At 38.9% G+C, this 72089-nt stretch overlaps 1 protein-coding gene across 1 annotated transcript; it reads right to left on the minus strand.

Annotated features, from left to right (window-relative positions):
• Positions 1 to 22334: 22334 nt before the first annotated feature.
• On the minus strand, positions 22335 to 49443 carry MTNR1B (melatonin receptor 1B). Its single transcript, XM_080567613.1, has 2 exons — positions 49133 to 49443; positions 22335 to 26520 (listed from the first exon to the last, which is right to left on the minus strand). The coding sequence occupies exons 1-2, from the start codon at positions 49347 to 49349 to the stop codon at positions 25652 to 25654; spliced, it is 1086 nt and encodes a 361-aa protein (XP_080423739.1). The 5' UTR covers positions 49350 to 49443; the 3' UTR covers positions 22335 to 25651.
• Positions 49444 to 72089: the final 22646 nt, after the last annotated feature.

Genomic DNA, 72089 nt, shown 5'->3' on the forward strand with positions numbered 1-72089 from the left:
AGGACAAAGGATACTTTGCATGTGCTGGCAGAACAGCTAAGTTAACCTTTGCTACGCATGCAGTATCTATCCTTTTCTCTTAGATATGCAAGCTTTTACTCATTTACAGAAATTGTTGTTGTAAAATGATAAACTCTCTCTTAGTTTGTGTCAAATTACACTGTCTTATCCCTGAGCATAGGAGAAGAAATACTCTGTCAAAGATGCTGCTGCTCTCTGCAGCTTCTCTCTTTTCTGAGCTGGACTCCTGACACATGGGATATCTGTCCTCAGTTGGTTCCCATTACAGGCTCCTTTTTGTCTTCCTAAACAAAATTAGCTATTTCTCTGGCTACTTAAAATGATAAAATATGCTTATGAATGTGAGTCATATCAGCCATGCCATATATTTTGACACTAAAGTGGGTGGTCAGAATTTAGCCATGCTTTGGATCTAATCTGAATGTGACATTTAAATGAAACTGAGGTCAGTGAGGCCATATTAGCTGAAACAACAGGAAGAAAAAATCATCAAGATCTCTGTGATGTGATGTTGACAAATTTTAATGGCCCTTCAGTGAGCTTAAGCATCTTTTAGAGGGACTTAACATCTCAAAATAAGTGCATCCTTATGAAATAGCAATTATAGTGGCTGGATTTGCAGCTACATGATGACAATTAATTTTCATCTCATGCTGTAGAAGAAAATGAACCTTTCCAAAGTTCATTCTGTCAGTCACAGTCAGACAGCTTAGACTAACATCCTATTTTATTGTCAATTGCATTTTCAGTTTTTCATAGTGGGCTGCTTTTACTATGGAGCAAAAAGGAAGAAAGGAAGAAAGAAAGGAAGAAAAAGGAAGGAAGGAAGGAAGGAAGGAAGGAAGGAAGGAAGGAAGGAAGGAAGGAAGGAAGGAAGGAAGAGGAAGAAAGAAAAGAAAGAAAGAAAAGAAAGAAGAAAGGAAGAAAGGAAGGAAGGAAGAAAGGAAGGAAGGAAGGAAGGAAGGAAGGAAGGAAGGAAGGAAGGAAGGAAGGAAAGAAAGAAAGAAAGAAAGAAAGAAAGAAAGAAAGAAAGAAAGAAAGAAAGAAAGAAAGAAAGAAAGAAAGAAAGAAAGAAAGAAAGAAAAAGGAAGGAAGGAAGGAAGGAAGGAAGGAAGGAAGAAAGAAAGAGAAAGAAAGAAAGAAAGAGAAAGGAAGAAAGAAAGGAAGGAAGAAAGAAAAAGAAAGAAAGAAAGAAAGAAAGAAAGAAAGAAAGAAAGAAAGAAAGAAAGAAAGAAAGAAAAAGAAAGAAAGAAAGAAAGAAAACTATAATACCAAGGAATTAATTAATTAAAAATTAAAATTAATTAATTAAATTAATTAATTAAAATTAATTAAAATTAAAATTTTTTAAAAAAACTTTTTGCATGTGTGTCATATTACCATGTTAAAATAACTGGATCAGAACAAAAGAAAAGGACATATTTTCTACGTGCATTGCCTGTATCTGAAGGCAGGTTTTAGACAGCTGCTATAAATACGCCTCTGAAAACAGCCTGCAGAAGAAGATGGTTTTGTTATGTCCAGCTCCTCCCCGGTTCCTCAGCTGGGTGAAGAGGTTCCTGGGCTGGATATGACGTTGCTAGGTACCTTCTGCCACCCCTGAGCTGACCGCAATGCTCTGATTCACTTCTGAGTTCTCCATTTTGGCTGCAGGGCTCACCTGGTCTCCTCATGCCTTTGGATGGAGCATGGCACCTCCTCTGCCTGTATAATAAATGTCTGGTGAATCTTTCAGCAGAAGGTGAATGTGCACAGTGGTGAGCTTGGTGTTTAGCAGGAAGATCAGGGTCACTCCAGTTACTCACTGGAGAACTTACTGAAAGGAATTATTTGCTTGAGGGATGTTGAAGGAAAACACTTTGCTGACAGAAATAGATGGGCAGATCGCTGTATATATTAAAGGCCTTCAAAAATCTTAGTTTTCATGGATATCTGTGCATACTACCAAAATGCTACAAGGAATTGGCAGGTAAGCATCTGATGTGTCTGCTACACAAATGAATAGAACTTGTTCAGTTTTGTATCATAGGTTATGGTCTTCTGTTTTTCCCCTTGCTAATGGGAAGATCCTGGAGAAATCAACTCCTACACCTAGTGTAGTCATGAGTGGCCACTGTTAATTTGTCAGTCTGTTGTCGGTACTTAAATTGACTTTTCTTGGGCAAGAAGTTAGTGTAGCCAGGACTTGCCTGTTGGCTAGGTTGCAGGTGGGCTTCTACCATCTCCTGTTGGGAACAAAGACTGTTACCTTAAAAATAAGGAACTTATTAACAGCAATAAAAAATTACTTTTAAATTCAGCCCGTAGTTCTGATTAATAGCATAGAGATTAAACTTTCCCAATAACAGAAAACATATCATTTAACCTTGAAGGCAGTCTGGTGCTCTCAGTATGTGCTTGTTACGTTAACTGTACAAAGATATTTTTTAGACTAACAGAAATTCAGACAGAAAAGAAGCAGACCTTGAAAAATCCCTTTCAATAAGACTCTGGCTTCTTGATATAACAGAATTCTGGGCACAATCCACTGAATTTGGCATGTTACCCACAGAAGTACAGCAGTTTCCTGCAGCAGAGACTTAACTGCAAAAAAATTAAGCTGGAATTGTTAGCTGGAATTGCTTTTGGCTAAAAACAAAATAGAAGGCAGATGTAAGGTAGTAATAAAGTCATGGTCTTAACACAATATGGTGATAAGGGTTTGGCTGACAAAATATATATTAATTATTTGGCTTTTCCGTTAGGATTTAGTACTACAGCGTCATTAAATGTATTGTTCAACAAATACATTTTGGAAAATGCTTGGAATTCAAAATATGGACTATATAAAATAAGTTATAAAAAATATTTCAAAAGGGATTTTATTTGGAAATTTCCTTGGGGTGAAGTACATCATTATCACTACATCAGCATGCCTGTAGCTTAAAAAGGTTATGCAAGGCTGTAAGCATGAATGTAAAGTGGAGCTTGTTTTGTTTAGTCCCCTTTGGTAATGGGGTGGGACACAAGAGCTTTAGATTCTAGATTCAAGATTCTAGAAATACAAAAAATATTAACTTGTGTCTCATTTCCTATTTAGTAGACCTAAGATCCTGTTATAATTTAGAGGAACTATTGGCTAAATAACAAAACTTAAAAAACACTTTCTTGTCCTTTAAAATCACATACAGGAAAAAAATAGAGGATACCTGAAATCAAAAAAGCACAGCTTTGTCTTTATTGCAGGTTCTCTGAAGCTATTCAATATTATTGTCTGGCAGGGACAACGGGTTTATCTGGCTCTTGCTCAATCTCATTAGGAGAGAAGAGAAATTCATAACATTGAGAAAGTATAACAAGTGCCTTCATTTGATTACTCAGGCTTTATAAGCTAGGAGCTGCATGCCTTTCAGCTCTTGCCTGGTAATCGTATTGTAACAGTGAACCAGTGGCCAGTTGTGACACTCAAACTCTTAATGCTGTCAGCCCGGTTCCTGGTCTGAAATATCTTCAAATTCTGTGTAAAAAGATAGATATAAGATCTCTTTCAGAACAAGTAAAGACTGAAAGCTGCATTAAATGATATTGGAATTGCATCAGATAAAAGTAGGAAGCCAATTCTACTATTTTTAGAGGAAGAAATGCTAGGAACCCATTGAGACCTTCAACTGATCACCTGTGGAGAATGTTTTATTATTTATTTATTTATTTATTTATTATTTTTTACTGAGGAGCTTTGGCTTTTTGGAAATGCAAACTATGGAAAATCAGGATATTGCTTTGTGTGAGGGAGTTGCATGGCAGATATGCCAACTTACAGTAGTAATCTTACTGCTTAGAAGATTTACATAGACCTTATCAGTAGGTTAATAACCGATTAATAACATGATTATTTTTGTTAGAATTTTTAAAATTCTTTACTAGACTCAGTTTTGGTTAGTAATGAAATGAAAATTAAGGGTTCTCATGGTAAGCTTTAGAAATATAGTAATAAACGCTGATAAAAATATTAATGTAACTGGTAAAAAGTGAGGCCTAACCTTTAGATTAAGAAACACATAGAAAATGAAAATGCAATAAAAAACATGTAAAAGCCATTTTTAAAGGAAGTTTTCTCAAATCATTCTCCAAGTTCTAAAAGTTTTGTATACTACAGATTCTGTCAGATCCTTATCTTTACCTCTTGATCAATACCTGTCCTGTTTTTGTAATAGTTTTGTTGCTCAGTTGGGTAACCTGTGCTGCCAAAGGGGCACAGACCAGAGTGGGTGAGTTTACAGCTGGGGAATTTGGGATCAAAATTGTCTTCTAGGACAAGAGGAAATGCCTCAAGTTGCGCCAGGGGAGGTTCAGGTTGGAAATGAGGAAACATTTATTCTCAGAAAGAGCAGTCAGGCATTGGGACGGGTTGCCCAGGGAGGTGGTGGCGTCACCGTCCCTGGGGGTGTTCAAGGAATGGTTGGGTCTGGTGCTTAAGGACATGGTTTAGTGGGTGACATTGGTGGTAGGGGGATGGTTGGACCAGATGATTTTGGAGGTCTTTTCCAACCTTAATGATTCTATGATTCTAAGAAAAACTGAGTGCCAGCAGCCCAGGAAACAAAGAGGGGAGTCTGTCATTTAAAGATAGAAATTCAGGGGAAATCCGCAACAATCTGAACAGACTGCATTAAAAACAGTGAATTCAACATCTCCCTTGTGTGCAGCTGTGGCCACATGTCATATAACAAAGATTCTGGATCTTCAAGGACAAAGAAGTGTGCAGCTGCAGGGTCTGCAGCAAGGCAAGCAGCAGAGGAAGAAATAACTGCTGAGGGAAAGGGCATTTGCTCCAGGTACCCACTGAGAGCATGCACAAGCACAGCTCTGAAGTGTGTATCCATCTCCACTAGAGTAGAAGCTGCACACCACAAAGGGTGAGAGGTTCACAGCTGTCTCCATTTCCAGGCAAAAGCAACAGCTGTGATGAATGGAAAATCCCATGTGAGGATGGTAGGCACAGCCTGTGCTCAGAGGCCTGGAAACTCCTTGAGATGTGCCAGAGAGTACCTGCGAGGTGAAATATTACTGCAGGCTGCTGGGGCCTGAACATCCAGAGTGCAGGCCAAGACATGGTTCTGCTCAGTCATGTGAGCCCTGCTAATGATCCTGCACAGATCCAAAGTGACTGTGAGATGCTGGAAGGAGAGGGGATTGACTGGGGTCTCTCGTCTGTCCCTTCAGTGAAGGGACAAAGCACATCCAGGCAAAGATGCATCCAGCAGATGAATGTATAGCCGAGCAGCTGGTGCTATCAGGAGGGCTTTCTCTGCTTCATCCAAGAATATGTCGCGAGTCATCATTAACTGATGTCAGAGTCCAAAATACATCAAGGGGGAAGAGAAACTCTGAAGATTGCTTTGCAAAACTGTTGAGGAAAAATTTATTTCAGGACCAAGACTAGTATAAGACAATGGACTACAAATGAGTATAAACAGTGCTGACTTGCTGACTTGGACAAAAGCCTAGAAACTAGAGGAGATAATTAGTTACTATAGGGCTGTAGGAGCAACAAACAGGATCAACGACAGGCTTACAAATGTTATGAGTTTCTGTATATAACACAACAAACATGAGGATTATATTTGTGAACCTGAAATTATTAATGTATGTAACCAAAATGGGATTTAATTTATAGAATAGACTTGGTAAGAAAACTCACATAATTGGTATGTAAATATAAAATGGTATAGTGTGTGGACAAAAGGAAGCAGTTGTTTCTTGCATATCAAAGACATGCTAGATCTGAGTTCTTGAACATTGTAGGAGGGAGTCATGCTGAAAATCTCTGGGCAGTGGTGAAGATGAAAATACAGATGACACAAGACTGGACCAGCAAATGAACAATGTGGATGACACCTTGTGAGAAACAAGCATAATCATCCAAAGCACAAATCTGTTGAGATATGAGGAATCTCTGCCAGCTGTGAAAGGAACATGGGAACATGGATGTGATATCTGTTCTGCTAAACAGGGGCAGACAAGGACTGAAGACAAGCATGCACACTGGTTTGCTTCTTTGCTGTTGAGAACAAACCTTGTTTAGAGCAGATGGGCCCTGCATGCACTCCACAGCACTTGGCCCTGAGTCTGCTCTGCCCCCTCAAGGCCCAAGGCGTAACTGTGATTTTGTATGTCATCTTCCTTGGCAGCTGAATGTGTCTGAAATCATGCAAGGGGCTAGGTATATCTCGCCAGGCTGGTGCTTTCATAGTGCGCAACTGAGAGCACATGCTGCTTACCCTGTGGGTAACATATGAATGTAGAGGCCATTGAAAACAGATTAATTGTCAGATGCATTCATTTGTCAGATGTGGTTTAGCTTACTTTTTTTTCTCCTTTGGAAGAAGAGTAAAATCCACTGGGCTTTGTAAGCACAGTTTTCCTGGAATTCTGTGATTTTCTGGCAAGAAATGACAAGGGTGAGGAGATATGCGACAAAGGAAAATTTACAAAATAAATCAAAATAAAACCATCAATCTTGGAAAGAAAAAAAAATCTAAACAGAGGTTTCAATATTGCCCAGTGGCACATTTAAAAAGGAAAAAAGGTGTTTTTCACAATATATATATATTTTGGTAAACAGTTTTCTGAACTATGTTGATCAGAAAGCCTCAAGCATTTGGAAGATATGAATGTCACTAAAATGTGAAGGTCTCCTAGTTTCCCACTTCAAGGTTTCCCTTTTGTGCTTTTACTATAGTTGATATTCTACATGTTTATTCTGGGTTTTGCACACTTGTATTTTTTGTAGTGATTTTTTTCAGTCACTTCAACTCCTGATTTGAAATAGGACATATGAAAAACCTATATTGTTTCCCGTTTTTTTTTTTTGAGGGAAAAGAATGATTACCAGGGTCTGGAAGCTCAGTCTGTTTTGTGAGGTTTCTGTATCTGTTTGCTGCATTCATTTATTCTATTTTTATTAATATTTTATTACATTATGTACAATCCAAGTGTCTATAATACCAGCAAGGGAACTTTACTATTTTTCTATAAATCTGGACAAATAAATAAACTAACTATATAAAGGAACCAAGAAAACCAGAGATGATTTAGGATTTAGGTAGTGAGGAACGCCAATGTATGATCAAATTCCTAGAGGCCTGGCTATATTTCCTTGTGTAATTATACTGCACAGTACTGTTGCAATCCTATGGATTGTCCTCCTAATTTCAAAGTAAACTACCAATCACCTTCATTTCAAATAAATGGAAATTGGCCTGGCGCCTATTGATCACCCTAATCCTCCTTTCAGAGGAAGAAACTCCCATCTCTTTTAGCACAGGAAATACTGATTTCTGTAAGAGCATGACTCTTAATGACTCTCCTACTTGAAGGCTCTGTTGTTACTCCAGGGACATCCCTTGGCCTCTGTCATCTGTTGTGTTGTAGAAGAGGACTGGGACACAGCATCAGTCGGCATGCCTTTGGGTTTTGCTCACCCCACAAGGTAGTCCATGGGCACCCCAAGACCCTGAAGTTGTCATCACTGTAGGGCCTGGAGTCTTCCTTCCCCAAAGTACCTAAAGTACCCAAAGTCATCAGTAAGTTCCTTACGTTAACTTTTTGCATTTGTAAAGTAATATATTGAATGGGAAATCAAAAGAATTACCAAACATCCAGCCAATTCTTTACACTGATAAATGTACTGAAAAGCAAATACCCAGCACAGGTTACAAAATTATTGCACAATATGACTTTCTAGGTTTTAGACAAGTGACCAAGACAGTCCTAAATTTATCCTTGCATATCTGAGGGTCCTTCAGTTATCGTACTGGATTTTCCTCTCTTTCTCAACCAGTACATGGAACACTTTTTTCATGCCCTGATTGATCCCTCTTCTTTACTCCATTTATAAGCATTAGTGGCTTATCTGTCCCAAATAATGAACCCAGGAAGCAAGGCCAGGCAAAAGAATGCAATAATAGAGATTTGACCTAACTTTATAGTTCTCACAAACTGAAATTAAATTATATTGAAAACAGAGGATACAGGAAAGAAAATGGCAATACACTAATTTGTTGAATTCTCAGTTTTCTGATGTATAAAAATACCATGAAGGAATTACTTTTTATCACTTTTTGGTTAAATGAAGCACATATTCTCATTACATTATTAAGCAAAGTTATAATGATGAAAGGTCAAAGTAATCAAGTACTATTTTTACTCATAGTGTAAGTTACCCATCCTTATAAAAAGAGCTGGCTCTGCCAGCCCTCCTCCCACACTCTCAGTGATAAGGAAATTAAGCAATTGTTTTTGAACAGAAGAGCAAGTGACATATTACAGCTAATCGAGATATTGATTTAACACTTGCCCACAGGGAGAATTGAGGAGAATGCATAAAAAAAATAATAAAACCTTTCTTTGTAAAACTTTAAGATCTTATTCACAGTGAGTAGTCACTGGCCTTGCAAGTTGCCTCAGGCAGCCAGTTCTTCTCACTGAGCTGGGCTGGCAGAGTCCTATCCTCTGTCCCTCAGGGACTGTCCCTCAGATGGTCCATGCTGGGGGAACATATATTCTGTGCTATTTCTGCACCCAGAAATGGAAAGACCCTCTCTTTTTCCCAGGTTCTGTGTAGCGTTTCTGCAGCAGCTGAGTATGCAAATCTGTTGTGTCTTCTACCCAGAAGAGTGTGGGGAAGCTGTCCTGGCTTTGCAGCACAGTGAGAGCAGCCTGTGGGCAGGAGCTGCTGGCAGCTGCAAGAAGGGAGCCGAACTCTTCCTGGACAAGCTTTTCAGCAAGAGACATCACAGTGGCCTGACGGTCTCAGCTGTACTCCTATGTATTCTTGAAGATGAAATATTACATGACTCAGTCAATCTGTGAGGGCATCATCTAAGTGCTGGGAAGTCTTTGGGACTACAGAACACCTTACTGCTCTCCTGTGGGAAAAAGGAAAGTGCAACAACTAAAGAAACACAACCCCATCTGTATTCATGGATTTCACAAGTGACCACATTGTACCAGCGGCCAGTCCTGTTGTGCCCTGTTCCCAAAGTGTGAAACTTGATCCCCCGCCCACTGGATTATTTGTAGGGCATGTAAATAATCCTTTAAGCCAGAAACATCACTTTTAGCTAGTGCAATCGCTTCTGAGAATGGAAATAATAGCCAACAGAGCATAGAGATTTGTCTCAAATTATAATTCCTGTGCCATGAGTTTGTGTGGATCTGCCTTTCCTTCTGAACAGCATGCAGAGCTCAGTCTCACTCTTCTAGTTCTGTGTCTTCACTATTCATAAAGCAGCTGTAAATGTCTGCCTGCTGGATACTGTTAAGGAGTGACTGGAAAAATTATAGTAGAATAATCAGGCATCTCAAGTACTGCAGTATCCCCTTACTTTTGTTGAAAGATTATCACTCTTGATCTTGACAACAGAGATGACGAGTAGACAGCATGTAGATGTTGGAAAGCTTCTGTTAGGCCCCCCCAGAGCTGTGTCTGCTCCAGGCTGAACAAACTAAAGTACCTCAGCCTCTCCCTGCAGGGCAATTGTTCCAGCCCTGGTCATCTTGGTGGCCCTCTGCTGACCTTGCTCCTTTTTATTGATGTGTTTCCTGTACTGGTGTGGCCATCATAGCATGCAGGATCTAGAAGCAGTCTAATGAATCATCTCTTTGCAAATTGCTCTCTTGAGGACTGAAGTGCTCTCTTGTATGTCTAATACTTAGTAACTGAGCTCAGCTCATACATCAAATATAGGAAATCTGTGAAAAAGTTGTAAATTTCACAGATAACCCCATTCTGATTACAGGCAATGTCATGGTGCCAGCAATCAGCTCCCACTCTACTTTTCAGGGTCCCGGTGACTGATCTTTCAGGTGCTCTTTTTAGATTGAAAAAAAAAAAAACGGAACAGGAAGCTGCTGAGCTATGTGATATCTATCACAGCTACGTGATATCTGGTATTTGAAAGTGGATGTAGTTTTTACTGTTATATCAAGTACAAAAACTACTTCTTATTACTTAGTAACAGAGGACCTAACTAAAAGACCGTGCCTTGCTTTTCAAATTTTTTATTCGCCTTGACAAGAGAGGGTGGATCCAGCTTTCAGGTAGTATCCTACAGCTTAGGAAATCCATGTTCAATTCCTAGTTTTTCAACAACTTTGCACAACTTTAGGCAAAACCCTCGTACCTTCCCAAACCCTGGTTCCCATTTATGAAAGGGGGTTTATAATCTTGTTTACCTGCCACCTGCTGTCAGCATTTAGATGCTTGTTTTGCAGGTCAGACAGTGCTGTGTGTGGATAGCATCTGAGCACAATGGGGGTCGAAGCTTCCTTGCAGTCACTAACCTCCAGTAACACAAGCTGTGAGTGAATTAAAAATGAAAAGCTCTATATCTCTGTAAATGCACAACACTCACAATATGGCTTTGGCTAATCTGAAAGCACTGGGAATGCTTTCCCCTGTATAGAAGAATCAAAAATCTTCTGTTTCAATCTTTTTTCCTGTCTGACTTTCATAAAGTACTTACCTCTCAATGCCTTGGTTTTCAGAAGTGGATGTAGTATTTTCTGGCAGAACTGTTCAAAAGGGTTAACCCCTCTCTCTCCTCCCTTCTTCCCCCCCCAAAAAAAAAACACAAAAAAACAAAAAACATTTTATGATTTCATGAATTGAATTACTTGTTGCTGAAAGATCTGGGTTGTATTTAATTCTGAACCCAAGATTCTAGTGTTTAATTAATATCCACAAGTTCTTTTCTTCTGCACTGGTTTAGGGGACATGCCCATGGTTTATTCTTCACAGAGCCCCACCCAGAAGGGTGCACACTTAGAATCATAGAGTGATTAAGGTTGAAAAAGACCTCCAAGATCATCTGGTCCAACCATCCCCTTACCACCAGTATCACCCACTAAACCATGTCCCTAAGCACCAGGCCCAACCTTTCCTTGAACACCCGCAGGGACGGTGACGCCACCACCTCCCTGGGCAACCCGTCCCAGTGCCTGACTGCTCTTTCTGAGAAGAAATGTCTCCTCATTTCCAACCTAATCCTCCCCTGGCACAACTTGAGGCCATTCCCTCTAGTCCTATCATTAGTTACCTGTGAGAAGAGGCCGACCCCCAGCTCCCCACACCTTCCTTTCAGGTAGTTGTAGAGAGCAATGAGGTCTCCCCTGAGCCTCCTCTTCTCCAGACACAACACCCCCAGTTCCCTCAGCTGCTCCTCACAGGACTTGTGTTCCAGTCCAGTTCCACTTACAACCTGTGATGTGGTTATATGGCTGTCCCTGCCTCCTCAGGTTGGTCAAGACAACAATGACAGCTGATTTAAAAAGGCTTTAGCTTCTCCTTTCTATCACAAACCTTGTTCCCTCCATCCAGCACATCCCACACAAGCAGATCCTTGGTGTTCATCTCATGATCTTAGCAGAACACTTTCCTCCTTTACATGGATCATGAGTTGCATGTCTGGAAAGTTACACACTCAATACTTTTATTGGCTAGTTCACAAGCTTCTCTCTGCTATGTTACCTCTATGACCTGCTGGGGAGGTATAAAAGGTGTAAGAGTGGGCTTTTAAACCAAGTTTTTTGTGAACTTACATTTTTGAAAATGTAAGACAGGCCTTGAGAGGATGTGGGAACTGCTCAGTGACTAGCAAAGGAAGAAGACAGGGAGAGCAGAATAAGGGAAGGAGAATCAAAGATAAGGGAAGAATACAGAGGATGTGGAAACTTCACTTGTATTTCCCATTTAAAAAATAAAAAATGATAACGGATTTCACAAATCCAAGAGGATACTATGGAATTTGTATTCAAGTAAGAAGGCTGACATGGTTTGCTTTTCATTCCTTCACACAGAATCAGAGTAGAAGTGGTCTCAACTGAGAAAGATATAAACACGTAATTAGAAGCACCCTGTGTATTGCTAAATACTGTTTATTTTCAGAGTTGGCATAACCAGTATATTTAAATACAACATTCACACCTTCTTCCAAAGGTTTGGTCTTTTAGTAACATTAATTTCTGGGGGAGTATAAACTACTACTTCATATTTTCCATTTGAATTTATATTTTGTCCTTCTAAAGCCTTTTCTACAACAACAAATTCTTATCTTCTTCTGAACGTCTCCTTCGTATAGTTAAGTCTCTCTCATTCCCTTGGAGAGCAATTCCAGCTCCATTTGGTTTGTGGGAAGGGGAGCTGGTGTCAATGGCTTGCAGGAGTTGTTTCAAGAAATGTAGGTCCCAGACTGAGAAATATTTAGTGTATGTAAAATGGAGGATCAGAGACCCAGGCATAAGGTCTTCCTCCAAATTGGCTTGTAGATCGCTTATTCTGCATAAGTCAGAATTTCCCCCCTATGCTCAATTTGTACTGCTCGGTCTTCTGCCAATGTCAAGAAGACCAAAGAAAGCAGATGGTCCTTCTGTCATAACTGAAAAATCAACAGCCACAGATCTTTTCAAATTCAGGGAAAAAGAGTGAAAGAGGAGTAGAGGGGAGAGAGAATGAGAGGGAGAATTAAATTCATATATAAAAAAGAAGTCTATTTAAAAGATACTACTGTTTATTCCATTGCATATTTTTTTCTGTTTTGTTTTGAAAGAAAAACAGAAAAAGAGAAGAAACAAAGTCTGTATGGATTTTAACTTTTCAGCACAATGCTATTACTGAGGAATAAATGTGCAAGGTAGAACAGAACAGCTCCTGCTCCATAACTAATAGGCAAAGAACAATTACAGTGTGAAATTGAGCTTAAACAACCAGGAAACATCCGTAACAGATGTACCTAAGGAAATGAAGGTTATTAAGTTTTCCTAATAGTTTGCCAGATGATTTTACCACTTCAGTGTAGTCAGACTGTCATAAACTTGCAGACAGATTTTTAAAGTTGGAGACTGGGATTTTCAAAGAGACTTCCTTAACCCACTGGCTTCAGCTGGAGCAAGACGAGTTTTCCAATGACTTCATCCAAATCAGAAATAGACTAAGACATCTGAGAATTTTCAAAAACCATAATGGTCTGAAAACTCTTTTTTCCAAATCTGCTGCTGATGCTACCAAAAAAAAGGTTAGAGATACTGACTGTCATAGGGTCAGTATGGAAGGGCTTACCACCACCAGTGAAGCCAAGTTCTACAAAAGCTTCCAAATATGAGTCTCAGGGACAAACTTCCAAATCATTTTAAGACCACATATGTCTCTTTGAAATGTGTATGAGGAAGCAGTTGGGATAATGAGGGACCACATTGGTCCAGGCATGTCTTTTAGACATATATTCCCTAAGTCCTTTGAAAGATTACTGAATTAAGCCCCCAAGAATCTGATGTACATACTAGACGGTTTAATCTGGTTATTTAAATTTTACTTCCATAATTAGGCTCCTAAATAAATGTTCTGGTTATGAGACACAATGAACAACATTTATTCTCTTTGTGCTTAAATATCGAGATGCCTAAATTGCAGAGTCTGAAAAAAAATCCCTTTTTCTTGACACTTGGACAGTCATCCAGATTGGGACAGGAAATATTGTTTTTAGCAGTACAGTGCATGCAAAATACTTTAAGAGAGGAAGATGCTCTTATGCTAATTCATCCTGATTTCTGCAGCTGGAAATTTCATGAAAAGAATTATTCTCCAAATGTCAATAATTTCTCTCATTTTTTTGAATAGTTAGAAGTGAAAAGAGCATTCTTTGTATGTTCATAAGTATTGTTATAGACATAAATGCAAGATAAAGGAACTGCTCTGAAATCAGATCTGTAAACAAGTACTGGAGTTGCAATGTGAAAACAGTGAGCAATTTATAATGCTGCCTACCCTCAGTACATCATTTCTGTTGCTTATCGAGTGATAACAGAAGAGAAACTTATGTTTCTAAAATTGAACTGGCATTTTATTGAACAGTGAGATGTTTATCAAGATAACGTGGCAGTTTCTTGTGTTCCCAGCTGTTCTTTGCATGTCTCTAGGTTCTACTCTAATTGTTACCTCCTTTTCCAGTATGGGTTCTGTTGCTTTGTGGAAGGGTTTTTTACCCAATCGTCGTAGACTTTTAGGTTAATTTCAAATTAATGCATTTTTCTGATAAATAGCTAATAAGAATAAAGCCACTGTCCCATTTTAATGACTTAAAAGCTCAAAGAGTAAAAAATGTAAGCATGATAAGTGGTTATTTGTTCGCTTTCTCAAAACTTATGTTGACAGGGAGCTCTGTAGGACAAGACTCTCTTTTACTCTGTATTTGTACTACAGCACCTCACTCTCTTCTAGATGTGACTAGACCTCTTGACTACTGCAACTGAAGAACAAATCCTTGTAAAGGCCAAGCAGTCACAAAAATAAGACAAGTTTCAAAGCTTGTCAGGGTGGTCATAACAGAAGGATGTAAATGCTGGACTAGAAATGCCATTTATTTTTGTGCTTTTTTTTTTTTTCCCCCTCTGTAAAAATTCACAGCTTCTTCAATGTTGCTTCTGTTTGAGATTCACCTATGAAACAATGATTTAGCAAGACCTTCCCCAAGAATATCTGTGTGCATTTAATCATCATTTAATATACAGCCACCACTAATATCTTAAAAGAGAGACAGGCAAATAGCAGGACTCTCCCTCTGTTCTGGCATTTGAGTGGACAGGCTGAACTCTAAGAGTGCACATTTCAATCCTCAGACTTTGATGTGGTATCATAACCTTTTCAGATCTGAGATTGTGGCTGGGCTCTAGAAACTGTTACTATTAGATTTCTGAAGTTATACTACTTCAAATGTTCAAAGGTTTGGGTTTAATCTGACAGAAAATATATGGCACTTACTGTGTACCAACAGCAGAGCTAGTTATTGATTAGACCTCTCAGAAGTGAAGGAGAAGAACAGTACATGTTCTGGTCCCTCCTAATTTTTCTAAGTAAACAGCAGAGAAATTCTGAAGAAGAAGAAGTTATATCAGAGTTGTGGGCTGCACCCTAAGCTGTTTTTTTCTAAACTTGCATTAACCATTTTATTCAGCAGCACTTAGTGAGATATTTTGTTCAGTTGCCTCTGCACCTCCTACCCTCAGGCATGGATCCCTGGTTGGAAAACAGGTTGCCACGAAGCCCAAGCACTGTAACCTGCCTGGAAGGCACCAGGAAGGACATCAGTTCTTCCTGCTGCAATTTCAAACTCCAGTTTTCTCTTTTCAGGTTCCTCCTCCGGAAATAGGAGACTAAAAGCAGACTGTCCTGTGTAATGTCACACCACATGAGTTACCTGAATATAAAAAAAAGATTCTCCCATGTTGTCTGCCGTCTGAGGTCAGATGTCTCCTGAGCTTAGAAGAGCTTTGCTTGCATCATTCTTCAGTGAGCTACTGATGCTGACTTTAAACTTCAGTAAACACTCCTTAATAATTTCTAGTCTCAGTTTTCAAACAAGGCATCCCCTGTAGATGCTGGAAACAAAATTTAGCTCATCTAGCCTTCATCAATGCTGACTTTTAATCCATTTCTGAAAATCTTCTGTGTGAGTTCATCAGAGTAAAATACTTTCTTCACCTCTTATGGTTGCTTAGATTCACTCATCCAGGTGTGGCCACTGCTGAACTAAACAGAAGTGTTAACACCCTATAGCCTGCACTCACCTGCCCTTCGCTATTCTCCATCTAAGATGATCATGTCTCAGATATACCACCATAAGTGTTTGTGAAATTGCTGTCTAATCCAATTAATTAGACATGATCTAGCTTCTCTTATACTGTTTAAAGTAGGTCTCTGGCAACCCTAATTGTAGTGACTAAATTCTCTTAGGATTATACATCCCAATGAATGGGAAGAGCAGTGACCAGCTGTTGGGCATAGGCCAGAGACAGAAAATCTTTCATCAAGGTCAGCCACAGCCAAGGACAGGATTTGTGACATCAATCTCAGGATATTTTGCACACAGGTAATATATGTGGGTCATCAGGGAACAGGTCCTGCTATTGAATACACATCAAGGTGTCAAATTAACTTTGAGATACAAATTACCGAAAAATTAGCATCGAGTGGTTGTTGGGATTTAATCTAGCCTAACAGGTAGTTTAAATGGAGAGCATGAACAATAGAAACCTCTGGCCCAACCTTAAGATAGTTCCCTTCCTGAAAAAGAGTGGAAGTATTTCACCTGGTTATTTTAGGAACCATTCTTTCTTCCTCCTCAGAGAGCTGACAGTTTGCAAAATGATGTGTCAAGTCCTCCACAGATCAGCTCTATCCCCCACTGACAGGTGAGTTTAAATTTATTAAGCTTTCAGCCTATGCTGTGTTTCTTAACCCTGGGAATTGCTTTTGTTTTAGATGTGAGTTTTCAGCCTGAGGTCTCTGCACCACTGGGGACTACAGATCTGTGGTCTGCAAAAGCAAGCCAGTTCTCAGGTAGCTTATTTGGTTTTGTAGGGGTTCATGGAAAACTTCCTAGAGGTTTGGGGTTCTTTCATAAGAAAATGATTGAAAGCCCACTGACTTAGAGACTCAGAGGAATGCTTTGCTCTGCTTTTTTACATTAGACATAATTATTACTGTCAATTAGTTTTGATTGACTTTAATACATTAATTTATTTAATCATTTTAAGTCAATGTCTTGTTAAAAGTAGTTTCTGTACTGCTAGACATTAGTATTAAAGTTGTTTGCATGAAACGAAGCTGACAAATTACTCATTATTTGAGCTGTATTCTCCAGGAAAATTGGTGATTTAGGAATGTGGAGAAATTTGAAAATATCATGTGTTACCTGAGTCATACAGAGTTTTTGTGGATGTGGATGCCACGCTCAGAATTGGTATGTTATCCATAACTTTCCAAATTTTCCAAGCCCTACAAGACAGAAGTGTAAATTCAAGGTGCTCTTTGGTATCAGTTTTTCATCATTAACGTTGAAAGTTTTAAAATCTGAAAGATTTCCTTTTTTTGTTTGTTTGTTTGTTTGTTTGGTTGGTTGGTTTATTTTGTTTGCTACGTCAACTGCCTGCCTGATACCTTGCAAGATTCCCTGATGAAAACCTTCCTTGCTCTGGGGGTGAGAAGCCCCCCCCGCCCCGAGGCAGCCAGGGAGAGGCAGCAGGGAGAGCTGCCCACCTCCCTGCCCACACTGTGACTCAGACCTGTGTGGGAGAGTCTCTAAATGCTGTACGGAAGGCTCTTGCCTCCACCCTGCTGTCGTAATACGGGGTTTTAACTCACCTACTGTGGATGTGCTGTATTTGTTTCCAAATGAATAATGAACAAACTGCAGGTGCTATAAATATTCTGTGTAGTTGTTTAATAAAATACAAATGACTGTCAATAAAAAGGACCTTTCTGAGTTAGTGAACTACTTGCCCCTCAATTACAACCACACAGGATGTCAAAAAACATTTAATTACCTTCTCAAGGGCTCTGTAATTCTGCTTTTAATGACTACTCCTCCCTATTAGTCCTGTGCAAAAAATGCCCCTCTGATGAGTTTTTGTTTTGTTTGTGTTGCTGTTTTTGAATAAAGGAAACAAACAGCTTAAGAAGGGGTCTTGCTGCCTGCCCATCAGTCCCTCTTGCTCACCAGAAAATTTGCTGTCACTTGGGCACAACTTCTTGTTTTCAGGGCTGGGTATGGTGCTGACACTTTGGTGGGATCAGATCTGACAGCAACTGAAGTCACTAGCAATGAGACTCAATTCTAAACTAAGACATCAAAATGAAAATTGTAATGTGTGAGCCAAGTGTCTAAGCTCACATCTGAAGTCAGTGGAGATCCACTCATAAAATGTGTGGAGCACTGAAAGCAAATGGCTGACCAACTCTTAGGGGCTCAATTCACCTTCATATGCAGAGACATCTTAGGTGATTCTCCAGAATGGTTCATGAGTACCATGGATCCTTCACCATACATGCCTTAAGTGTAGCCTCAGATATCACAGCTTACTGGAAACAGCATTAAATACCTTTTTTTTTTTTTTTTTTTTTGGCAACCACAGAGTCACAGAATATCCTGAGTTGGAAGCAACCCTCAAGAATCAAGTTTAGTGGCTGCATGGGGGATTGCAATGGTCTTTTCCAAATGCTTTTCATGAGTGCTAAATGCAACCTGAGAGCTGCTGGCCTCTATTCTAAGTGTATCTTCTCAGTTAACAACTCGGCTGCAACCACAAGTATATTTTCTTCTGCTGAAGGGCATCTGAAAAATGTCTATGGTTTAGTTTACTCATCCTTTCAAAATAAGCTAGTTTAATACATGGGTGACCAGAGGATCCTTAATCAAATCTGCAGCACTCATCTCTGAATGAAGAGAGAGATAGCCATTATCCTTCCTGCAGCTAATATCTCTGAAAAAACATAGGCAATGATTCAGCCCTTATTACTGTCACATCTCATACAGTAGAGAAGAAATATGAATGTTACAAACAAAAGTTGATCCTGTGTTCCTAAAGATAACTTGGGGGTCTGCTTCTTCTTCTTTCCTGGTGCTTCGCACTGCAGATGAAGAGGTCTATCAGCAGATCTAGTATAGACAAAAGGAACCACACAGGAGGTGTGAGGTAATAAAAAACTTGCTTCCCAAGCATTTTCTTTTAAGACATTTGCAAAAATAATTTTCTTTCATTTTTAAATGCTCTGTTACAATTTATCCAATTACCAATCTGAAGAAACTGCCTAAATGCAACAGCCATGTCAGCTGTCAGCCACTCGGAAACAAAGACTGCGTTAACTATTTATGGCCTAATGAGTAAGGATTGCTCTTACCCTCCAGGAGCATACATCTCTTGTATAAAACAGAACTAAAGACTTAACTGATTTCTTAATATGTAAAGCTTTGTAAAATTTAAGGTGTGCATTGTTAAAACCTATACTTCTTTTTTTTTTTTAAATTTTAGTAGTCAGTGATGTATGAGGGGAAGAATGAAAGAAATTTCTTTTTTATACTGTTATAACTACAAAAGTACTTTGGAGTCTTGGTGTTTCCAGTGGGAAAAAAATGTTTCCACATGCTTCTGTTGAAAAGTATAATTTGCATTGCAGAACTGTTTATCTTTTTATCCCATTTTTACCAGTCTAAGAGGTCACTTTACCATAAAATGGAGAAAACAGGGTAACAAGATGGAGCGTGAAATTTTAAGTGAGACTTCCACACACTGTAGGAGTGGAAGACCTAAGACTGGACCTTTCAACAGCTAGTATGTCTTTATTTCCTAATTTCATCCCCCCTTTACCCCCAAAGGCTTATGGTGGCTTTGTAGATAGATAAATAAGAGTATTTTATGGCATAACAACACTAAGGATCTTGTATATATTTTATGGTATTATATGTTGACTTATATCTGTAGTTAATTGTAAACTATGAAGTGTTTGCTGCCAAAATACCAAACTCTCAGAGCAGCTCTGCACACTGAATCTTCCTTCAAGCACAGGCAGCACAGGGCTGGTGGGGAGGACAGCTCCCAAAAAGATTCAAGTGCCTTTGAGTCATGAGGAGTGACAAACTGCACATTGCAAAGCAAAGGTCCTCTCTTCAGCCACATCGGTGCTGCCCAAAAGTGCCTGAGGTTGTGGAGTGCCCGTAGGGTTTGTGTGGGAACAGAGCCCAGGGCCTCAGTGGAGCAAATCTGAGAAGCCAGAACTGAAAGCTGGTGGAACCGCTGGCTCTTTTCCTTACCACGGTCACAAGGAGCCCTTGTCTAAGCTGGGAAAGTAATACTTGTAAGTCATTGAACCAATACCCCCTGCTTCAAGTTTTCCATGGAATCAAGAAAAATACAGAATGATTTAGCCTTGTGTCATTAACCTTTAAAGCATTCCATTCAAACTAATAAGAAATATCATCTGGGAAAAAAAAAAGACAAAACAAAAACAAACAAAATCCCCAAAATCTTTTTTTTTTTTTCTGTCTGTTTCTAACACTTCAGGTTGGTTTTATCTCTGCAGTAATAACAGTTTTCTTTACCATCTAGTCTCATGATACAAATGTTAGTGGCAGCACTGAGGCAGGAGGACAGTAAATTTTGCATCCATAGTCAACGAGGTCCCCTGGGACTCTGCGACCATTTTCTGAGCAATCTGCCATGGTCTGTAAAATGTTTTTTGCAAGCATTTAGCCATCTCCCATGGGAGGGTATGAGAAGTTCAGCAGAGTGTGAGGTGCTGTTATTTGTAAATGTGATGAGAACAGAGGCATTTTCCAGAATGAGAATCTCGTCACTCTGAGAACCAGAAACATGCTGTTTGCTTGATCATTTATCTCACAGCAGCTCACAATAAATTTGTCCTCATAAGCAGTAAAATTTGACCTCTTACTCAGCATTCTGCTCTCTACAGCAGTATGATTTGTAGTGTCAGCAGATTTATAGAGAGCAGTGAAAAGAGAAAAAAAAAGGCAGAAAATCGGCTTACCTGGGTTTCATTTTCAGCCTACCATGTAGGGATAGTTTCAGTAAGAGATTCCTACCACTCTGGAGTGTATTCAGTATGTGTAAGTAATAGTATGTGCATGACGTGTAAGGTCTAGGAGGTTCCCATGCCATGGAGATGCCTTTATGATTTTTTAGGAAGCCATGAATAAAAATTTTGAGACATTTCTTTCCATTAAAGACTGCCTTCCCAGAAGGGATCTGAGTACCAGAGATGTAGTATTTAACAGGAACAAAAAAGATAAATTCCCTGTCTTTTGTATATTGTCCTGTTTGCTGCGTACTGACTGAAGACAGATGGGATGGATTGAATCACAGAAGTGATTCCTGCACAACTATGGGGATTTTGAGGTATTATTGAGATTGAGAGGGAAAATTTACAGCTACTCATATACTGATTACCACAGAGATGTTAATGTTTCAAGCCATAGGTAGTCTTTATTTTAAAGTCTCTTATTTTTTTTTCTTTTAATAATAATTGTCCAAAAATATAGAAAAAGTGCTAACACTAAAAGCAAGAGGCTGAGAGAGAGGTTGTCCTTCCTAGAAAGCTGCTTGTATCAGGTGTAGAGACAGCTTTCAAGGCCCCTCAGCCATGTAAGCAATATGTCCTCCTCAAGGCTGAGGAAGCAAGGCTGGACCAAGTTGTTCCTGACATGAAGAATGGAGCAGCATGAGAAAAAGGTATAAGTGCAGGGAAGAGCCCTGGAAAAGAGCCCTGCAGGATAAAGCCCTGGAAGATTGCTGCCAGTAGAGGATCCTCATCCTCATCTTTTGTGTTCACAGTAATCAGGCAAGCTCTGTTCTGAGGAGAAAATAAAAAGCAGTGAAATTCTCCATATCTGGAGACTGTTGTGCATCCTTGGGCAATCGTTCACATTTTGGTCTCATGTTAATTTCATGCATGTCTTCAGTGTTTTATGGGGACTTCTGAAGGTTAAAAATCCCAAAGTGCGGGTGTCTACGGTAGAGTACCTTCTGTCTTTCAGAAGGATTACATTATCTTATTGTGTGGACTTTTGCAAAACCTTTTGGATTTTTTTCCATGATGAAATGGTTATGTTTACACTAAACACATGCAAACAGGTGATTTGCCACAGGATTTCTTTGTAAAGCATTTAAAAATTATGGTCACATGGTTTGTTTTCACAGGTTTGGTTTTTGTTTTGTTTTGTTCTGTATTTTATTTTATTTTTTCTAGGGGAAAAACACCAATGTTCACTAGTTTGTAATTAAAAAAACACAGCTGGCATCAATGGATCTCAGTTGTCACTACCTATAATTTCAGTTGACATGCATTTAGTTAATTTTATCACATGACTGTAGGTAGAACGGAACGTCAGCAAGTTTACAGAAGAGTAAAATTAATTGGTATGTATTTCAGACATAAAATACAATTTTTAAATGTTGTTTCTATGGCAAGACCTTCTTTATTCTCGCAAAGAATAATTATTTATGCAGCAATTCCAGGATTTCCTTCTGCAGCCACTGAACAATTTGGAGTTTTGCCTACACAAGAACAAGAAATTAACTTGTTCTGTGAGTAGACGCCAAAAATATGCCATGGGATGGTCCCAACTGTCATAAAGGACTAAAGTCCTCAGGGCTGATCATGAGTCTCTGCAGTTAGAGTGTGACAGTCCCACCTCTGTGACCAGGTCCAGAGAGACACAGTTGGTTGTGTTCTTTGTGGTTTCAGCCTCCAAATCTAGCTGTTACTTTCCGAGTATCCTTTTTTTTGACAAAGCAGTTAATGTGGTTTTTACCCCAAAATACATTATTTACAAAATTATTTAGAAAAAGATAGATTTAAAAAATATATATTTAGCTATTTTTCTTACTATGACTGAAGGTGTTACTAACAAGAGAATGAGCAGGAATCAGTTATACCTGCTACAACTGACATCCACAGCAGTCTCTATGCATGCTCATTATAACTTGATGCAAAATTTTGATTTATTATTATAGACAATGTGCAAGATACACATAAAATAGCAACATATCAACAGATGACTGAAAATAAATTGTCTTCCATAATTTCCATTAAGTCTGCAAATGTCTTTAAATGACAGAAATTGTTCAGATGATGAAAATGTTGTTATATACATATAAAGAAATACATACAATCTTCCACAGGTATTCATTCATTGTGAAATTCCCAGACTTGTGCAGTTCTTTAAAAATAAGATCAGGAAATAAAAGTAAACATTTTTAATCCAAATATGTACTTAAAAGAAGTAATGGAGAGACTGGAGTGCGTTTCTACCCCTGAGAAAGAGCCAGATAGATTTGTTCTATTTAGCCAATAATTTGGTACGAAAACCTGATCTCACCGAAGTCAACACCACTATGATTGCATCCTTAGCCTTAGTTTTAATTCTTCCTTGAGCATGACATTTTCACTTGCACAGAGAGACAGCATAAAGCTATTGCATCTCTTCAATCTGATTTAGACTTTACCACATCTCCATTTCCCTCTTCACTGAAATAGGATTTAGGAGTGGTCTTCACCCACGTACATAAGGACAAGTTTTCTTCTAATAGAGCTCTATTGTAAGAAAAAAATCTAGAATACAAGTATTTATTTTAATAAACACAAAATACAGTGCTTTTTAATAAAGATAAAATTAAGTATTTGAAAACATACCACATTTTCTACAAACAGACTTTGTCCCTAAGGCCCTGGTTTTGCATTCACTAGTTAGCTGTGCAGAACATAGGGTCTATGACTTTCTTCCTTCTTTTGCTTAATGTATCTATGTCTGCTGGTAGAAATACTTCTTAGTCTTTATAACTGAAATAACAACTTCCTCAAAGATGCGTAAATCTGTACAAAGTTGATATATTTTTCCTGAGTATACTTTCAAACCATGTTATAAGCTTATCACGTATATTGATGGTTAGTTATATTTTAAATTGCATTTATAATTTTTTCTTTGAATATAAATTGAAGGAAAATGGATTTTGAATTGTAATAAGTGAAGGGAGAAAAATAATTTAAGGCATTTTATGTAGGTAAATGGATACATTACAGTATGAAAAAATACTGTTACATAAAGAGGTTTCAGCATGGAAGAGCTGTATTTAGTCATCTAAATTAATTTAAATTTTATAATTTTTTTTGATTTCCAGGTCAAATCAAATACAATTATTTGGAGTAATGCCTAATATAAAAACTTACTTTAAGCGGCATGAGTTATTGTCCACATGTCAGCACTCATTAGGTAGCAGTATCTGTCACATTACATTTACATTTATTTTGTGGCCACCAGGCAGAGCAGGATCCCATTCAGGAAATGTCGTGGTGTAGAATCCACATGTAATAATTTAGAATTGTTTCAACAATATCCTATCATTTGTGAAGAAGGATCAAATTTTCAAGCACTTCTTTCTCTGAACAATTATTTGTATAAGCTTCGTTTAGGATAGTTGAGGAAATACCAGCATAAGATTCATAGAATCATAGAATCATAAAATGGTTTGGGTCAGAAGGGACCTTAAAGCCCATCCAGTTCCAAACCCCTGCCATGGGCAGGGATACCACAGACTAGATTAGATTGCCCAGGGCCTCATCCAACTTGGCCTTGAACAGCTCCAGGGATGGGGCATCCACAACTTCTCTGAGCAACCTGTTCCAGGGCTTCACCACCCTCTGAGGGAAGAATTTTCTCCTAATCACTAATCTAAATCACCCTTCTTTTAGTTTAAAACCATTCCCCCATGTCCTACCATTATCTGCCTAAGAAAAAAGTTGCTCTCCGTATTTTTATAAGTTCCCTTTAAGTACTGAAAAGCTGCTATGAGATTGCCCTGGAGTCTTCTCTTCTTCAAGCTGAAGTTACCTGACAAATTGTCATAGGTCCTAATTAATAACTTCTTGTAGTGGATTGTAGATCTCTAGACCTTTAATCTAGAGAAAATAGTTACATTTCTTTATATATCTATTCAGAGTTTGCATTACTCATTAGTCTACATTAGGTTACATTAGTTTAGACACCAAGGGTGGATTTTGTTCAAGATTACCTTTACATGTGAGGCAAGTATCTAAGTTGCAGTTATAATCAAAAGGATTTCCTCATTTGGCCACACACTGGAGTCTAGTGTCATCCAGGGTATCCTGCTTGGCATCCTGTTGCCATTCCAGATTATAATTTCCAGCATGTTGCAAATGTGTCAGGTATGTCAAAGTGCATCAGATGATATTAGTTGTATATTTTTAGGAAAAATAAATGGGGCAAAATGAAAATTAATTCTTCTCTAAAGGAAGAATTTTGCCTAAAGTATATGTTTAAGAAATCAAACACTTGTATTATATTCTCTCCCATAAAATAAACTACAGAAGATAAACAGTAAATACATTGAGATGGGGAATACAGTGTATGTAATTAAAACAAAGAAACAAACAAACAAAAAACTGTCAGGAAATGTTAATATTTGTGATCATACCAACATTCTTCTCTCCAATTCACAAGTTTGATTCAAAGATACAACTACTGCCACCAGTACATGCACAGAAATCTGATGTTTGGCTTACGCATGAAAATAGAGTATCTGTTTCACCCTTTCACAGAATCACAGAATGGTTGGGTTTGGAAGGGACCTCTGGGTTCATCTGGTCCAACCCTGGCTCAAGCAGGGACACCCAGAGCAGGCTGCCCAGCACCATGTCCAGGCAGCTTTTGAAGATCTTCAGCGAGGGAGATTCCACAACCTTTCTGGGGAACCTGTGCCTGTGCTCTGTCACCTGCACAGTAGAGAAATGCTTCCTGGTGGTCAGAGGGGAATCTCCTGTGTATCAGTTTGTGCCCATTGCCTCTTGTCCTGGCAATCGGCACCACTGAAAAGAGCCTGGCTCTGTTCAGTTAAAATAGTAAGGAGAATATTACTCTGCATCTTGGACAAGCTGGTATCCCTATAGACAAGTACCTTCACTGCACCTTGTAAGACCTGAATCCTGACCTTGGATAAACCACACAAAGCTCCTCCTGGAGAAAAAAATGCCTCATGTCTCGGAGCAGAATTCAGCTCTCAGAACTAAAACAGCTTGCACTCACTTGTTACTTTAATTTTGAAATGTATTTTCAATTGATATCCTGTATAAATTATGAGCTGAGAGCAATGTGCTTTATCAAGAAGACAATATTACAAAGTGCTATCCAAATGGAAAGCCCCCAAGCAAGCAAGAATGATGAGAACATTACAACTATATTATTGGAGATCTCCATGACAGACTCTTGCATTGACTATCACACACTTACAAAGTATCAGTTTTCATTTGGTCATTGTTATTTAAAGCAGGAGAAGGCTTGCTCTTCTGACCATCAGTTCCTCCTTTGGATGTGTCCTGGAAGAAAAGCCTTGGCATCCACAGTGACATTAAAATTCGTTTGTATTCATTTCGAAAATTCTGGTTAAGAAGTCCATATATTATTGCATTAAGGCAGCTGTTGAAATAGGCCATGAAGTAGCTTATAATGAATAACCATTCAGGAACTTTTGGTGCCATTTCCAAAGGATCAATGGCTACAGCCAGTCCTATGAAGTTCAGAGGTGCCCAGCAAAAGGCAAAAATCACAAAAACCACAAACATGGTAAGAAAGTTTCTGAAGTCACTTGGCTTCAGTCTCGGCTTTGTTTCTGACTTGACTCGTCTTCTAACTTGAAGCACTAAAACCCAAATTCGAAGGTAGCAGAAACTTACAACGGTGATAGGGACGATGAAATGAATTACCACAACAGCTATTGTATAGTAGGAGCTTGCAGTCTGAACAAATGTGCATGAATAGATGCGTGGATCATACTTTAAAGAGCCAACAAAAAAATTTGGTACAGTTGCAATTACTGTTAATATCCAGACTAAGGAGACGTAGAGCATTGTGTTCCAACAGCTATACACTTTGTCATAGGCAAAGCTATGACATATATAGCAATATCGGTTTATTGCAATTGCAGTGATGTTGAAAATAGAGCCTATTACACTTAGTCCCATCACAAAACCACTCACTTTACAGTGCATTTCACCCAAAGTCCATCCATTGTGGAAAATAGCTAAGAGCACCAGTGGGTATGGATACAAGGCCACAACCAGATCAGCCAAAGCCAAGCTCACCACAAATGCGTTACCTAGGGGAAAAAGAAAAATACATAGACATAAGTCTGTAAGCAAGCGTAGTTGTGAACAAGAAAAACATGTATTACTTTATTTTGGATATCTGCAATATTAAATTATTGATGATGTCAGCAAGCAGCAGCTATATAGCACCAATAGGTCTGTAGGGGAAATAATTTTGTCATTCTACTTAGACCACCACAGAAATAGCTACGGCAACAGGATGTTTCAGATCTTTCGGTGACTGGATTATACTCTCCTTTCTATTTCGATCTTCAATCACAGAATCACAGAATCGTCTAGGTTGGAAAAGACTTCCAAGATCACCTAGTCCAACCTCTGACCTAACACTAACAAGTCCTCCACTAAACCATATCACTAAGGGCTACATCTAAACGTCTTTTAAAGACCTCCAGGGATGGTGACTCCACCACCTCCCTGGGCAGCCCATTCCAATGCCTAACAACCCTTTCAGTAAAGAAGTTCTTCCTAATATCCAACCTAAACCTCCCCTGGCGCAACTTCAGCCCATTCCCCCTCGTCCTGTCACCAGGCACGTGGGAGAATAGACCAACCTCTACCTTGCTACAGCCTCCTTTAAGGTACCTATAGAGAGTAAGGTTGCCCCTGAGCCTCCTCTTCTCCAGGTTGAACAATCCCAGCTCCCTCAGCTGCTCCTCGTAAGCCTTGTTCTCCAGAACCCTCACCAGCTTCGTCACCCTTCTCTGGACTCTCTCGAGCACCTCCGTGTCCTTCTTGTAGCGAGGGGCCCAAAACTGAACACAGTACTCGAGGTGCGGCCTCACCAGAGCCGAGTACAGGGGGACAGTCTCTTCCCTAGACCTGCTGGCCAAACTGCTTCTTAAACAATAAACATAACCATCAACGAGCCATTACATAAGCACGTGCTGAGGTGCTTCAGTATCACTAACTTTGCAGCTGGATGGAAAAGGAGAAAAAGAAAAAGGTCTAAATTGCTGCAGGTAGGAAGGCTACTATGTTGTTCTAATCTATAACTGGAAAACTAACAGGCTTGACAGTTATCAAGGGCAAGGGTACATAAAGACGAGGCCTACAGGGATTAGAAGGATGCATTGTTTTAAGTATATCCTGAATTGCTACACAATAAACTGTAATAAAGAAATTTTCTGCATGAATGTCCTACCCTGCAGTTATTTTGCCGGTGGATTGACTAAGGAAAAGTGAATTGCCTTCATTACCTCCTGTAGAAAGGCATATTTAATTATATGCACATGGTAAAAATGTGCAATTACAAGAGAAAGAAAGTATTCAAATGCATAGAAGGAGCCTTCAGATCATTTTCTGCTGATTATGTTCAAAGAGATTTTAGTGATATGGTTGAAATTTACTGTCTCTCTTTAAATGGTGAGCTGTTAATCAGTTTGAAACTTCTGGATGCTGTACTTAAAGTAACTTTAATAAAACAGTGAGATATTAAACTATGTTCCTGAAAAATGAGGTTCTTACCATGGCAAGTAGTGTCCCCCTTGCTTTCTTGGAAAAATAGGAAATAACTCTCTAGGAACTTCCCAGGAGACAGAAAGGAGTGGTATGAACTTTAGATTCTTGGTAGCATTAAACATATTTCTGGTTCCCAAACTCACTTTTTTGCTTCAAATCCTTCACAGTATGAACTGAAGTGCAAAAGACACAACACCTTTTAAAACTGTGTGGGCAACACTATTTTTTGAAAAAGAGTAATTAGGTGATTAAACCTACAAATTCTGAGCTTTCTAGTCCTCATCAAACAAAATATTCTCCACACATTTAATTTTAAGCACATAAATACTGTTGTGGATAAGGAGGCCATTAGATGGGAGACAGAAAACGCAGAACCCGGTAGGATTGCTTTTTAAAAAATGGCAGAATTTCACTTGTATACTATTTTTTCCACTTGCTTGTGCATCTGTACATTGTTTAATCAAAATGAAAGAATAGGGAACCTTCTTTTCTCTCATACAGTTTAGGAAAGGGGTGAGCATCAGAATTTCCACACCAGATAGGGAGCTTAATGGAAAGCGGGATTATCAACGCATAGCCACAGAAACTCAGCTCATCTCAAGACAGGTGTACAGTTTTAGAAGTTTCCTTGTTATACATTTGGCAGCCTGTCTCTCACTCTCTTTATACTTCCAAGGCCACACGAGTGTTTTCACAGCTACAATTCACTGACATGGTAAATCCTAATTAGAGCTAATTTAGAGCAAAGCAAATATCTATTATTTTATGATATGTGAGGAAAGATTGAACAAACTAGAGAGAAAAATGAGGGGTAGATGATAACAAACTTCAAGTAAGTGAAAAAGGAAGGATGTAATATATTCCTGTGTCTGCAGTGAGCACGATCTTCATTTACAACAAAGACACCTCAGTCTAGACATGGACAAAAACATTTTAATGGCATGAAGAAGGCGGTGCTGGAACATCTTTCTTTATGCCTGCTGTTGGAAGTTGTAAGAAAAAGTTAAATAAACAGTTCTCAGTACTGGCCTACTGGCCCAGCTGACCCCTGTTTCGAGCACAGGAACGATGAAACATGACTTTGAAGGTCTTTTCTAGCCATATGAAAACTATGGTAAAATACAAAACTAACAAAGGAACAGGGGTATCTTCACCAGCATCTACTTACATCACAGCAACAAGGATTACTCTTACCCTTTTTTCTTACTGTATCTGACAGTAGAAAATAGAGAAGTCAGGAGAAACAAACTTTTCTTTTCTTTTCTGTTTTTTTACAAGAATGAGTGATTAAATGAATATATCAAATCTCTCAGGCCTCCTAGCATCAGCTAATAGTTAAAATATAACTATTCAGTCAAAATCAACTGAGCAGGCAGCTCCTTCAACCATATTTGGAAGGCAAGTGACTTTCCAAATTATGTATGTAGTTTAGAACTTCTTGAAAATTCCATCTAGCATGAATAGGGGCAGTTAGCAATGAACTTGTCAAAAATATAATATACCACTTTGCAACACAGAAGAAAGATATTGCAATATGTATAAAGACCTCAAGCAATTTGTCACTTTTACAGCTGTTTACAAGTTTGGTTGTTCTCACTGTGCACCACAAAGTAAGGTCCAAAGTTTTTTTTTTTTTTCCATGTGTCTGACTGCAGAATGAAGTTTAATATTATATTACTGAAATGAATAATCTACAAAAAAAAAGCTAATTCATAAAAAATATGTCATCATCATTTTGGGAAATTAAAGGTCTTAGAGGCTTTTAAAGTGCTTAGAGAAAGTAAATGTTCCTTGATATACCTAAGAAGCGGCATTTGGAATGACTTCAATGACATTGATAAGATAATCAGAGGAAACTTTTGGCTATCTCTCATAAAATAGAAACCACAGAATGCTCATCTCGTTGGAATGATTATCATTATTTGTTAATTTACCCAACAGATTAAGCTCCTAGATTTCAGTTTCATCAGATAGAAGATTATATTCATTTATAAGAAACACATTTGCTCACTGGAATGGAAAGACCACTTAATTACAAGAACTAGCTAGCAGAAGCCAAATATCTAGCCAGGGACTCAAAAAGACACATATTTGTACTGTTCTAAATGTTGATAGCTGACTTGTCCGGATGGTTTGTAATTGTCTTTGATTTCTAATTTCTAATTGAAAAATCTACTGGTGTTCTGTCCACCAGGTTATACAAATGCCATAGAGCTCCTTTCTCTCCTACTGGGGAACCTGGGACAATGTAGCAACAAATAGAAGCAGTAGGGACAGGCAAGACAGAAAGTGAATGAATGTCTGTAAGGTAGTGGCACATTTTTTGACACACCAAGGATCGATGACTACAGATACTTCTTCTATCCCTCCATTTTCATATCTAAGCACTTTTCCCCTGGGAAAACTCAGAATTACTCTTGCAGACTTCTTACTTCATTATGTCTTCATGTGGAATGTTATTGGGAAAGCTTTTTGTTTGGACCTAGGTCTTAAAAACCTCTATAATAACCAGCACTGTGTCTATAATTAGCCTTTTATACTGGCTGAGAGTGATATAAACCAGAGCTTTTTGTGATATTACCCTGACAGTTACCTAAAGGTATTTATCCATACTATAAAGAAGAACAGCAAGATCTTGACTTTAATGAAGTAAATAAGAGTTTCATCATTTTAACAAAAATCAGCCAATCATTCCTTGGCAAAGTTCACAGTAATAGATAGTCTCAAGAAAATGTTAGACTGACAGACTGTACAGGAATATCTCAAGTGCTAGCTCACTCTTCAACCCTCTTTTTTTTATTCATCTGCCAGACTCTCATAACGTGTCCTCAAAATAATCTAAAAAAGAGAGTTCTGGAAGGCTTCTGATAGCTTTCTAGTTGTGGTTGGTGTATAAAGATAGCATCTGGGCTCAGTTTGCAGACAGCCTTCTAGTCAAAGGCACAAGGTGTCACTTCAGGGATGTGTGGTTTAATCCACCTTTAAGTTACTTATATATAAACATTAAGCATATACAGTATTTTTTTCCACTGTTTTTTGAAATGGTCACAAAATACACAAGGTGTGTCTAATCTTTTATTTCATTCCTGTAATTCATTAAAGGTGAAAAATATATTTTACAGTCTCAATCACAGTTCCAAAGTTCTGCAAAAGATATTCCACTTGCATACAAAATCCCTCCTCAGTTGTGACATCACCTCTTTCTAACGAAGATCCTGATATGAGGCACGGTATGAAAGTTGCTGGTTGCTTACAATTTTTGTTTCTGACTACCAGAAATGGAAAAAAAATGTTATTTTGATAATGTTGAACTCAATGTTATTTCCTTCACTTAAATTATGTTGGTATAAATTATCTGCCTTTTAAGTATCCTTAATGACTGCTGAAGTTAATGGGAAAATTGCCATAGACTTAAAGGAGTCATTAATCAGACCATTAAAGATATAATAAATAAAGACCTCTTATTAACAAGAATGTGAATCATTGAAACATTTGGTCCATATAACAACAGCAATAGCAATAAAAAAGCAATTCCTAGAATTATGTTTGGATATAAAAGAAAAAAAATAAATCAAAGTCTAACCCCCTTTCATAGCTCCTACAAGTTTTAAAGGAGCAGATTTTACCATCAGACAAAGAGAAATAGCAGTGTGTTAATCCCAAGGCATGTCAGCCAGGATCCATTACAGCAAGTGGCTGATTTGATCCGTTGTTTGAGTCTAAACCGACATGGATGGAGATCAAAGAGGCTTATGCAAAAACCTGAAAAAAGCAAGCAGTCCTTCAGCCAAGATGACTGTCCCTCCTTAATCTCCCCTTGTCTGTATTAATAATAGAAACTATGTAGCTCTATTGCATGGAATTTCTCTTGTGGAGGGTCATCTTTTTAGGCCCAAGCCTAAATACCTTTTCCATGCCCCAATGTGGAAAGAAAAACATGACTGGAGGGACTGAAGAACTGGCACCACGTAAGTAGTCATAACTAAGGATTGGATAGATTTTTGTTTCTGTTTCCAGAGTGTCCCCAGTAAATTTGGATCAAACAGCATGCCAGAAGATGTTAGCTGCTCCTGGAAACAGGCTGATGCTTCTTACATCCCAGATGAAGGAAAAGAGAACAGGGACTGAGTGTTAACCCTACACCATGATTTCATTCTCTGTTGTTCATGGGATACTGCAGATACTAACAGCCCTGGACTGGCAAGTGCTAATCTGGGACATAACAAACCACAGAAGTCGGAGCATTACATAGTTAGTATCAAGCAAATTAAACTGGAACTTATAAACAGAATGTGGATGTCTCATCTTCCTCACTGATTTTTTTTCCCCTCTACTTTTGGCTTATTTGATTAGTATTTTTAAATGTATTTAAGCTCTCGCAGTATATTTTTAAAAGCATTTAAGCACCAGCCTCTTAAACTGTTTAAAATCACCTGTGTCAACTTTTTTTTTTTTTTTTTTCTCACCATCTATTAGGAAGAATAAATCTTAGAACCATAGAAACATTTAGGTTGGAAAAGATCTCCAAGATCACCAAGTCCAACCATCAACCCAACCTCACAAGTCCCACCACTAAACCACGTCCCTTAGTGCCACATCTACATATCTCTTAAACACCTCCAGGGATGGGGACTCCACCACTTCCCTAGGCAGCCTGTTCCAATGCCTAAACACCTTTTCCATGAATAAATTCTTCCTAATATCCAGCCTAAACCTCCCCTGGTGCAACTTGAAGTCATTGCCTTGCGTCCTATCACTTGTCACCCAAGAAAAGAAACCAACACCCTACTCACTGCAGCCTCCTTTCAGGTAGTTGTAGAGAGTGATTAGGTCTCCCTTCAGCCTTCTTTTCTACAGGTTAAACATCCCCAGTTCCCTCAGTCACTCCTCATAACTCTTGTTTTCTAGTCCTTTTACCAGCTTTGTTGCTTTTCTCTGCACACACTTAAGCAACTCAATATCTTTCTTGTAGTGAGGGGCCCAAATCCAAACACAGTACTCAAGATACATACAAGTACCCATGCCATGTACAAGGGGACAGTCACCTCCCCAGTCCTGCTGGCCACACTAGTTCTGATGCAGGCCAGGATGCCGTTGGCCTTCTGCCCACCTGAGCACACCACTGGCTCATGTTCAGTCGGCTGTCGACCAGCACAGCCAAGCCCTTTTCTGACAGGCAGCTTTCCAGCCTCTCTTCCCCAAGCCCATACCACTGCACGGGGTTATTGTGCCTCAGGAGCAGGACTCAGCGCTTACCCTTGTTGGATATCACACAACTGGGCTTGGACCATTGATTTAGCATACCCAGATCCTTCTGCAGAGCCTCCCTACACTCAAGCAAATCAACAGTGTTGGCTAACTTGGTATCATCCACAAACTTATGGAGGGTGCACTCAATTCCCTCATCCAGATCACTAATAAAAACGTTAAACAAAACTGTCTCCAATACTGAGCCCTTGGTAGCAACACTGGTGACCAGCTGCCAAGTGTACTGAACTCCATTCACAGTGACACTTTGAGCCTGGCCATTCAGCCAGATCATAACCCTGTGAACTGTATAACCCTGACTGCCCAATGCAGATGAAACTCCACACATATCAGTGGGAATGAAGGCAGCAGAAGTGGACACCAGCAGCAGGCAAAGTAGTAGATTAAGTCTTTCACAGACTGACATTTGAATTCCCTGTGACACTACAAGTCACTATGGTGATCTTTGATTTACTGACAAGTGATAATAGTGCAGTGTTCAACAATGTGTTACTAACAGAAGGTTTACCATAATGCTCCAATAAAGTGTCAGACAGGTTTTTATTTTCTTTGAATATGACTTTTTGAAAGCAGTGACGCACTCCTTTGTAGTTTTGTTTCATGATTTCAGACATTTGTGGGATATACTGCAGATCTAAATGTAATGGGAAGGGACAGGTGATAAGTTTTCACTACAACTGCAGTATTTTGGAGATTCTGGCAAAACAAACAAACAAACAAATAAAAAAACATAAACAGTGAATTGAGGCTGGAATAAAAAAACATAAACAGTGAATCGAGGCTGGACCTTTGACCTATAGAACGTTCAGCTTATTTCTTTTTAGGAAATGCATGTTCTCTGAAACTGTTTAAAACACTTGATGAGTTTGGAGCATTTGAGTTATTTTATGCTATGTGTAAGGGAATTTCTCTAACATTGCTAGGAGTACTATATGCAGAACAGAAGGAGAAAATTTACTGTAGGAGTTATCCTTTTCATGTGAAGCTACCTATGGGCTTTGAGAGAGCTTTCTTTTCAGAAGAAATTCAGGCTTAGATACCTTGAAAGTCAGAAGTCTGTGTTCCCCAGTAGTTTTCACAGAAAAGTTTGGAATCCAGACCAAATAGGGTTTAAACCCTAGTCATCCACTTTCTGGATGACGCTTTTTTCCAATCTGATTCCACGCTGTTATGCAGAAGATGAGAAAGGCACTCCTCATTTTTAGATAAATAAACACCTGACTTTATTTTATTTTAGTGAAGAATACTCTGCACGCTCCTTTTCAAACTGTGCGCCAATGTAAAGAATACAGGATTCAGAGGATTAGAAGCTCAGAATGTAAAAAGTAGTTTAAGATTGTAGGTTAGTGACCAGCAGACTGCTGGACTGGGACAGGCTGGTCTTGGCTCTACATTTGCAACTATGAGTTGAAGCTAGAAGCTACATTAGAAGGAGCTGAATTTTAGGCCAGTAAGATGTAGGTCTCAGTTGTCAACATGGTCGTGATGAAAAGAGGCACCTAAGTTGCACTGCTGATTAGTATGCCTTTGAGATCATGACTTTGGCATGCTTGGCAGCTACGTGTTAATATAATTTAAGTGAGCAACGCTTCAGTTTTTTCTGTGTGCCCAGACTTCTCCCTGTGGTTAAACATGGGATCACTAGTACCTGTTCTGAGTTTGCCATCTGCAGGTTCAAAAAAATGTTTATAATGCTGTGCTGTTAAAAACTTAGTAAGCGCTTGAGTTTTGTAACCTGTAGGTTTGTAATTTTGCTAATCTGTGCTTTCTCTGGTGTAGTTATTCAGAACAAGTAGGGACGGTGGTGACTCTCTATTGCCACCTACTGCACCAGAGCTAGCCAAACCAGAGACAAGAAATTGTACCCATTAACACTGAAAAAAATTTTTTTTTAAAATGTGTTTGTTCTTTCAGAGCAAAAATATGATCGCTACTCAGACAGTACATTTATGGGGTGACAAATATTTTTCTGAATTTCTGATACTTTCTGAGACTGAATGAACTTTCCTTTTTCTGAGAGAAAATGCGAAGCCAAAGATGCAAGACAGTCTCTTCTAGAGAATCAGCTATTACCTTAGTGGTTAGGACACTTCTATGGTAGAAGACCCTTTCTTTGTAAAAGGGCTTGAGACTATGTCTCCCATAGTCCCAAGAGAGTGCTCTACTCACCAGCCCAGCTGCTCTTCTGGTGTTAGCCTGCATGTCTCTCTCTAGGTTATAATCAAGAATTCCACCCTGGAACCATAACACACAGGTTATCGCTTATACTGTAGAGTGCTCTTTATCACTCTGTGTGAAAGCAAAAAAAAATTCTTATGATTTAACAGGTGGGAGACTGAGATGGACAGATGCAGGGACTCTCGCAAAACAGAACTTTGGAGGAACACTCAAGGTTCATGAGCCTTTTTCTTCTCTACTGGATAATACCACATATATTAGGCACACCTTGCAAAAAAATGTGTGCCTGTCCAGCACACTGCTCCAAAATGACACCACAGTGGGTTACAGGTACTGAGGAATGGGGTGACAGAAGAGTCAGAGCTATTAAGTAACGTTAGTAGGATTCAAAGCAGACAAAAGGAGTGGTTGCTGCAATAGGTAGTAAACCTGTGGAACTCCTTAACAGTGGAACTTGCAGATGCAGAAAGTTTACTTAAATTCAAGGGAAGGCTGGAAAAGTACTTGAAAGAGATATAAATTGAAGGTCACTGAACAGATAGAACATACTAGGTTCAGTAAATCCTCTGAGCTGCAAGGAATCACAAACTGAGAGCATAGGGGTGGAAGTATTATTATGGTTGTTTTGTTCTTATTTTTTCCCTGAGTATTTGGTTACATCTACAATTAAAGAAAATATATAAGGCTAGCTATGACCCTGGTCTGTATCAATAGCCCTGCTTTTATGATGAGAACACTAGGTTTCAGTGACACTATTCAGAAACACAGCTCCTTTTAAGCCTCCATGTTTTGCACATCTCAGTTGTATGGTGCAACATTCTCATTCAGATCCTTACCAGCCACTCCTCTACACAACCAGCCCATTTTTGTTGACAAAATATTTGAAGGGGCAATACCCTTTTTTGTATCTCATCCACCTGCAATTGAGCTGCATTTTGCAGTGATCATAGGGGTGAAGTTCCCTTACACAACTGCCCTCACACTGCAGTCAGGATCTTGCCTTCATTGTAGTCTGCGAAGGTGAAAGGCCTTTCTTGTTACCAAGAGAATGTCTCTATCTAGGGGTACAGTTGCTTTTCAGGTAGGGGATGAAGGGAAGCTTACCACTGTGGGCACCCGTGATAGGCCCAACTTAAAAACCTCCAGTTGCTGAGTGCAGTAACTGAACAACAACAAAAGAGTGGGTTTTTTTTTTTCACTAATACATGAAAGAAGTTGTGTTTCCTGCATCTGTAAGTACATATCAGCTTAATTTTCTTCACTTGAAGTAATCACAGCTGTTGGTTGCTTCAACTGAGGAAGAATAGGAAACCTACAGGAAGAACAGCAAGTACGAAAACTCATTTGCTGCTGACAGAGTCCAATATGGAAAGCTGTAAAACACTATGGTGCAATCTAGTCAGACCCTATAAATTGCTAGATAACCTATTTTTGTTAATAATGTACATTTTTTTTAGTCTTCCAACTCTATGTTGTATTTCATATACAAAAAGTGAAATGTGTAGCATTTTGTAGTGCATTATTTTGTTAAAAAAATAAAACAAACAAAAACCCTGAAGCCTAAAACCTGATTCAGATCAAGACTTTCTGTGGTAATTTCCACAAAGATTTAGTCAACTGCTCTGCGAGACTCCTAATAATGATCAGGTTGTATGGGACTTTGAGAAACCTGGTCTAGTGGAAAGTGTCCATGCCCATGGCAGGGTGGTGGAACTAGATGATTTTCAAGGTCCCTTCCAAACCAAACCATTCTAGGATTCTATAACTTGCAGTATGTGGCAGACACACAACCAGTAACAAACACATGCAAGCCAGTTACAGCTGCAAAAAGAAATCAAATCTAAACTAGTTATTGCTGCTACATATTTTAGGGGTTTCCAGACATGGTGGGGGATTCTAAGGCAATCTTGGAATTATTAAAAATGGTATCTGATACACCGCAGTCAATATGGTGTCTAGAAACATCTAATATTAGGATCATGCAGGTGGAAAAGTTCCCAACGCTTCTAACATTCTCTGGAGTCCCTTCATTATGATCTTGTTTTCCTATTTTTTTTAAAATCCCCATTTTTTTTTCTCTCCTGTTTCCTATTTTGCCAAGGAATAAAATCACAGAATCATAGAATCATTCAGGTTGGAAGAGACCTCTGAGATCATCTAGTCCAACCTTGAATAGATGACACTTGATTAAAAGAGCCATTATAAACCTTTCAGTAAGGAAAACTCTTACCCTTTTCATTCTTAGTTTTTAGAAGGCCTCATCATTGCACATGCATATGGAGTTGAATATCTTCAGAAGCTGTTGTCAGTCTGTTCCATCTGCTTCTTTTGGGAAAAAGGTCTTAAAGTAAAGTACACTGACATGATTCATCTTATAATGATACTCATAGGTTTGTAAACAACATTTAAACTGATGAGTAAATAAAATGCTTTTATAAAAAGTGATCATATATTCTCTTCTAAAGCATTGGGTGGTTCGTGTTTCAACTCATTTTAAACAAAGTGTGTAATGATCACTTCCTCAATTAAGGTCTTTCCTCTGAGACACTAAAAGTGTTGTAAAAAGACTGGGAATATACTCAGTTTGTTCTGAGCCCATGAGTCATGATATTGGTAAGCTAGTTAAATGAAGGGTGGTAGACATCAGCGTATAACCAGAGAATCACTGAAGTTGGAAGAGATCTCTGGAGATCATCTAGTCTGAGCCGCCTTCTCAAAGAAGTGTTCCTAGAGCAGGTTGTTGAGGGCTTTGTCCCGTCAGGTTTTCACTGTCCCCAGTCATGGATACTCAACAGGCTCTCTGGATAACCTGCTCCAATAAGGTACCTGCTCCAGGTAGGAGTAGGTATACAGCGCATTTACTGTTCTCACTAGGGAATAGGGGAAAGACGAAAAGACTTGACCCACTAAATAGCAGAGGACACCTAAGAATCTACCAGTTACTATATAGGTAGAAAAAAGACATACTAAAAAAGATAGAGTTCCTTGGTCAGAACAACAGGTCCTAGTGCAGATTAGAGCAGGTAGGACTTTGTTTTGACTGTGCTTCTTTCCTCACATTCCTTATGACAGCAAAATCCGAACAGTCTCTGTCTGGATATAATGGTCTGAGCCAAACAGAGAATCTGTACCAAGAAAAATTTACAGACCTGGGAGTCTGGGGGTGGGGTGTGGTGAGGGCTGCATAGAAAGAGGGAAAAAGCACCAGATCCAAGCTAAAAGACTTTTGAAAACCAATTCCCACTGGCTTGGGAAGGGCCAGAATTTCCCACCTCATCTAGATATTCAAATGCTAGGTTCAGCTTACCCAGTTTGCAGAACCCTTTCCGATATGCTACTTTGATCATCTTTGTGCACTGTGAACTTGCTGAGGGTACACTCTGCCTCATTTTCTAGGTCATTAATAAAGATATTAAAGAGTGAACCCCTGGGCACACCACTAGTGACTTGTCTCCAACTGGATTTTTTGCCAATGATCATGACCCTCTGGGTTCAGTCATTAAGCCAGTTTTCAATCCACCTCACTGTCCACTTATCTAACCCCAGCAAGTCTTAAGAATATGTTATCGAAGAATGTCAAAATCCTTACTAAAGTCAAGATAGACAACATCTAGCGCTCTCTCTTCATCCACCAAGCTGATCATGTATTTGTAGAAGGCTATGAGGGTTGGATAAGCATAATTAGGCACTTGTAAATCCAAGCTGGTTATTACCAATCATCTTCTTGTCCATCATATGTTTGGAAATGTTTTCCAGGATTAGTTAATTTACTATTCTTTACCTTAATGCTGAATCAAAAGTGTTACCTTCTTACAGCATCCTGTAATTTTATTGACTGCTTGTCTTCCAAGAATTAATTAAATCAAACTTTGCTTAGGTTATGATATAATTAACCTAAAAAATGACCTAAAAAACAACCTAAAAAAGAACAGGAAAATAATTAGAAATATCATGTATTCTCATAGGCTGATGCTACCCACAGATCTGTCTTGTAAATTATTATTACAAATAAAATTTCTGGAAGTGATATGGAAGCCATTTCAACTCTTCAAATAAGTTCTGTTGGCCTCAGTGGTACTGGCAGTGTTTGGGGGTAAAAGAGAATACACAGTTGCATTTCTTAGAGTTTCTGAAGCATTTCTCTCTCAATTCTTTGCAGATGATTTTTATTTACATTTCATGAAAGAAGCACAAAGAATCCAATAGTATAGCATTTTACTGAAAACAGAATGTATGATAAACTTTGATGGAGCTGCTACATATTGGATAGTGTAATTATCTGGTTTCTGTAGGAAGGCTTTGGAAAAAGTAATCTGCTTCAGAATATATACAAGTATTCCTTTGTAAGGAGATTGACATCTGGGTTTTGTGAATTCTAAGTCTGTGTATAATGGAGTTAAGCAATCTTGCATATAGCTGTAAAGTGGGGGCTACAGTTTCTGAACAGCTTGACATCCAACATTGGGAAATCTATTACATCATTTCATACTTATCCAGAAGTTGTGTACTGCTGACTCCTTGTGCAAACCTCTATATTTGATATGGTGGGTAACACATGCCATTCTTAGCTCTTGGCTGTGTGAGATGAAGTCCTCAAGCCAGAACCCAGAGTTGATAAGTCTCAATGAATGAGGCTAAAAACACCTGCAGTGATGAGTGGCTTTATTTCAGAGCAGCGTAGTAGTACATTTTACTACATCAGAACAGATTTGCTGAGATGCTTTTAAGAAAATATAGGAATTAACTATACCTGAGAATCTAAAAAGGATGGCCGTTTATTTTTAAAGGACAACATGGAAGAATGTACAAAGGTGTGTTAAAGTTGCATGCTGTTTTGCATTTGCAAACTCAGTCACAGGTGGTTTGTCTAAGTGGAGACAGAAATTCCAGTTTAGGTGCTGCGTGAAACTTTTCTTCTCTAACAATCCAAAGTTTGCACTCTGTGCATTCCAGTGGGTAACATCTGACTTCAAATGAATTTGCCGGAACACTCAATCTTCAACTTAGATTCCCAAGAGTGTTTCAGAACCACAAGTTGTAGTTCACGTAAATAACTCCCAGTTGGCACACAGTGATTACACCACCTATATATCTTGTCTGATCTTGAAGCGAAGCAACATGTCCTAATAGAACATTCTCTTATTTGTCAGTAGGAAAGCTGAATAGAGTTGGCTACTTATAAGAACATCCTAAAAAAGAGCCCTAAAGACTACATTGCTGATGAACCTCACCACAGGCAGGATCACAGTGTGAGTAGATTAAATAGCCACATTCTTTTTAAACTATGCAGATAACATTCAGTAAAGTAGATTATTTTTACTTTAATGAAAAGGACTGTCCAAGCTATGAGTCAGAAGGAAATAAAAATGCCTAGATTGATCAGATAACAATATTCATAGGTGATAACCATAAGGTCCTTTTCACTATTTGAACTCAAATTAAATATTGTGTATACTGATATAATTGGAAAAAAAATAATTGTTTTTAGTATGAGAGGACACTGAGAATTTCAGGCAGGCTTTAAGCAACCTTTGGGATATGAGGATGTCCTTTATAGGTCTCTGTCTTTTATACAGGGATATATTTTACTCTTTAATGTTAGCTCTGAATTTATACTTTGTTAACATAGTGATATTTACAAGGCCGATGTATTAAGCAGATATTTTTTCTTATTAGCTAGACCGCTAACTCCAGTGGCTGCATGTGATTTCCTGACAGCAGGTGTTGCCCTCACTGTGCAAATACAGCAGTCTAACAGAACAGATGAACAGATGTTGTTCTATAGCAGAAAGAATACGATGCCTGTGGAAGTGATGCAATATTGGTATAGACTTCATATGGGTATTTAAACACTGAAAATTAGCCCAGTTAAAGTCCATAAATAGTGGCTGAATAAAATTAGTATCTTTGTGAGAACTGGTATGTTTTTCTCTAAACATAGTATAAGCAGAATTTATTAGACAGTATAATTAAACATCTCTATAACTAATAAATAATTAAGAAAGAATCACAGCAGTCCAGATACCAGTGATCAATAACGCCATTCAATGAATGTGTTTAGGCTAACATCATCGCTTGTCATACCAAGACATGACTGTCCCATACTCAGCTGTAATGTCAGGAAAACATTGATTGATACAGCTCACTTGCTACCAGTATCGAGACCAGCAGGACTCCAGAGCTACCAAAGCAGCTACTCTTGTTAAAGAGCCCAATGGAGCTACACCCACAGTGATTTAGACATATTTTTGTTAGCTTTTGCTGGAAATTTGTTTCATGTCCCTATGAAGGTGGAAGTTTAAAGACCAGAGCAACCACTCAGACTGATTTTTAGGAAGATGTATGCTACCATAGCCTTTCTTCCTCTCCACAAAGGAGAAAAATGGTTTTATCAGCCCAGGATAATATAGCTGTTCTCATAGGTATTCTTGGGAACAAGGTAATGTATTTGACGCTCTAAATCTAGGTACCAGTATTTGCTTCTAAATGATAATTTAGAAGAAGCTAAAATCTGGAGCATATCTAAAGATAATGTTACTCAGAATAAGTCTGAGTTGGAGTAGGAGTAGGATTTACTCCTAGAGGCAGAGCACGGTTTGTCACTGATGTAATGAATTGACTATAGTCTCCCATAGCAACCTCAACATAATGGTTCAAGCCACCTGGTAAATATATGTCTCCTAAGAATACTTGAAAAATTATGGCCTTTTAAAATGAGCTGTGCTGGCTCTCTGTGAGTAGATTTGGTCTCTTAGCTCATTGGATAGTTGTGTCAAAGAGCACCATAAATCCTTGAAGATCTTCTGCTGGTCCATCCAAGAATAGAGCTTTCCTGCAGGGAGGTCACGCCTCATGCAGTCAGTGAGTCTTGAGAAGGAAAAGCCTGTCCAGAGTCCGGGAGAGAGCTGGCTGCACAGGGAGTGCTGCTAAGAGACATAGGAATTTGCATTCTCAGCTGCCAAGAGGTCTTTCTAACTTCTTAACCCTGAGGGTATGTTTGCACTGTATGTTTCAGGGAGATTAAAGCAAGCTTACTCATACTGAGCTGATATTTAAAAAAAAAAGAAAAAAAAAAAAAAGGCTGTGTGACTGTGTTAGAGCTGGATCTATGGAGAGCCTGGTTATGGTACTGCATGCAAAGCATCACGCTTACATCATCATTTGGCTTTCCTTCAGCTCAGAGTATGAGCAACGTAAACTTGTGCCAACTGAAATACACAGTGTAAATATATCCTTAGATTCTTCTCTTACAGGTTCAAGTAAACCCTTATACCTCTCCAGTCCAACTAAATGCTTATTATTCTGTTTCCTCTAAGGATAAGAACACCAATAGCTCCATTTACCCAGTAGAATAGAACTTGACATTTTTTCCTAAAATAGAATTATCTTGGAGTTGATCTTGGTGATATGTTTCCTATTCATTTATCAATAAATAGATCACTTTCTGTAGAGGATTAAAAAAAAAAAAAAGATTTGGAGCTGTCATCGAATATGGTATTGCCAGGTGCTTTGAACGAAGATACAAAGCACACTACAGTTGTACAATAACCTGCTTCAGATTAGAATTTTATCCCAATCCTTAGGTGCTAGAATTTGGTTTACACATTTTGTACTTTCTCTGTTGTTTTTGGTAGCGTTAGCTGCTTTAACTTTGAACACTCAAAATATCCAACAAAACTTCTTCTTAGTTATCTCTGTTAAAAACAAACAAACAACACACATTTGGATAAATAAGCTATTTAAGAAAGAGAAGTCAAGTATTTTGAGGAGCTTAGGGACTTGAATGTGAAGGAAGCTTCTTGGCGTTTCTTCATATTGAAGATACAAATAAATAAATATCTGGAACTTGCATCCAAAAGAAGGAAAAAAAAATATAAGGAAAAGTTCCATGTCTAGATGCAGGAAAAGTTTTCTCAGCAGAGATATCACGGGCAAGAAAAGAAGATAGATGGAACAGAAAAAGATTTCCACCAAAGAAAACTGCTAGAGAGAGTAATATGGATAAAGTGGGAACTGGCAAAAACCTAAACTGAATTGGCTTTGCAAAGACTTGTAGAACAAATAAAGTGCCCTCTCACCACATCATAAAAGGAAGGAGGACAGAGGACTTACTGGGGGAGGGGGAATCTGAACAGAGACTTAAAATCAACTCAGACCAGCTGCTGGTCTGAAGAGAAATTTTGCTACAGTTTATAAAAGGACAGTAATGGTGGGCTTCGGGACAAGGCATTCTGTTAGGTGAGGAATTATCATATCTGCAATAAAGCAAAAGTGTCTGCAGGTCAGAAAGATTGATTATACTTGATAGCAAGAATTTTTTCATGTCTGTTATCTCAGAGATGGTGTCATGGGCTCTGACAGGACAGAGCTACTTGTGGGATGTTTGAAGCAGGGCTGAATGTGCTCTCTTGTTCTTCTTCCTGGTCGGGAAGTGCTGATTTCTGCCAGCCTGTGGCAGAGAGCTTTGCTCTGCATGCACCCTGACAGCAGCTTTGCCATGGCTTCCCTGCAGCCGTGGTGCTCCCGCACTTTAGTGCCCATCTCCCCCTTCCTTCCTTGGTGCTGGTACACTTGCTGTTCCGTTTTGCATGAATGGTGCTTGCAATGAGTTGGGAAGACAATTATCAGGGAGTAATGAGAAAACTAAAATACTATTAATCCCTCTAGAAGATCCATTTGACGATCATATCCTATGTGGTAACACAGCACCTGAATTAGGTGGGGAATTAGCTGGAGAGAAAGAATGGATTGAGAAATCTTTGGGCTTTTTAATCTCACTTTAACTGCAGACAAGGCTATAGAAACATTTGGAAGGAAGAAACAAAGATGCAGGTAAAAGCAAATGGTATAAAATTCAATGTAAGTTTATACAAGGAGGCTCTACTTACTAACCTGATCATCTTTACTTAATAAAAGCTGGACTTTCTGTACCTGGAAAATTGCTCTAAACTGATCTAGCTTTGGAAGCATATTTGCTATGTTACCACACATTCTGCTGCTACCACTGCCTGGATAGCAATGAAAGAAAATTGTTGGACCAGAGGGAGATAACCTACATTGCACTAACTTTGATTCAGAAGGGTTAGGCCACAGAACACAGAGAGAACCAATGAATTTTTGTTCTAACACAAAGTTTGGACCCCACATTGCTATAGGGAATTGTCAAGATCTGTTGTTGGTTTTTTTTTTTTTTTCTTGAGGATTAAAAGAGTAGAAAGTGGATAGAGTATAATAGTATGGGGTACGAGGTCAGATAAGAAATAATGATTGTGGGGACTGAAAATGCATAAGAAAAAGAAGACCTGTATTAGCAAGTTACTGCACCAAGAAGAGCCATCTATGATATTATCACATAAAAGTGGTCTCAAGACATATCAGGTCTATTCTGTCCATTCAGGGAAGGACAGAACAGAATGGGATGTCAATATTATTTTGGTGAAAGTATTAGTGGTACTTCATCTTTGTTATTTTTATCGGTTCTGTCTTCTCTTGTTCAATAAAGATAAATTCAGCTTGTATAGGCAAATTGAAATGTATAAGACAATCAGGGAAATGACGAGTCTGTTTAATTAAAGGAAAATAAAAGCATTTGGCTAGTTTACTGTGGAAAAACAAAGGTTGAGAGGGAAATAGTTGCTTGTTTTCTATTAAGACGGCGTAAGAGTTCTCAATAGGGAGAGAAATTATATATCCAAGTTAAATGACAATTTTAGTTCTACAAATAAAGCCCACTATAAATTAGCAACTAATAAGCGAAAACTTAAAATTATATTAAAAAAAAGCTTGAACCACAGAATTATTATAATGCGATAAGATGATAAGAGAGCCTTATTTAAGTGTTGGGTTCAATGAACTTTTGTGAACATAGAAGTCATGTTCCCATGAATTCCTCAGTATAGAGTAGCCTCAAGGCTAGAGATCCTGAAATCTGAGAAAGAATGTGAAGGCTGGCTGACCACACACAGTCCCAGGGAAAAGAAGTCTACAAATCCAGGGTCCAAGAAGTCAGGAGTACAAAAGTTCTGCTTAGCATGGTCCTATCTGAAACCATTGTAAGTTGATTTCATTTCACCTAAAGGTAGATGTCTACACTGAAATAGTTTCTCTTGATTCTCTTTCTATTTAATGGAGAGAAATGAACAATATTGTGAGTTGAATCACGTTGTTCAAATGTAGATGTCCAAAAATAAGATGCCTGAACTGTGTACTAAAAATTCTGTTTCCTCTCCCCTGATTATAAGGTGATGCTAAAGGAAGAAGCTCAGAAACAGGTATCTCCACCGTAGTCTTCTAAAGTTACATAAGATAAATTCCTCCCCAGCAGACAGCTGTCCTCTATCCCATTGCACAGGAATAATAATAGGGAAGGCATACAGGAGGGAAAGAGAACTGACGTAGTCAAAGATATGAAGAATAACTGGAAACAGAATGTAACAGTGGATAAAACTATATTACAGACAGAAATGTGGAGTGAAGACTACAGAGAGGGAAACAGACAGGAAAAAGAGTACAAGACTCGGTTATATTACTAAACATTTTTATTTAGTATAAAGACAAGTACAAAATTACAATTCTGTATGCAAAAATGTTTCATTTCATGCAGATGTCTATGCATATGAGTACTGTGTCCATCTCTAACAGCCACATACACATGCAGTCATTATTTAATTAAACATGCAAATATAACTGTGTTCATATGGGTGGGAACAAAACTCCATTAATTATTTATTTTCTATCGTAAGAGCATCTTGCCATTGAAAAGATATCAGTCTTATTTCACTGTGTTAGTTATTATATATAGAAAGGAAAATAGTGGAGGAAGAGAGTAAAAAGGGTTGACACAATGCACTAGAAATATCACTTTCCACTAATGCATTCTTTGGCAGCGCACCAAGGTTAATAAATATTGGTTCCCAGGTCTGCACAATTCTGTGAAATTATATTGGTGAATGTGCCTAATTCTCACCTCACCGTTTTCTGCTGGCTTTAAGGCCAATGAAATACAAACGGTTTGCTCTATCGCCCTCCCACAGGAGATGCCTGGTCAGTTCCTACTTTCTGAATTGCATCCTATTAGGCTGTTCCCCCAGCCCATAATGTTCTATAGCTATGCTATACAATATATGCTACATGCATGTCCTGAAAGTCTTAAAATCATCTAGTGATTTTGAACTTGATACACCTTCAGGACACTTGACCATCCAGCAGTGACTGTTGCACAGGTGAACTTTAGCACTTGAAAAGTTTAGCACTTTAAAAGCTGTCTCCAATTAGGCATACTTAAATGAAGACACACAAAATCAATAGTCTCTTTTGAAAATTCAGTACACAACGTCAAATAGAAAGACAGGTTAATTTATTTCATCATTCTGATATACAAAGTTTTATTTAATTTTCTAATGTATTGGACCAAGTTACTTTCCCTCTAAAATTAGAAATGATAAAAGCACTACTTTATGTAAATTTGGTCACTTTTAGAGATCAGAAATTGCTCAGCCTCTCACAAGCAGGCTGGGTGCAGTTATGTAAGACAAGCATGTTGATTCATACCAATTATGCTGTGTGTTACTTAGAAAAGCCTGCACAAGTTCCCCCCTCCCCCTCCAAAAACATTGAAATGTGGGAAAGAGGCTTCCGTATGCTATGAAATGATCTTCCTGTTGTAAGGCTGGCAAAATTCCCACTGCTTAAGGAGTGAAGGAGCAATCTCTACAAACATCAGTCCTACCCATTCTCCATTTCTCACCTACTGAGCATAATACTTACCAACAGAAAGGGTAGCGGGTCATTTTATTTCACTCCATTCTTGTGTCCCATATTATATAACAGCATTAAAATAGATTAGCTTTTGACCATGTTTTGATTTTAAGAAGAGTGATGTATAATTAAATTGTTTGCAATTATCAGGTTTCTTTGGAAATCCTAGGAGAGAATAGTGTTGATAAGTCCTGGAAGTATGATAAAGCCCTGATTTGCTTTCTGAAGGGAAGGTTACTATTTGTACTACAGAAGTTGGCAGAGCTGCTTAATTTATTTCTTATAGAACATAGGCTTAATTGAAGTTCCATACTCTCATACCTATCCAAAAATCTCTGTCATTAACTTCTTCAAAGAGAATCAGGTGTTCATGGTGCCCCTCCTTGTTTCTGCAGTCATCCAGACCCTCTCTCTCCTCTCACACTCACTCCACTTGGCTTCACCTAGTCTCTCTCTGACAATGCTTCCTACAAGTCTAACCCCTTGTGTGTCATTTTCCCCCCACCATTTCATTTTCTCCCACATACCCTTCTCTTGCTAGCACTAACACATTGTTTCTCGTCTGCTCAGAAAGAAGCACCTCTAAGACCACCTGCGGGCCCATCTTCTTTCCTTGTCTGAGGCTAAGGGCTCCCAGGCATGGCCTTCGATTTCCACCACCTCTCCCTTCCCCCATCACTCCACCCACAGCCCTTAAAACAACTCTCTACCACTCTGCTCCCTCTTTATGAATTTCTCTCTGGAAAGATCTCTGAACATTTACCAAACTATCCTCTTTCAGCTTTATCCCCAAGACCCATCTCTCCCTGATGGCAAGCTAAAAACCGGCAGTTTATTTAAGGTATTTAACTTTATGAAGATTACACAGAAGGGATTCCCTGATGTTTTTCATGATACTTATCAAAGACAAAGAGATGGTCGTGATAGGGTAAGTGGCATCACATGAGGGATGCCCCCAGAAGCAGTTCAATTAGTATATATTTGAATTACATAAGAAGACCATGTCTATTTCAAGAGTCTTAGGATGCCATGGAACACGTTGATCAGTCTTGAACCTTATTGTCCCAGGTAAACACTCCCAGCCCAACCCTCCCTCTGCTGTCGGTTTGAATGAAGGAAACTACTCCAGAAGTCCCTCTTCTGCTCCCCCTCGTTTAATTAGGCACAAAGTTGAACAGATGTAATGCAGAGCCCCCGTGCACCTGACTTTCCTCAGGCAAGGTTGTGTCACCCAGACCTGCATGCCCATCACCAGGCAAGGTCTCCAGGACCTGAAGCAGCGAGCACACATCAGCTGCTTGGTGCAACAAGACCTTAGGCAGGGACAGGACTCTTTGTTAGGACACTGCACTTCGGGGGAAGCACCCTCACCCCACCAGCACCTGGCAGGTCGGTGAACCTAACAAGATAAGGTGGTGGAGGGCAAGGACAATCCAAGAATTTGCTACTATGTACAGAGTTTGGTCATCTGAGGCACGTGTAGCTAGCCCGGCAAGGATGGGAAGCAAAAAGTTCAGCAAATGAAACACACAGAGCCACATTTCAGAGCACGCACACACAAATTATAGACACGAGTGAGAAAAAAAACACTTTATTTCTGATTGTAGGGCATCGGGTGAGCAGCCGATAGAGGACGGTGCCCTGAGGAGCGCTGTGAGCTCGCACGGGCTCGGGCTGACACCTCACAGGCACGCTTTGTGCAACTTCTTTCTTCCTCCGATACTTTCGGGCACTCTTTGCTTCACTTCAGCTCCACAAAGACTACATAACGCCTCATTAAGAGGCGCTTAATGACCTGCAATCCCTCCTTAAGTGCCAGGGCATGGCACAGCTAGGCAGGGCTGAGCGCCGGCAGGACCCTGCACATATCAGCCCCAATATAGGGGGGTTTTGGGGGCCCCTGGGCTCCCGCTACCCCCTGCCGGGGGCTCGACCCCTTACCTGAGTTCCTGAGCTTGCGGTTCTTGAAGACGGAGACGATGACCAGCAGGTTGCCCAAGATGTCCACCACCGTGGTGAAGATCAGCACGCTGGAGAGAGCCGACACCACCCAGGCGGGCCGCGGGGAGCCCGCCGCATCCTCCTCCCGCTCGGCCGAGCCGAAGCGACCCCTCCCGCCCGGGTCGCAGCAGTTCCTCAGGGAGCCATTCTCCAGCATCGCCGCCCGGCGCGCAGCAACCCGCCCACCCCGCACCGCCCTCCCTCCGCTGACTGGGCGGGCGGCGGGGCGGCAAGGCTTTTAACGGCCGCGCCGCGCGCACGGCCCCGCCCCGCCCCGCCCCTCCCGGGACTCGGGGCAGGCGGGGGGCGGGCACTTGGCTGGGCCACGGCCCCGGCTGCTGAGGGAGGAGGGGGAGAGGAGACGGATACTGGGATGGGTCGCCCAGGGAGGTGGTGGAGTTACCATTTCTGGGGGTGTTTGAGGAAAGGTTGGACCAGATGATCTTAGAATCGCAGAATCGTTAGGGTTGGAAATGATCTGCAAGACCATCTGGTTCAACCATCCCCCTACCACCAATGTCACCCACTAAACCACGTCCCTAAGCACCACTTCCAACCTTTCCTTGAACACCCCCAGGGACGGTGACCCCACCACCTCCCTGGGCAACCCGTCCCAATGCCTGACTGCTCTTTCTGAGAAGAAATGTTTCCTCATTTCCAACCTAATCCTCCTCTGGCACAACTTGAGGCCGTTCCCTCCAGTCCTATCACTAGTTACCTGTGAGAAGAGGCCGACCCCCACCTCCCCACACCTTCCGTTCAGGTAGCTGTAGAGAGCAATAAGGTCTCCCCTGAGCCTCCTCTTCTCCAGACTAAACAACCCCAGTTCCCTCAGCTGCTCCTCACAGGACTTGTGTTATGGAGGTCTTCTCCAACCTTCATGATTCTCTGAGACAACTACAAAAGTCACAGACAGGACATGCTATGTAACAGCTCCAAATGTATCAGCTTTGAAAAATACATGCATTTCAGTTTTTCCTTTCAAGCTGCAGGGATAGACAGTGAAGTGTGAACGAACTTTTTTCAGAAATTAAGTTTGAGATGTACAACTTGGTTTGAGATCCTGCACTGGCAGATGCCATGTGCTTATTTTCATCAAAGAAGACCTCTGGAGGTCCTTTCCAACCTCAGCCATTCTGTGACTCTGTGCGGTTCTGTAATACAAGGAAGATGCGGGGGACAGAGGAGGACAGGCCCTGCATGTCCCTGTGCCTGGCTTCCAGCACGGCAAGCACAGTTACAAGGTGCCACTGATGGTGTATCAGCGGGTTCACATGGCACATGCTGACAATTAGGGCTGCTCACAGCAGACTTAACTCCGATGGGTCTTGTGCCCCACTTTGTATTGCTTTCAGGGCCAGGCTAACCAGACTACATTGGGTCCTTCTCCTGCTTCAAGGTTTTGCCCCAATTTTGAAAATGATGTTGAAGCTACATCTTCAGAAGAGGTTACCGTGAAGCTACATTCTTCCTTTCCATGTTTCCTCAACTCAGAGGGAGGAGTATGCCCCATAGTTTTTCAGGAATTAGGTCTTGAGTTAACCTGCCTATGTTAACTTAGTCTGCAAAAATTGTGGAGCAAGTTTCTGTCTATTCTAGCAGTACATATATGGCATATTGCTGCTTTGAGACTTACCTCTACGCAGATACGCACTGGTTTATTTAAAATACTATAAATTATTCCAGGGACTTCTTTTTCCAGTTTAAAATAGTTTATAGGTGTCCAATTTAAATGTATTCCTAATCAATTTTAGATACACTAAAGTAATCTTCAGATTACTTGAATTCTTGAAGAATCTTCAAGAATTCTTGGAATCTTCATAAAAGTGCACATGTCGATTTTTGCACCAGTCTTATCTGCACCAATTAAAAAAAAAATCATACCTCAGATACTTTTTTTAATGTAGAAAAGTATGTAAGGTATGTGAGGTATCCTGTTTCTTTTCAAACTACAGATGATTCATGTCTTGAACCAAAGAAGGGCTGTCTTCTGAGAAATATCACTTCTGAATGGTTATTTTGCAGTTCTGTCATTGCCGTAGGAAAGTATTTCACATTTGCAGAGCAGGCTCTTTCTTGATGTAGGCAGAAGTTTACTTGATTTTTCTTTTCCTTCCTCCAGAAATTTAAAGGAAGTTTATCCAAGGAAATGCCCATTTTCTGTACACATCAGTGCAAAAACAAGTTTTTTTGTTTGCTTGTTTGTTTTTTTCCCAGTGAATAATAATCCACCTGTAAGAAGAGTTTTTGCATTATAGTGTCTTCCTTTATCTGCCTGTGTTCCAATTTCCCTTTTCAGAAAGTTGTTATCCTCAGTGCCCATTATCTATGTACTACTCTAGTCTTATTAATGAGACAGTACAGGCACTGTCTTATTTTGAAGAACGTATAAATATTATCATTGGTTTACATGCCTCGGGCTCTTTCTGGGCATCTTTGGAGGGTCTACATAAGTGCTTTTAGGAAAAATGTACCATATTTGTTGTCTTTGTGTTATTACTACAGGATTTATCTTTAACTGTTTGTTAAAGGCTTAAACTGTCCCTGAGCATAAATGTGACTTTTGAAGATAGGCTGTACTCCTGGCAATCTCCAGGTTTTTAGTTTATCCACCCAAGAGGAGTGCTGTACATTTTTGCCTGCTACACACAGTTGTTACATATCATCCCTCATTTTGTTTTATAGCTCCCCAAAGTGTGCCAAGTGATTTAGAGAAAAATTAGAAAGCTAAAACCTGAACTTGGCCTGAAGTACAAGCCTGTTGCAAAATATGAGATGAAGTAAGTGTTGCTGGCTTTGTAACAGCAGCCTGTCTTCTATGGTTGCCCTGCCATTTGACAGTGAGGAAACGAGTAGATTGGAACCAAAATGGTAGCCCTTCTGCCTCAGCAACCTGTAAAGAGCAGGTTCTTCATCTCATATGAATTCTCACTCTGTTCATTTGTATCAGTAGCATAAGTCGTAATTCTTATTTAGGGTTATCTGTACAAGGATATGTTATAAAAGTTAATTGGATTTGCTTTTTTAAATGATTGATTAAACTGCATTAAACACTGTGAATGTTCTTAGTCAGCATTTTAGTAACCTTATTTCAAATTAGTTAAATTCTCTCCAAAAGTGAAATGTGTGTTTAAACATATTATTACAGTTAATATCATCATAGAATCGTAGAATGGCCTGGGTTGAAGAGGACCTTAAAGATCATCTAGTTTCACCCCCCCGGCCCTGAGCAGGGTTGCCGACCACTAGAGCAGGCTGCCCAGAGCCGCATCCAGCCTGGCCTTGAATGCCTTCAGGGATGGGGCATCCACAGCCTCTCTGGGCATCCTGTGCCAGGGCCTCACAACCCAATATGATTTATTGCAGAAAGCACTCCATGTCAAAAAAAGGGGTAGAATTTTAAGACCCTTCTAAGTTTTGGGAGATTTTCATATAATTCTTTTTCTAGGAAAAGTAACTGTGTTTTGTGTTTATTTCTGAAAGCAATCCCAAAAGTTTCCTAAAGCAAACTGTACTTGTGCTGTAGGCTAAGACCGGGAATTGCCTAGATGGAATCAACTATTCCATACTTCACTCTGTGGCCAGAGGCTGTGCTCTCATTTGTCTTTTTTTTTCCCATTCTGAACACAAGTGGCTGCTTCCTAGAGATACGTTCATGCTCTTTGTTTTCTGGGTTTTGTTGATTTGATTTTTTGAAGAGACTTATCTTTAATTGGTTACAGAAGACAAAACTCTTCATGAACATGAATGAAATTTCAGAAGACAGAAGTGCCTATTGGCAACATCTCTTGAATTTTGAGCAGCAGAAGAAATTACATCTCTGCTATGCTTATGTTATCACACATTTCAAGAAAACCAAAGGGCACTCAGAGCTAAAAAGCATATTCTAAACAGTGTTTGTACTTTTAATTTTATCAGCTTGAATTAACTAATTTTGTAGTGTACACCATGGCTGAGGCTGGAGTCTAGGCTCCTGTACTACTTTCATTTCTATCCATTTTTTTTAATAGTTCTATGTAGATGTTTGAGTGAATTCAAGCCAAAGTACCATTGTTTAAACAAAAGCCTGTTTCCTGTCCATTGCTGGCTTACTGATCATGAGCCTGAACAGAAAATTTGTATCTCCTTTAAGAAAGGAGTGGCTGTCTTTGTAGAAACAGAAGATTCACTTGACAACATTTTCCACTCCGAGCTTAATTTTTTTCACTGTGCAATGTTAATATTTTTAGGTAGAAATCTAAATCTTAGTGGGGGAAGGCTTATTTTGTTGTCCATAAATTTCCATCCCTTTTTTTCCTGCTAGAAATTTCCTGCCATAAAATGAGATCTGTTATCTAATTCTCAATAATTTGTTGGTATTTTAGTCAGATTGATTTTCCATTGCCCATATCAGGATCCTTTTGCTGTGAAATGTCAATAGAGTTTCCTAGTTTTGAAACTTTCATCTAAATAGTTTGGGCAAAAGAAAGATGGGGAGAGTGAAGGGGTTCAGGATGGGTATATCTCATCACTTCTCTTTAGCCATTTAGTAGTAAATTTGTCATCTGTCTTGTAAGTCAGCTTGAGAGAGTTGTGGGGGTGAGGAGAGAGTAGGAGAGAGAGAGTTGGGGGAATGAGGGAGAGAGGTGAGGGGGCTAGTCAGAGGGATGGGGAGAGAGTGGGGGAGAGAGAAAAAGAGACTTCCAAAGGGAAGTGCATGTCTGTCACTGCTGGGTAAGTGTTGAAGGCAGTTGGAATGGAGTGTTGGAGGCACAACCTTGTGCCTGCCTTTCTGCAGAAACTGAAGAGGCGCTCTGATGACCAACTTTGACTAGATACCTCGCTGTTGGGTGTTTAGAGATAAGTCTTTCTTTCTGAAGATTAAGGAGTCTTATCAGGGCTAAAACAAAAACGTGGTCTCCTGATTCTGATCCAGTGTCAACATTTCAAATATGCTCATCTATTCTGCCTTGCCTATTCTTTAGTGTAAGCATATATATATATATATATATACACACACATCCTCTGTATACTTGTATACAAGCTACTATTTCTCTTCCACTCCCAGGACTCTTCTGCCAGATTGTGTGGTGCTTTTCCAACGTGCAAGCATTAGGCTTGGAATGAAAGAAACTGATTTTAATTTCTGACCCAACCTCATATTCAAGCTTATATTTTGTGGGGGTGAGAGGCTGATTCCATAATCCCGCATAACCCTTTGGCTAATCCCATTTCAGATGGAAAATAGAGGCAGAAGAAATTAATTGGTTTATATTATTAAAGTGAGCTACCACAATCCCTTGTTTGTATAGCATTCAGGAGTTGTTATCTCTATCCTTCAGCTTATTTTGCAAGCAGCTGCTAGTTTTTCACAGCCAGCAGGCCAAGATAGGCTGGAGAGTGCTTTGCACCAGCAGCCAGGAGGTTCTGAAGTCCTAGCGGTGAGTGTCCCATGGATTTGCCACAGCAGTGGGGCTTACTGTTTTCATTTCTTTGTCTCTTTTGTTGCATTAAAATGAGGCTAAGGAAACACTGTAATGTATGTCTCAGAAGGGAATTGAGAGTTAATTAGTTAATTACTTAAAATGTACTTAATTTTGCTATGCAGTGTATTGTATTTTGTTTAAGTTAATGCAGAGCAGTCATGAATGACCTACACTGCATTAAAAATAGGCTGTCTTTCTCTGCCAGTACGAGCAGGAACAGATGATTTGTTTCACAAGTTTGACCGTGAGTTCAACAACAGCTGAAATTTCCAACCAGGGAAGAACTGGGTTTGGTGAATCAAACTAGGTCACAACTAATAAAACTTTTTTTATAAGGAGGTGGGTCAACTTTCATCCTTCACAACCTGTTTCCATCAATGTTGTCCCAAAGACAGTATGAACTGTGCTGTCTTGAGCTCTGCAATGGCGGCAAGGTATCGGCTGAGAGAATGGAATGAAGTGCTCATCCATCTGGGTGTGTGTGAGACTCCTTTTTATTGGGCAGTGAGTTTAACCCTTCAATTCATGCTGTTGAATATGGGAGAAATAACCATCAGCTAAGGATTAAATGTAGATATGACCTCAGGAGTTATAATAGTAATCAAGCTGGACAATGCTTCAGTCAGGTATTTGATCCCAGATCTCCCTAACAGGAAGAAAGAAGAGTAAGAGAAATTTCATGCAAAGTCTTTATCAAGTACAAGCTTGGGGAAAACAATAGCAAGTAACTGTATTCAAGATTTTATTCAACACTAAAAATGTATTGTTTAGAACATAGAGCGAGCATATGAATTGTATGCTGATGACAGCAAGAAGGACTGAGGTGCAGGAAATTTCCTAGGGCTTAAGGGTCCCTAGGGCTGAATGGACTCAGTTGCAGCCTGGGGCCATTGATTCCAAGGACTTTTTAATCCCCAAGAAATACTCTGCCCATCATTCCTTATTGTTTTTGTTAACATGCAGGCTGAAAGTTTCATCTTCATTCTTAAGGATAAAATGTTTTTTAAAAAAGAAAAACAAAACACAAAAATGTGACATGTTGAATTTTATCATTGTGTCAGAAAGCAGGGGTGCAGATTTCTTTCATTTGAAGAATATGGGAAGTATCTATGGAACTACTATTCCGTATATTTCCTCGTCAGGACCCTTAATGTCATCTTCCAGTATTTTTAAATGGAACTGTTATGCATTGTGAAGCATCAGTTAAGAAATTCAGCAAAAGATTAGCTGCTGTATCCATAGAAAAAGTCATCCACATCACACTTTCTATTGTTAAAATTCAGGATAAAATGAAATGGGGAGAGGCAAGAATAGGATTACAGATCCCTCTCCTTCTAACCAACTTTTAATGCAAAACAATGCAAAACTCCAAGGCTGTTCCACAATCTACTTTTTTACTGTGTCTTTCCTATGTGTTTCTTTATCCCATGGTTTTCTATTCCATATCCCCTAATCTAAGGATAGCTCCTTCTTATATCCACAAATCCTTTTCCTGTTCCCTCTCCACTTGTCATGGCAAACAGGACTTTCTATAGGCTTTGTATGTTCAGGTTGGTCTGGCAGTGTGCAATGTAGACTGACCAGGTGGCAACAAAAACAAGGCATAGAGTTATAACTCCCTTTTTCTCAAAGAAGTGGAATTCTGTCTCTTCCACTTCTAGCCAGCTCCTGATCTTCACAAAACTGCTTGGAATATGATAACCTTGAGTCCTTAAACCATGACTCAAATCTGGTGTACTTTAGCTAATGTTTAAAAGTGACTGGGAAAGACTAACAAAAGAACAGATGTGTTAATAGAAGGCTTGATTATCATAAATCCCATTTCCTTAGGAAGTTCAGGTTACATGTGATCTGTTACTTAGAGTACTTCTATGCAGATTACCGGGTGCTGTATCAACTTGGTTCTTGTATGCCAGGGAAATAAGGACTGGAATTGGAGTGGGAACACAGTGGACTATTGGGAATAAAAAGTAAGCCAGACTTGGCAATTGCTTGATTAGAACAGATCATTATCTGACAACCAGCTTCACACTGACCAGATAACATGCTTAGCTGGGCTTGTATTTTTTTCACTGTTACCGTATGAGTCAGAGGCAACAGTCTGCGCTTTCACTTTGATAAATAACTAGAGTACCAGTGAGTCAGCAATGGATGATGGTACGGTGCTATTCAGTTGAAGTAAAAGATGACAACTCTCAGGGTTGGGAGACAGAACAACAGATTGTGTAAATTGAAAATTATTGTCTGGATTAATTACTTTCCTTGAATAACAAAAGCTGAGCCACTAAATTATCTGCCACTGTTTGTGGGAAATGCATTGAGTCATGTGACACTTTCCAATGGAAGTTAACATAAAGTCTAAACACCACTTCAGTTACTATAATAGTGTTTCAGACAGAAAGAAAGACTACTAAGGTTTCTCTCTCAAGCACTATTATAGTGACTGAAGTGGTGTAGTGCTTTTGTGATGGCTTTCATTCCAGGTCAGTGTCATCTACTAAAGTGGTTGAGGTGGGGTGTGGTTTTTTGGGTATGGAGTCATTCACTACACTAGACTCTTTCTACTTACTGTTGAAATTATACATCTAATTTAGGATTTTAGTATGTCAGTTTCAGAAAGGATTGAACAGAATCTCAAACTATTTTTTCATCTAGGGTGCAGAAATAATTATGCGTTTCTTCTGGCACTCTCATAGCACAGAGGACAAAATCAAATTAGAGGACAAAGTTATATTTATGGTAGATGTTAACTATTTATGCATTGACTGGAATTCATTAACTGGACAAAAGGCCTGGAGGCATGTTTGTGGAAGTGGTTCAGAATTGTTTTTTTAACTCAGAATGATTATTAATTCAATAAGAAATGAAGTACTTCCAGACTTGGTATTCCTGACATGGAGGATATGATTGAAAGTAAAATATCAAATGAAGATAGAATCATAGAATGCAGAATCCATTTGGAACATGGTATAATGGCACTATGTTTAAAACTAACAAAAAGGAAAAAGTCAGAATAGCGAGCTTTATAATGTGAAGCTTGGCTGGCAGAACATGAGGGTTGAATGGGTTACAGAGAAATGGTACAGGATGTGGATGAAAGACAGGAAAGGAACAGATGACAAAACTACTTTTCCAGTTTTAAAATTTAATTAGTACATTATTGAAAGCAGGATACTTGAAAAATCATAGGATCATAAAGTGGTTTGGGTTGGAAGAGACCTTTCAAGATCACCCTGTTCCAACTGGGAGTGGGACTGTATCAAAGGCTTTGCACAAATCAAGGTATCTGACATAAGTTGCTCTTCCTTTATCCACCAATGCTGTCACTCTGTCATAGCAGTACGCCAGGTCAGTCAGGCACAATTTGCTCTTAGTGAAGTTATGTTGGCTCTCCCCAGCCACCTTTCAGTCTTCCATATGCCTTAACACAATTTCCAGGAGAGTCTTCTCCATGATCTTACCAGGCACAGAGGTAAAGCTGGCAGGTCTGTAGTTCCCCAGGTTCTCTTCTTAACCTTTAAAAAAAGTGTGTTATGTCTCCTCTTTTACAGGCACTGGGGACTAAGATAAACTCTTATTCATCAAAATAGGATCTTCTTGTCTTCAGTGAGACTGGAAAGACCTCAAAAGGAAAAGTAGCCCCGCACTGCTGTGTCATGGGACTTTCCCATTTTTGTAACTCCTGCAGAAATACTGAAAGATCACTCCACCCTTACTGTTGTTGTGATGAGTTTTCAGTGCTTAGAGTGCAATAGTGCCCATGACCCATAACTTGCGCTTTGCTGTGTGCTGCCTGCTTGAACTTAAGGTATTTAAAAGTGGATTGTTACAAGCTTTATTTATTTGGAAAAAAAATAAATCAAATATAGTACTGAAATAAAGTATGTCTGTCTAAAATTTGTTTTTAAGCCAGCAAAGCCTTTCTGAAATTCATGTTTATATAAAACAAAGTTGTTTTTTTTTGAGAAGATTCTGCTAATAGTTTAAAATACTATCTGTAGCTTGAACTATTTTTTTCCATGTTAATTTTACTTCACTTGTCCAGCTTGTTCTTCAGTTTAAAATACTATCTGTAGCTTGAACTATTTTTTTCCATGTTAATTTTACTTCACTTGTCCAGCTTGTTCTTCAGTTTTAAATGCTTTACCTCTTCTTAGTTTAGGTATTCTTTTTTTATTCCCAAACCTTCTGGAATGCATATTAGAGGTGCCTCAAAACTGATGCTGCCCTTTTCTCCCTTTTTTCTCATACTTAAACCCTGCTTTACTCTTATCCCTCTTTCTCAGGTCTGATTGCTGCAGCTAATTATCACTGTTAGTTAAAACCTGGACTCATTCCCGTGTCTATTATCCTTTTGAGTCCTGTTCATCTCTCAGAATTATCCTTGCTTGCTGGAACCTCTGTGCTAAGTCAACCAAAGAAATGGTTACCAATCTGATTCAGAGGTTGCTGCTCAAGCTAGGTTCCCATACTGTTGCCTCAAGTTTTTTTTTTTTTTTTTCCTCTAGTTTAACCTGTCACTCCATAGAGGTATCCCTGTTTAAGAGCCCTGTCATTTTTGTTACTGCTTTAATTTGTCTGGGACTTCAGTCCTTTGTGATGATGATTTGCTTTTACATCTCTAGCCCTTCCATTTTTACTACAGTCTTGATAAGTCAAGGAGCTGTTGGTTTTCTCTGCATGGCTGTCTGTATTGCAGAACTGTTTTTTCAATACTGCATATTGTGGTTCAACACTCTTCTGTTCCAGATTCCCCAGCACAATCATCATTATCAGCACCCAGTGTGGATGGGTCTGGATCATTCTAAGATGTTGATAAGTTTCAGGCAGCTCTATTCAGTCCTGCCTGCACTTAGTCTCACAGTCAGAACAAGCAAATGCTACCATCTTGCACTTGCACCCTTTCAAATATTTAGATTTCAGTTTTGGCTCTTAAAAATACATTCCAACAGAAATGGCTGTGTGGAGTAACACAAGGTGTGCAAAAAGGAGCTAGCATTTGGTCTAAGAGAAATGATGTAAATGTGAGCAAAGTGCTGTTTCTGTCTCCATCAGGTTTCTGACTTGCTTCTTTTCAGTCAGTGAGGTCAGCAGTGGACTGTCAGGATGTGAGTGGGGGGAGAGATTGCCAAGTTTTGGCAACTGATTATAAATGGAATGCTTTCACACATTAATATTAATGCACCACAAATAGCAAAGGAAGGTTAATTTTAGATGACTAAGTCCTATTGAGTGGAATACAAATCTGAAGAGGTGTTGTATGACTTAAGCAGCACAACAGATATGAAAAAATGAGTTTTGTGTCTGACCAATAGGCCAGGACATTTTATCATATTAAACCTGTAGGTTTTTATGAATGGCTGAAGGTACATGAATTCCTTCATCAGTTTCACAGCAGTTTCATATTCCTTCCTAATGAATTCCCTCATCAGTTTCGCAGCAGTTTCAAATCTGTTGCAGACAGATTTTAGTGAAGCTGGTTACTTTGCTATTAATTATTAAGTGAGACTATATTATCCCTAATGGGCTACTGAGCCACAGTTTCATCACCAAAAAATGTTTTGGCTTCCATTTTGACCATGCTAATAATAGTCTCACCTGTCTTGTTGCATGCTACAATTACTGTAGTGTTTTACTTGCTGATTACTCTAGAGGCAACAAAACTTATTTCGGTAGCATTGTGGTAGAATATATACAGTAGGAGTACAATTTTGTTCTTTATTGCCTTTTCAATGCCATCACATGAAACCTATTAAGTGCTTACAGTGGAAAAAAATAAGTAGTGACATATTCATATGTCTCAGTGACTCAGCGGCTGGTGTATTGATTTCACTGAAAAAATCTAATTTTTAATCCTGCAAAATCAGTTTTGATTGTGATCATTAACTGTGTTCTTGACTTCCCTATTATCTCCATAATTAATAAAGAAAACATTTTGAAGTGAACACACTATGCTTTGTTCTTTTTGTCACCTATGAAATTGTTCTGACAGCCTCCTATCTTCCCCATGAAGGTATTTCTGAATTGATTGTGAGACTATAATTAGAAGAGACAAACTTTACATTGATTTCCAGAACCCCTGCTGAATAAACAGGATTTACAATTCAACAAACAACCACCAACAACAAAACAACTATGCTTTTTAAAATTTGAAACTAAACAAATTTGATACTGAAATCAGTGAAAGAGTAAACAGAGAACTCCAAATCACCTTGTAGAGTTTTAGAATACTTTAGTTGTTTTAGCACCAATTCTGTTCCAGAAAAGAAGTATTTAAGTTTGAATGTGCTTTAGTTTGACTGTGTGACTGACTACCTTGACAAAAGGCAAGTGGTAATCTTGGTAGTGATCTGAATTTGTCAAAGCAGAAACAAGAACTCCAAGAGCTCTCCCTTCATGAAGTTGTTTCATGCTAAGTTTCAAATCACGTATTCTGAATTGGTCTCATATATTTCAATAAATTAAAAGGATTTTTTTCTTTAATAAGCTAATTACCTTCAAGCAAGGGATCAATCAATATTGTTAATAGTAGAATCCTTGCAATACATCTACTTAATCATACCCATTTTCACGTAACGATGCATCTACATGCAGTTGGTTTAATAAGACCTTTTCTCTGTCTGCTACCTATCTGCTAGATTAAACAGTAGCTGAGTAAGAGCTGTGTCAGAGGAAAAGCGCTTTTCAATTGCTATTTCTTCAGAAGCTTCCCTTCCACTAAGGATTAGGAGGCTGAACTCTGAATGGCAATGAATTAGATAAAAATTTGGAAAGGGCACTGCATGGTGGTAGAGTTTGCTACTGCATGTGGATTGCTTTCTAGTTTTAATTTTCTTAACAAAGAACATAAAGATCACAAGGGTATCATAAGGACTGTGTTGAATTCTCTGTGAATGGGTGAATAACTCTATTTGCTCTTCTGTTATTAGAATTTACTAATCTGTACGTAGTCATGATGTAGAAGGAATTGCTCCCACAGGGCATTCACAAAATACAGATTAATTTTTATTTTACGCAGCCAACTCACCTTGATAAAACATTTTTCTTCTGGTGATTTCATCAGAGAGAGTAAAGTCATTAAGGGTAACAAGCAGCACTTTTTCAGGATTTTAAAAATTCTTCCTCAACTAATCAAAAAGAGAAAAAAGGAAGCTTTTAATTGACCATAAGTTTAGGTGCATAATAATTAAGATTAGAGGACCTGTTATACTTTTTGAATATTGTGCACAGCTTCCATTAGAGTGACTATGAGAATATCCTACAGTTGTGGTTGCCAAAGTCTTAGCTCAGAATATGTCAGACTTTCTTGTGACCTCCCCACATTGCAACATGCATCAGATCCATAAACCCTACTCTTTTATACAGTTTGCAGGGTTACTTAGACGACACGCTACAGCTTCAAGGTTTTTAAAAAACTGGGAATCCAAATTGATAGCAATTTCCCCTCCGTAGGATTATGGATTGTAAAACTGCTCCCATGGTCATATGCATATTGATAGGTTATAGCTGTGCTCTCATTGTGAAGGGTTCAAAAAACTGTTAGTTCTGCTTTATAACCATGTGATGTATCACACAGTTACAGCCATATATTTTTATTGTCAGCACCATGTGCAGTGTGCCTGTGACATTATCTCAGACAGATTCAAAGATGTTTCTCCAGGTAGTGAGCTTTTTTTATTATTTTATTTTTATGCCAGCAAGCTGGAATATAATAAATTGGTGTAATTTACACAACAGAGCAAGTGTGATGAAAGATGGTTAAAGCAGGAAAACTAGCCAACAGGAAAGTACATACAAAATAATTCAAGACAGCAACAAGACACAAAAAATGACTTTACAAATGTTCCTTTCATCACCCACCATTTCTAATTTTTGGTCAGTTTCTTTTTTCACCGGTAGCAAATAAGCAACTTTTCCTCCAGTTAAGCTGTATTGGCTCTTTGGTACTTTGAATGAATGAGCTGGGTCATCTTGCTGTGTCAATGGGAAAACAATGAGATTTTAATTGTTGAATCTTCATTGCTGATAGTAAGGAAAGAAGAATAAAGAGTACGTGTGTTTTTCAGATTCCAGATCTGTAGTTGTTGACAGTTACACAAGTCATATTCTAACTTCTAAAGTATAACTGCATAGTTATCTGTGAAATCCTGATTTATCTTTCTTCCTTTTTATTACATTAAGGCCGTTCCTATTTATACCTTGAAGATCCTGCATCATAATGTCACTTCTTTATATTTCCTCTCTTCAGCTGTTAAATTTTGCTTTTTCTGTTCACAAAGCAGACATGGCTGTGAAATATTACTTCTCTCGACCTAGGAATGCTTTTCTGAGGTTATCTACCAACCTACAGTCTCTTCTCATTCAAATACATCTCTAAAAGCTATTTCCATTCTTACAGAAAGTCAGCCAACAGTGAGTGGGAGACACTGAACAGTCACTCCATATAACAAAAAGATCTGAATAAGTAAAAAAATTGTTTTGGTAATTACACACACACACACACACACACCCACACACACACCATTCCTTTTCCTTATTGTCTCGCTTTTAGAGTAGTGATCACTGTGAATTCTTTACAGAGATTATAGTGAGCAGCTGGACATCCCACCCCTTCACAAGGAAGCCTCAATAAGAATGGTTTCTTACAAAGGGAGTGGCATCTTACAAAGGGAGACGTCACTGGAGGAGAAACATAAGGGCAAGGTGCAAACTATAGTCATCTTGAAGAAAGACTTTCAACACTCTCTTCCATCGTCATGGAGACACTGATGAAGTATGGGCTGGATGAGCAGACAATGTGGTGGATTGAAAACTGGCTGAATGTCTGAACTCTGAGGGAAGCAATGATGGCAGGAAGTCTAGTTGGAGACCAGTAACTACTGGTGATACCCAGGGCTCAATACTGGATCCAGTCCTGCTCAACATCTTCATTACTGATCTGGATCTGGGCAGAGTGTAACCCCATTGAGTTTGCTCATGACACAAAACCGGGAAAAGTGGTTGATATGCCATGCTGCCATCCAGAGGGACCTCAAGAGGCTGGGGAAATGGACTGACAGGAACCTCATGAAGTTCAACGAGGAGAAGTAAAAAGTCCAGCACCTGAGGAGGAACAACCCTAGGGACTAGGACATGCTATGAGCCACCTGGATGGAAAGCAGCTCAGCAGAAAAGGACCTGGTTGTCCTGATGGACACCAAGTTGAACATGAGTCTGTAAAGTGCCCTTGATTCTAAGAAGATTAACAGTATTCTTGGCTGCTATAGGCAAAGTATTGACAGCAGGTCAAGGGAAGTGATCCTCCCCTCTGTTCAGCACTGGTGGAGGCCACACCTGGAGTGGTGTGTCCAGGTCTGGGCTCCTCAGTATAAGAGAGACCTGGGCATACTGAAGAGAGTCCAGCTTAGGGCCACCGAGATGATGAAGGGACTGGAGCACCTCTTTTATGATGGAAGGCTTAGACAGCTGGGACTGCTAAACAGGACCAGAGGATGTTTGTGGGGAGCACATCAATGTGTATAAATATCTGAATGGAGGGTGCAAAGAGGATGGATCGGGTCCTTTATGGAAATGCCTGGTGCCAGGATAAGAGACAATGGGCACAGACTGGAACACAGGAGGCTCTTTCTGAACATAAGGAAATACTGCACTGGAACAGGCCACCCTGAGAAATTGTGGAAACCAAGGATGGGGTTTGTTGGAAGTTTTCAGGATTCAGAGGGATAAAGGTCTAAATAACCTAGTCTAATCTTGTAGGTGATGCTGCTTTGAGCAGGAGATTGGACTAGAAACCTACTGAGGTCCATTCCAGTCTGGATTCTGTGATTCTCTAAGGCTCTCTGGTATTTGAACTTCTCAGAGAGAATTCTTGGATTTGTTGTTCTAGCCTAGGGATACTTTCCATGTTATGAATATTTTTCAAGTACAAAAATTCACCCATAATTCATTGCAGAACCAGGACAGCAATTAGCATAAAACCCCAAACATATGAAACGATATTTTCAGGCTGTTCCATATTTCTTCTACATTTTCAAGATTTCAAAAGATTTATCTGCCAGCTACAAACCCAAAATCTATGAAAGGAAAAATAAGGCTGTGCTCTTTTTAACCATTTAATTATCTTCATTAAAAGAAAGAGAGAGAGAGAGAGAGAAAGAGAAAGAAAGAAAAAAAAGAAAGAAAAACAAACAAACAAACAACAACAAACCCAAACCAACCAACCAACCAAAAAAAAAAAACACAACCAACAAACCAACCAAACAAACAAAATAAAACCAAACCACCAAAACAAACAAACAAACAAACAAATCCACCAAGATTTTTTCATTAGAATACTGGAATATTGCTTACAATCCAGGAGAGCTGAGTGTGGCTCCCTGCTCCTTAGCACACCAGAGCCAATGTAAAAGTGGAACTTGTTTTGCTTAGTTAAGTACTCTGCCATCTCAGAAACATGGGGGGAACAACTCTGAATAAAAGAAAGCGACATAATAATATATCTGCTTGCCTGATGTTGGTTGCATTTTAAGCATGCTAGAGATGAGATATATGTTTTAGCTGGTTACTGTTTCATTGTGATAACTGAGCTAAATTTCATTTTAAAAGCCTGGGAGTGATGCTCTGAGTGTGTCCTTGTTATCTGTGTTGGTATTTTCCACAGAGTAACAGTGAATTAAAGGACCAATGAAGAGGCACATATAATTGATACTGCAAAATGATACTGCAAAAAATACATAGTGCTTTGAGTCAATTAAAAAATAAAAATAAATAAAAAAAAAGGAATGTTAACTGTGACCAGATACTTAGATGAATTTTAATGAAGAGATAGAGGTGCAGAACAAGATAGAGCAGGGAGGCATTTAAGACCATTTAGATAAATTAGATGGATTCAATTTCTTGAGATCTGCTGAATTTCATTCTGATGTCAAAAATAATTCAACTATTAAAAACTACCTCCAAGGATTTCCATAAGGGAAGAGATCTGGACAGGCTGCAGAAAGCAAAATTTAAAATCAACAAGGCAAAATTCAATAGAGACTGTTAGAAAGAGGAAATTTTAAAAGGTGAATAACTCAGTTGAAGAGCTGCAGAAAGTGGTACAATAATTCAGAGAAAAACCCCACAAGTTAACATGTCAGAGAAACTGAGGTACAGTGCCATGTTGTTTCCAGAAATAAAAGTTCTGTGATGCATTAGCAAGGCCAGATTGTATTGGTCTTTGAGCAACCTAAGAGGAGATGCCTCTGCCTACCGCAGGGGTGTTGGAACTAGTTGATCTTTGACAGTTCCTTCCAATACAAACCATTCTATGATTCTATGAACAGAAGACTGCATAAGATAAATATAATTTTTACAGTCTACTAAGCATTTAAGTAAGCCTTCCTGAAATACTGTGTCCAGTCTGAACATCATAGTTAAAGTAAAATAGAGACAAATTCTTATTGCTCTCAGAGCTCCCTCCAAGAATAACAAAAGGATTGGATAATATGATGTAAGAGAAAGGTCTAAAGGAACTGAGTATATTTAGTCAAGTAAAGAAAGCAGGACAACAAGTATAAAAATAGTATTTTGGAATGTAACAATTTGTTATAAACAATGAGCAATTGTTCCCCACATTCACCATGATTCTGGGAGACAAGAAGAAGAATTCTGATTAATTGCAATAAAGAAAACTGAGTTTCTAATTTAAAAATTTTTCTAATTTAAGAAAATAGTTTTCTAATTTAAAAATTTTTAACTGGAGGTTGGAAGTAGCTTTTTGTGGGGAGATAATGAAACATCTAGTTTAAGAGAGGAAAACCGAGCTCAGAGAAGAGGCTTAAGGTTTGTTGCCAGAGAACTAGGTCCTAGGAACAAGGTGAATGTGGACTCTAATGCAGAATTTGTGGAATTTCTTGAATATAAATCAAAGAAAGTCATAACTCATTCATGTCCTCCCATAGACAGACCTGTGACATAGGTAATTAATTATTGAAGTGCCATGCAATGCTGTTATTATATAGTGTCTGTACAGGACATGACATACTGTGTGAAATGTGCAGTCTTGATATGGAGCAGAGTACGTCTTAACCAATGAATGAAAATAGCGAATGCAAGACACTACATCACTTCTGAAAGACAATAAAGATATTTTAACATCACTGCTTCTCATTTCTGCATTGTAACTGTGTTCCCATTTTTTCTATTACCAGTTTACACCAGAAGTAGGAAGGAGAAAAAGGTGGAGAAGCAGGAAGAGAAACTATTGGAGAATTTGACATTGTATTTAAGGCTACTTTCAATGGCAGTGTGTATGCCTGTGAAGGGAGGAAGGACTACAAAGCCATTACAGTGTTTTTTAATTGGAAGTGATAATAATACAGCTTCTGTCAAACTGAACGCCCAAACCCACCCCTTGTACAATGTATGAATGCCAGTAGGGATGAAATATTACTAATGATGAGGTTTGCGTGACAAAAGATGCCTACTTTTATCAAGGAACGCAGGGATGTAGGAGCAAAGAAGAAAGGAATAGGCTCTGTGTCTTAACAGCTGGCCACACTTCTATTCTTTAAGGATGGATTATGCTCTACGTAGGTGAAAAATGCTAAGGGAGGGGGTGGGTGGGGTGGGGTTATTATCATCTGAAGACGAGGCCTTGTGATCTCTGTGGAGGTTTACAATAGGCCACTGTGTCTGTATGTCCCAAAGTCTGTATTCCAATGTCAAGCTGCTTGAATGCCCATACATCTAGAATGGATGACCAGTACATCTGAGGTCAGTGTAAGTAATCTCTTTCCCTTAATGAACTTTAAGGTTATGAACTCAGAGTTAAGCTGAGGAACAGAATAATTCTTCAATTACATTAGAGGTGGATGAACTTTCTCATTCTTTTCTTCTTTTCTTTCTTTCCTTTTTTTTTTTCTTTTTTTCTCATCTGCTTTTAACTTTTACCAATACAGGCAACAGGTTTTACATGGCATGCTGTACATAAACACAGAGAATAAGCCAGGAGGCATTTTTGTTAATTCATCACTCCTGCTCAAGATAATTCTTTGATGCCTTTAGTGGCTGTTATTCCAGAATATCTGCAATGTGATGTAGAGTATTTATGAATATTTGCAGAAGGTATCTTGCTCACTGTAATTATTCTTACACTAAACAGCTGAGAGAAGCAGATTAGTCTTCAGTATCATCACTGTGCTGATGAGTCACTCAACTATTATTCCAAAGGAGACTGGGCAGTTTTTTTGTTGTCCCATTGTCTTCCAAAGGCTATCAATATTATATGGTGTCTGTTGAGCATTGATAGTATTTAGTGTTTTTTAAGATATAAAACACAGTTCTTCCTGTTAGAAGTTAAAATCCTACAGGAATCTGGTATTCGGTATGCAATCTCACTGTGAACCTGCAAAATAAAATTGATTACAATTTTTAATCATTAATTGTTATAGATTTAATTGACCCTTTTCTTGAGGGCAGTTTGGAGAAATATAATGAAGCTAGGATAAAGCTTAAGTGAACTGTATAATTCCATATATATATATGTATACATTTTTATAAGGTCATTCTTAAGCATGGCAGGTTAGTGTCTTCCACAATGAAAACAATGTGTCAGGGAAATAGGGCTGATTCTTCTGAATGAGTGTGGGATATTTTCAACTACTTGTTCATAATCCCATTAACTTTAAATTAATGAAGTGAGAATTTATTTGGTAAAATTTATTTCTTGCTGAAAGAGATATTTAAAATAGCTCATAAGAAACACATTTCAAGAGTTCTTCCACCATAAATATTTGCAGTTGAGTTGAATTAGATCCTTGGTCAGTTTCTCATGATGACTGCTTGCTTGCTCAGCCTGGGCTAAGAAGAGGTTTTCTGGCCAGACCTTCAAAGAAGCAGATAAATTTGAAAACTGGGAAACAGACTGGCTTTTTAACAATAGTTACATATGGGATATTGCTAAAATCAATGATATACATTTAATTACTTTCAAACTGTGTTATGGAGGTACTATATAAGAAGCCAAGAATAGTTGGTCTCTGATAGGGCAGCAATATAGTTTGGAGAACATTTTGCCTAGATTAGCATCTGCCATTGAAAATTCACTGTCTCTTAAAAGGAAACCTAACTTCACTAGCTCAGAGGTGGATATCTAAAGTTAGGCAAGATGAGTGGCTCAGAGTGTACTAAGAGATTACTGCAAATTTGTAAGCTCTGCATGACTGCAATGATTAAATCCAAGTTAGATAAGGCAGGACTGAAGTGGAAGCGGTGAGAAAGGCAGTATCTGGACAAGTCAAGGGGGAACCTCCACTGAGTGGAAAAAAATGCACTTATCTTTGCTAGGTCAGTCCAGTGTTCTAGTTGCAGCCCTTCTTGTGTGATCTGAGGACACAGGTTCAACCACCAAGGAGTTTTTTTCTTTCTTTTTTCTTAATGCTTCTTCTTTCTGGAAGCATATTGCCCCAGACATTTCTTGCTCCAGCAAAAGAAGCATTTTTTTTTTTTCACATAACACAGCATGCAACAAATTATCAGTCCCCACTTTTTTATTTGTTTGTTTGTTTGTTTTCTGGAGTGTAAAATAAAACACTGACACAACTCTGTGCAGTTGCCCTCTTCCTGTACAGACTACAGCCATGGTCTGGAGGTGGATAATTCTCAACCTTAGAGCATCTTAGCCAGATTGATGGCGTGCACTCTTGCCTTCAGGCATGCTCACACAGCGGCTGTTTTTACTTCTCAACTCTCTCCAGTGGGGTTGAGAATTTTTGGTGCTCTACCTCATAGACATAGAGCAGAAATTAAAAAAATATATTATGGTCAGAGCCCAAACATTGATCAGTAGATATGCTCAGGCTCTACCATTGTGTAGGAACACAGAACTGGGGTAATGAAATCCCATCCACTTGTAACTGAGGGCAATCATGTACAGAAGTTAAACTCAGAAGTTGCCACAACATTGGTTCGTCCCACAGCGTTCCTCTCTCGCACTGCAAAGATCTGATAGTAGATTGAATGCCCAGAATAAATACAGTGTGTCCAGAATGATTCACTAGAACAGGAACAGTTTGTCAATATACACCTGACACAAATCAGGAAGTGTTTTCACCATGGTCCATGTGATTTGGCAGTTAGAGCTCCAGTAACATTTACTCCTTGAAACGATGAGAAAAGCCTCTCACACAACATAACTTGCTTTATCATAAATATGCATGAATTGAAGTCCATTCTGACAAATTATAATTATAATTCCAGCTATGTGGAAGATGAAAAGTTATTTTCTTTCATGAATTACTAATTAACTATGCTGACAGATACGTACTACAGTGAAGAGGGTATCTGACTCGCAATTTATTCTTGTCAAATAGAAATGTTTCTCACTCTCTTCTTTCTTTTTATTTTCATATCTTTTAGTAGAAATGAATTTTCTTGTCAGAACAACAGCTAAACAATGCAGTTTGCAGTAGATAGGGAATAAAGCTCATGTACTGTCTTCACCAAGGTCTAATGACTCATACAGGTGTTAACGATGAGTGAGACATGACTCTTAATGCAAGATCACTAGGTCATTGGGTTCACTTCACATTGTCTTCCTCAGGCTGTCAGCAAGAGCTTGGCCACGAAGTGCAGTCACCACTGCTCATTCCACTGAGTGTCATTGCTCCTCATTATACCATATAATGGGTATGAGCGTAACTCATTGTCTCCCTTGTACAGCTGTTACTTTTACTTTCTTTAAGCATCATTGACTGTTTTGGGTCACTCCACAGTTTTCTGAAGTTGGCTGATCTCATTTGTGGCATTTGAATATACCAAGCTTGGTAAAATACACACCAGAATTACCACAAAACTGTGACAGATTCGGTTTGAAATTAAGATCTTTAAATCAGGGTGTCTCCTGTAACATATGTACTATGTTTATTCCTCTCCATTTCTTAGGAAAAATTGGTTCAGTGATGATGCGCTCCTTATAATTTCTGGTGTGAACTCCACCAGGTCTCGCTGACTCAAATTCATAATTTGATGTGTCCTTTTTGTGTTCCAGCCTGCATTTGTAACTCCCTGTTGAAGTTCATGTGAATCATTAATAAGCTTTTTTTTCCAAATAAAAATCTAAGAAGCTACTGAATACTTGACTATTCTCTATATTATCTCTCATTTGCTCTGCAAATAATATCAGGTGTTACTAGACCTGTCCTATCCTTTCTTCTTCTAATTTTCAAACATTATTTGAAGGAATATTTTCTTATTGCCTTTATGTTACCCACTAAGTGAAAGTCATTTTTAACCCTTTTATTATTACTATTATTCACATAAGCTTATGGCATTCTTTATATATTTCCATAGTTGTGCTCACTATTTCTCATGTGGTATGATTCTCTATTTATTTTCAATTCTCTAAAGACCTCTGATGCAGTCACAACAGCCTCTAGCTATATTTTTCTTCTTCAGTAGGATGGTTTGCTATGTTACATCTATTTCAATAACTTTCAGATCTTCTGGTCTCATATTTCTCTAGAATTATCCCAGAAAGTTTTCCTAGTTTCCAGCTAGTTGTACAAATTTCTCACTCTTTGAACTTGACAAAGCGTGATTTTCTGAAGTTGATTGTTGATTGCAAGAAAACATGACAGAATCATTCTGGTTTGGAGGAACGTAAGGAAATATCTTATCCAACCTCCTGGTAAAGCAGGGTCAGCTATGAGATCAGACCAAGTTATTCAGAGTTTTTTGTCCAGCTGGGTCTTGAAAACCTTCAAGGACAGAGATTCCACAACCTTTATGGACCATTTAAATATGATAAGCCCCTTATTGAAAAAGCATGTCTGAGAGCTTCACTGCCTGGCAGGAAAACAGTAATGCAAAACCACTGAGAATTAGGGTGTCATGTTGTCTGATGGAGTCATGTCCACATCACAGATGTCACCTTGAGGGAACTTTTCCAAAACAATAGCTATGAGAACTATATTATTGCAATTCAAATGCATCCAGAATAGGAGGGAAGGGAACTGGAAAGTCATCTTGAGTGATCTCTGGTCTTTCTTCTTTCACAGCTGGTTCAAATGCAAGAGTTGGGCACACCCAAGGAGGGATCCATGACTTCCAGCAAGGTTTAATTGGTGGAAAGTGACATTAATGACTGAAGAAGCATGAATTAAAAATGAGAGAAGCTTTAATGCTAACTACTGGGACCTACGATAGCAGACAGAGAGATCCCAATTTTAGGTGCAAAATTAACCCAGTTTTCCTATGTCATACAACACTGTGCTTCTCTTTAAAACAGCTCTGTAGATTCTTACAAAATATGTTTTCTCATTTACAAAAAGAAATAAGAAATGATGTATCATAGGGGGCGTAAAAAGGATAAACTCTTTTTCCCAAATTACACTCTATAAAAAATGCAACAATCATGATTGAATTTAAACTTTCCACTCACCTCTTCCTTA

The sequence above is a fragment of the Anser brachyrhynchus genome (genome assembly GCF_964034855.1).
Source record: "Anser brachyrhynchus genome assembly, chromosome: 1".
Taxonomy (NCBI): Eukaryota; Metazoa; Chordata; class Aves; order Anseriformes; family Anatidae; genus Anser; species Anser brachyrhynchus.

Bases quoted from the DNA above. Each gene is read 5' to 3' on its own strand.
- MTNR1B (XM_080567613.1), bottom strand. From the start codon at position 49,349: ATGCTGGAGAATGGCTCCCTGAGGAACTGCTGCGACCCGGGCGGGAGG. The intron at 26,521-49,132 runs GTAAGGGGTCGA...TTTTTCCCCTAG, and splicing joins CCGCAAGCTCAGGAACTCAG to GTAACGCATTTGTGGTGAGC.